Here is a 63,328-nt window from a genome sequence, read left to right on the forward strand (position 1 = left end):
AATATGCTGTAAGTGTTAGAATTGAAGGTGATAGAAAACAGAGAAGCTCATTTGGTTAGCAGGAGAAAGATGCCCATTCAGGAAGTGCTGGGGATGCACCTGCTACTGAAATCAAACTCATGTCTGCACCTCATCAAAAGGTTCACACTATGATATCTGCAGAAAAATAAAGATTCAGATTGAAGATTGTTATTAGTGTATGTATAAAATACATACACCTGACGTGATCTTCTCAAACAATAATCCATACTTTGCATTTCAGAGAGAAACAGATTTTTCATTGCACAGCATTCATCTTATATGAAGGTAATTGTGTACAAAACACCTTAAAATATGATAATTTAAAAAATTGTTATAGATTTAAAAGACTCCTGCAGGGTTTCTGTTTGAAGTTGAGAGTTCTTGTTAAAAAGTCAATAAAATCTGAAAAGATTACAAAGAGACACAAATGAAAAAAACAACTACTGATTGCTGAACAAATAAATAAAATGAAAATGTATTTTTTTTATTCAGGTGGAGGAGGTCTAGAGTAGGAAGATGGAGACATAAAATACACATATGTGAACACATATGTTCATTGTTCGACATTTTCTTTTTGCATTGACTGCAAAGGTCCAGCATCATCATGCTTAAAAAAACAATCAATCAACTTACCAAGAAAATATCAGCACAACAATATTAAAAATACTTTATTTATCCTACATAGGATATTCTTTTGTTCAGCAGTTGAAATACTACTACTACTACTACGACTGCTAAAAAAAATAAAAAGAAATAATAATAATAATAATAATAATAATAATAATAATAATAATAATAATAATAATAATAATGCTGATGATGATGATGTCAAGTACATTTTAAACATTAATTTAAATAATAATTAGTCGCAGCCTCGTATAAAATAGCTTTTAAACATAGCTGGCACACAATAAAATGCGGTAAAAACAAAACAAAACAAAACAAAACACTCACAGGATCTTGTTCTATGGTGAATACTGTTCAGAATTATACTTAAATACTTACTACATTTTAGGGACCTTTACGTGTTATAATCGTCGTAGTTTAGATGATATGTATTGATTTGCCATACACATCTGCACGTCTACTGCGTCTACAGTGCAGCACACGTGGAGCTGGCGGCGATACTGCTCCGATCCGCTGCGATTGCACTAGAGGAAATATTAAAATAAATAAATAAGCAGAAGAAGAAGAAGAAGAAGAAGAAGAAGAAGAAGACTCTAAGCCAATCAGAAAGCAATTTGCTGCTGCCTGGTGACCAGCTACCAATAGGAAGCGTGAATGTGAGCGCGGATAAACGGAATTGTTGTGTGTCGGCCTCGGTGATATTGTGTTTGGTGACAGTAATAAGAGTAATTGTTTCAGGGCCGTTAAATCCCCTCACAATGAGCCTGTCTCTGAGGTAAGCCGGTTTGTCGCAGTTATTCCAACATTCCTCAAACCAGCGCACAGAGCTATTCGCTAGCTCTTTCACATAAGAGGCGCTAGCATGTTAACTTTGCAACGCGTTTGCTGTGTTTGTTCGGGAGCGATAGTGCATAGGAATTAGCTGCAGCTACTAATCAGTGTAGAGTCGACGTTAGCTGCTTACTGTTTTTTTTGTTTTTCGTTTCTTTGAATGTGACTTGGACGACTACAATGTACTGTACTATAGACCACATTTAGTTGCAAAACTACTGTTCAGATGCCACCCCTGTACGACTGCATAGCCACAGCACAAAGTCATCAGTAACAGTACAAAGGAGCGTTTTTTCTCATTTATTTTTTAAACAAATCAGCATTCTTGACCAACATAGTTGCTGATTCCGTTTTATTCAGTGCACATACACTTTTGTGTACGTGTAGTGGAATTGTAAGGGGAAAATCCTATATTAAATATTATAAATGGATAATCTTGTGTTGAATTGGCACAGAAAGGGGAAAAAGGACCAAAAACAAAGAAAATCTAACCGAGGAAAGTAGCTGTATCAGCGGTCAGCCAAACACTTCCGTGTTATGTGTATCTGACAATTAATGTTATAATGATACTACAGTCAATTTGTTTTGTTATGTTATTTTGTTATGTTGTTGATATTTAGATAAACAGGTGTCAGAGTATTACTCTATCATGTTGTTAAGTTGCTGATAAATCAGATATTATTGAATAAGTATTTGGTCGTAGATACTTCGTTAGATTGCTAACGATATATGCACTGCACTCTGCTTGTGTTGCAAACACAGAGCGTAGATACCTGTAAACTTCAGTCTGTAAATAGTTACAGATTTTAAGTTTGTTTTCTCAGGCTGGGTAAAACTGATCACAAGGCTGTGTACGTTGTCTAAACACTGAGTGCACTGCCTGCATATTTGTCTATTGTGTGTTTTGTCAGCCCTTTGCTTTTTAGCTAACCTTCTTCTGTAAAGCTGTGGTGTTCTGCCATACGCTGTACAACATACTCTGTATTGAAGCTTTAATTTGGGGTAACAGCAGATAAGTGTGTCACTTAAGTTAAAGAAAAATGTTTGCAATATGATGTGATGTGCAATACATTTGTGTATCACATGCTGCATCTGTCTCTCTCCAGAACGGAGCTCATGGCAGACAAAACCAAGCGTAAGAAGAGGAGAGAGCTCACTGAGGATCAGAAACATGAAATCAAAGAAGCATTTGAGTTGTTTGACACAGACAAAGACAAAGAAATTGACTACCACGAGCTGAAGGTGAGCACTGGATGATGAGAAGAAAACAAGTTTGACAGCTAAGAACAGTCCGGTGACGCAGTATTTAATCTGCTGTGTTTAGTATGTTAAAATGTGCAATATGTCTGTCATAATGAACTCAAAAAACAGTTTTTCCTCACATGTTTACATCTGCTGTACTGCTGTTGGAATACAGAAACATCTCACTGTCACAAACTGTCAACAGGTGGCAATGCGTGCACTCGGCTTTGAAGTGAAGAAAGTGGATGTTCTCAAGATCCTTAAGGATTATGACAGAGAGGGAAATGGGAAAATAACATTCGAGGACTTCAGCGAAGTTGGTAAGTTTGCTTTCCCTGTATGTGCCCCTGTGCAGACAGGGGCCGAGGGGAAGAAAATCTCTGACATCTTTAACTGAAGTGTTTCAGTAACTCTGATGCATGTTATGTATGGTTCTGCAGTGACTGATCGCATCCTAGAGCGAGATCCGAAAGAGGAGATCATGAAAGCCTTTAAGCTGTTTGATGATGATGAATCAGGAAAGATCAGTTTGAGGAACCTGAGACGTGTGGCGCGGGAACTTGGGGAGAATATCAGCGATGAAGAGCTCCGCAGCATGATCGAGGAGTTTGATACTGACGGAGATGGTGAAAGTAAGTCAGCACTTGCTCTTTTCTTCGACATTGATAATTATTGCTATATATTTAATCCCTAGAAGGGAAATGCGTTCAGTTTGTTTAAGTGAACAGGAGTGGATGAGCGGGACTTTTGTTTGTTTTGGTGTACGTACAAAAGAGGCGTATGAACACCATTTATAAGGTGCTCGTATGGAGACATATTTATCGTCAAGTAGTTTGGGAAAAATACATATCTTAATAGTTTTTTATCTTTACCGTTTACGACTCTGGCTACTGGCGCTCCTCTGAAAAAGAAAGCCTCAAATCTCAAAAAATTGTTTGTGGTTCTGTTAAGCGCTATTGAGTCTCTAAACTTACTTAATAATGCCTTCATGAGATTTTAACCATTAGAGCAAAATTACTCATAACCATCTCACAGACGTACCATTATGTTCAGCTACTTTCAGGACCATTGATAATTACGTAGACTCTTTTTCTCCTATTAATCTTTGAGTTAAATGATGCAATTACTTCCTCCAAACTGTCAATGTATCCATTTTTTTCTACCCTGATTTTATGTTTTTTTTTCTGATTTTAAATATGAAATATACTCAAATTTTAGAGCCAGTTAGGGGTTACAGTGGGATTCAGCTGGTGGGGGGGAACCCTTAAATTGGTTGTAATGGCTTAATGTGGGGAAAAGACTCATAACTCACAATAATTTCTACTGAGACCTTCAGTAGATTTTCTTATTGTAAAGGCTGTGATCAGCTGATCAGATGTACACAACTGAATTCAACCAGATGTTAGCAGATGTTTTATGAGTTGTCCTAGCTGATTTCCATCTTCTATGCTGATAGTAAACTATTTAAGCTGTCTTTTTCCTATACGGTATGAAGGTAGAATTAAGTCAGTGGATTTCAGCATCATCAGTGAAAATTCATGTGAATTTCTGCTACACTGAATGTAACCTCACACTGACCATGGACCCACAGCCAGTGTGCGCTAGTCACACACTGTTCTTTACTTTAAATCCATCACAGTACAGCAAACTAACTTGTTTACCTGCACTAACCTGCAGAGGATTTTCATGCAGCTTTTAAATAACACAACAGTTAGTCTATCTCAGTTTGATTTGCAGCATGTTTCACAATATGAAAAAACATAATGTCACATGTACAGACCTGATATCTGATTTAAAAACATGAGGACTGACATGTAAGCTTTTAAATATGCATAATCTGCATTTAAATCAAATACCACTGAGCAGTCCTTACCTTTAAATCTAAGCTCTCTTCTTCCTCTCCTGTCCTGTCTTTCTTGGCTTTCTAAACTTTTCCATCTTTCAGTGAAGTTAGCGCTCTTTCTTTTCTCTTCCCTGTGAAACCCAGCAGCTGGACCTGTAGGTAGCAACACACTGTGAGACAAACTGTACACAGTTTGTGTGTTTGTTGACCTGATAGAAACCTTGCATTTGAAATTACCTGACACAAATAGCTTGACCCAAATACATTAAAGCAAAAGTAATGAACCTGTTTTGAGTAAAAGTAAAAAGAAGTTGGAAAGATAAATACTGAAGTAGAGTAAAGATACCTGAAAATTGTACTTAAGCACAGTAACAAAGTATTTTTTACTTTGTTACTACTTCCTACTTTTGGAAGCTAGGTTGCACAGAGAGATGGGGGTGCTGGATTTAAATGCCTGCGTGTCAGGAAAATGTGAAGAAACAAGCGAAAAAGTAAATTAAGCAGCATCTGGCTGCATTTCAGTGATTTTGTAGACTGCAAAGCTTAGTGCAGAATTGATTAAATGGCTGAAGTGATACCCTTTCCATTTTCATTGTAGGGGGACAGAAGGTTTCAAACTGAATGGCAGAGATCTAGAAATGTCTGCATGTACCACTTTTTTTTTTCTTTTTTTTTTTAAACCACTACAGTTTAAAACAAACCAACAAACAAAATACCCTTTGGGCAATTGGCTACCAGAACCTTTTCTGTAGTTTTATTCTTACAATTTAAGTCCAAAGAGTCCTGTTGACAGATTTCTTTCTTTGTCACGGCAGCTTTTTTTTTGTCATGTAAAAGAACAGTAAATTATGTAACATGTTTACACTGACAGAAAAAGGAGTTTCACAGCTCCAGCCCACTTAAGGTCAAAGTGGGCTGAACAGAGAAACTGTAGTCAAAATAAAAGAATTTAAATAAATGAGATAAAAAGATTACAAGAAATTCATATATACACATACATGCAAAAACGAAAGGTTTTTTTGTATTTTAGAGAACTGAAACTGACATTTTTAAAACTTTTTTTCTTTTGTGTTTGGTGCTCTCATTGACTGACTGGACTTGTTTACCCCCTTTCCAGTAAACCAGGAGGAGTTCCTTACAATTATGGGCGGGGAGTCCTGATGAGGGATTTCTCTGTTGCTGAGGACTTCTTGGTTGGATTGGTTGTCCAATTTGTGAGCAGTTAAGCGACTTGACTGTCAACAAGGACGCACAGCTTCCTCTGAAGCATCGCAGGTGGACAGAAGTTGTTTCATTGACCCTGAGGGTTGTACTTGAGTCATTCCATAAAAGCACTGAACTGTGTGACAGATTCAATGTCAGCCAAACTCATTTCTTATTGAAGGTGAAAGTTAAAGTATCAATATCATGCTAGTCTTTAAAATTAGCTAATTGTTGTTGAGTTTTTTTGTTGGGTTTTCCCCCCCATGTTTTAACATCTTTGTTAAATATTTACGGTAATGTGTTTTGCAACCATTTCACACCTTTCTGTAATTAGATCCTGTAAAAAGATCTTTTCACTCTTTTATAAACACATTAATTTACTGTTGGGGAAAATATAGACAAATAGCAGTAAAATGTTGTTGCTTTTATCAGAAGTGTCTGTATATTGTAAAGGACACCTATTTCATACATGGCTATTTTGAATGGTTGTATTCCATTTCCAGTTTACATGTGCATGTTCAAGTGTTCTATTTATTTTTGACACAATAAACTGGTTTCCCAGCAAGTCGCACCATTTTTACCCTTTTACTTTCTCTGAGTGCTGGTAAGTGTGTCTCTGTTGTGCGACCTAGTTTGTAGTGATGGCCAAATGAAGCCTTGTGAAGTATTGAAGCTTTTATTGAAAAATGGTTCATTACTCGAACCTTTTCAACACAGTCATCTTTAGTGACATCTGGTGGCCTAAAATATGATGAACACCTTAAATCTACAACTTACAATGAACTGTATGGGCAGAAATCTGTGCCATCAGAAACTGAATTTGAATAATTTGAATTTGAATTGCTCAGATTGAATCTGAATTGTAACTTGAATAAATGCTTTTGAAAACTGAATTTGAATTAGTCTAATTTGAAATTGAATTTATGGTTTGAAAATGATCATCACTAAATTGAAATTGCATTTTATATTTTGAAAATGAATTGATTTGCTTTGAAACTGCATTTTATCCTTTAAAAATTCAGCTCTCGAATAATTTCAGTTTCACTTCTCACCATTCAGTTTCAGTTCTACAATTCAATTTCAGTTCCAAAATTCAGTTTTTTGGAACTTACATCCGGTTCCGGTTCAAGCGCAGATTAATAGAACTACGTTTTACTAGCGGACCGAAAGTGTTACTGACAGGAATCTATAGCGTCTTGAGCTGAATTAAGACTTCAGAAGTCATTCGTCATGTCGAATGACCAGCGGATAAACTCTCAGGTTGGTAATAAATTAATTACATGTATAAGAACAAGCGTCATGTTAACAAATGATAGCCGTAAGGTAACTTTTATGCTTATTGTAGCTGTTAGCTAAAAACGCTAATTTAGCTTAGTTTGCCCTGAATTCAGCTTTGACAAACAAATATGATCGACTGTTTCTAGTAGAATTCCAGAGTTGTCATCTTGTACCCTCTCAGAGTACCCCCTCTGTATGCTTGCAGAGACCCCTACAGTAGGGAAACATGCAAAACAGTGCCCAAACCTTTGTGTTTTAGCTTTATTTATGTCTTACACAGCATCCCAACTCTTTAGCTAACTTAATAACTTTAGCTAAAGTGAATAGTTAGTCTAATTCATTAGTGCAGCATTACTGGATCATCTCTGTTTGAAGTGATATAATATGATATACAACTATCACTGTGTTTAACTACCATAATAATTCTTAGGGTACTGAGTGCATGCTTAATTAGATTTTTTTTTTTTTTTTTTAAAGCATACTGCTCCATTAATGTGTTTGACAGGCTGAAGTTGTCGGGTCACCTCCTAAATCGACCATCTTTTACAGCTGTTTTGTGCCAGAAATGGAGTGTCCACTGAAGACTGAAGATACTGAATCTCTACGCCTTGCCATTGATCCCTCTTGTGCCTTCATCTAGACAAGAGACATTAACTTAACCACTCTCATATGCTCTGTACCTACATCACCTTCCCTGACAGTTGTAGCTTGGCTCACCTGAGGGTGAAATTATAAGAATGTGTTATTTTGCAAAGTGCTCTCTAGGGTTCCTAAATAAAATATGGCATTGAGGTCATTTCTTTTGAATTAAGCCCTTCTTCTGAAATATAAGAACCTCTCCTGGTTTTAATGGCACTTTGGATTTCCTTACTTTCTGTTCCACTCCCAACCCCAAATAGATGCTGACAAGCTGCCACAGTAACATGGAAGAGGGAAAGAAGTTGGAAAGGACTACTACAAATAAACCTAATGCCTAACAATGTAAAATAATAATAATAATAAAGATAAGATGAAGTAACAAGTTTTTAGTATTTTGTTTATTCCAAATGATCATCCAGATGTCTGTGACATGTGATGACAAACACCATAATGGAAGGCCTTAGTCATCACATGCTTAAACTCATATATTTTTGCATATGCTGAACAGGCAGTCAGACATGCTGTAACTGTGGGGTAGAAAACAGCATGAACACCATACGGCAGGGGTCTCAAACTCCAGTCCTCGAGGGCATGGAAAAGTTGCATGACACTGGCCCTTGAGGACTGGAGTTTGAGACCCCTGCCGTATGGAATATGACAGGTGTGGTTGAACTGCATGAAGACTCTGAAGTTAATCTTCTCTTCTGGCAGGACAGGAATGTGGCCTTGTCCTGTGAGCCACTGTAAGGATGTACTTAGAGTAGAACTGGACTGTCACCGGCCTCAGGCTCTTCACCCTTTTCAAAGACAAAGCAGTCATTTAGATAAAATATTAGATATTGTTTACCTGTAAATGCACAAAGTAAATTTTGAAATGTAATTATTGTCAAGAGTGAACAAGCACTGATAGTGTAATCTACAGCTGTGGCCAAACGTTTAGAGAATGAGAAGTGTTGTTTATTTACAAAGTTTGCTGTTTCAGTGATAGTTGTATGTCACATTATATCACTTCAAACAGAGGTGATCCAGTAATGCTGCACTAATGAATTAGACTAACTATTCACTTTAGCTAAAGTTATTAAGTTAGCTAAAGAGTTGGGATGCTGTGTAAGACATAAATAAAGCTAAAATACAAAGGTTTGGGCCCCGTTTTGCATGTTTCCCTACTGTAGGGGTCTCTGCAAGCATACAGAGGGGGTACTCTGAGAGGGTACAAGATGACAACTCTGGAATTCTACTAGAAACAGTCGATCATATTTGTTTGTCAAAGCTGAATTCAGGGCAAACTACGCTAAATTAGCGTTTTTAGCTAACAGCTACAATAAGCATAAAAGTTACCTTACGGCTATCATTTGTTAACATGACGCTTGTTCTTATACATGTAATACATTTAATACCAACCTGAGAGTTTATCCGCTGGTCATTCGACATGACAAATGACTTCTGAAGTCTTAATTCAGCTCAACATGCTGTAGATTCCCGTCAGTAACACTTTCGGTCCGCTGGTAAAACGTAGTTCTATTAATCTGCGCTTGAACCGGAACCGGATGTAAGTTCCAAAAAACTGACTTTTGGAACTGAAATTGAATTGTAGAACTGAAACTGAATGGTGAGAAGTGAAACTGAAATTATTCGAGAGCTGAATTTTTAAAGGATAAAATGCAGTTTCAAAGCAAATCAATTCATTTTCAAAATATAAAATTCAATTTCAATTTAGTGATGATCATTTTCAAACCATAAATTCAATTTCAAATTAGACTAATTCAAATTCAGTTTTCAAAAGCATTTATTCAAGTTACAATTCAGATTCAATCTGAGCAATTCAAATTCAAATTGAACTTATTCAAATTCAGTTTCTGATGGCACAGGCTTATATTATAACTTATACTATAACTTCTATAATTATAGCTATAGTATGTGTACTTCTTATGTACATTTTAGACCTGGGAGCAGAACTGCTGATAAACTGTTTTTATTTAGGAATAGGCAGAGCGTCCACTCTTCCTGGCTTTATGTCTGTAATTATGTCACACACTGGTTTGCTGTCACACAAAATCACCACCAAAACAGCATAAATCCCACCAATGATTCAATTCCTTAAAAGCCACTAAATCAAGTACTGAAGCAGTCGCATGGCAATTGAAGCTTTGATCACGTCATTGATCATGTGACTCTTTCAGACAAACAAAGCCTCGACACAGTGTTTCTGAAGCAGTGTGTTGATTTATTTATTTTTGACACATGAGCTTCAGCTTCAAACGCGCCATCACTTCTAGTTTGCGTTCGTATTCTCTGCCATTTCCTCGTTATAAAAACCTTTTCTTCTGTTTTGTGGCCAGGCACAGGCATAGTACTTTTTCTTTGGTCTTAACCTAGAATTTAGTGTGTTCTTCTTTTTCCCGGAGGAGTGGGGTTTTTGTTTCTTGTTTTGGCCTTGGAGACCCTGAAAATTAATATGCTTCCTTTTCCCCTCCTAATTAAGTTAACAGTGTAAAGAATTTGTAAATTGTTTTTTTGGAAATTGTAAAATCTTTGACACTGTTTGTAGTCTGAGCTTATATAGCTCGTGCTGTTGCCCTTGTTGTGTTGCACCCCTCATGAACCCTAGACTTTGCTTCATAGTTGAGTGATGCCTTACTCAATAAGGGGGGACATAAGGGTATCGGCCCTCTGCCGGGGTCTCTCTAAACATGTTTTAGATTATCCTGTGGGCTCGGTTGTTCAGTTCAGGTCAAACGGTACAGAAAGTGGACTCCATTTTCTTAATTTTGGTTGTTTTGCAACTATTTTTGATCTTCTCACTGGGTACCAATTTATGGTTGACAAGCCATTAGCCAATGAGCATGCAGTTTCAGTCAGAGCTGACCCTGTTCATCGCATCTGGTTTCGAAACACCAAAATGATGTCCTGCCAGCTATATCCATACTATATACTGTAATGTGACTGTGATGAGCTTTGAACTCTTCTTCACTGATCCAACATGAATGACTGATATGAGGTGTGCATGACTGCACAACCAGTGAGACTGTGGGTCTTGATTAAAAGGAAGCAGTGGATATTTAACGTGTGTGAGCAGGGAGCAGGATGTTACATGCTTCAGCTGTGCCCTCCTCTGGAGGGTGGGTGTTGTTCAGCTGCTTAGGGCTGCCAGTAACAGTGAGGGGATTGGTTGTTCCTAAATTAAGAGTGGAGGCTTGTTGCATCACTCGACTTCCAACCAGGGCCACCTAACTTCATAGTTGAGTGATGCCTTACTCAATTATGTAGAGACTTGCTGTGGGATTTAGGAGGGATTTCACTGTGTTCAACTGAAAAAAAGCATTTTCCCTGCATTTTCTGTGGTTGTTTTAATCACCAGTTATTGCAATACTGTTATTGCTCACGAAAGATGACTAATAAAAACAAATTTCTATGTAGCAAAAATAAAGGGCATGTCTACTTATTTTTTATGTAGTTAAATATGGGCTAAAAAGGCGAGGCTTGTGGAGTGGGTACTGAAGACTGTTTCACTCTGGAAATTAAGCATGACATTTTGAGCATCGATTGTTAATCTCTTAACAGTTTATTTCTTTTTTAACCTCTCAGCCTTAAAATGCTCAGGGGGCAGGCGTGGACACCCAAATAAGTGGTTTTTAAAATTTAAGTTTTCTGACATTTAGTGGGAAGTCCTCCTTTATTAGCAGCATATGTGATAGCATGGGATATCAAATATCTCCTGTGTCTGTGCTCATGGGAGTGGAGCTGAAAAAGATGGCACAGTCCCTTGTGGAGCTCCTGTATGCACATCAGACATTTACTTGCATACTGTGCAGCTTATCTCTTTAGCAGCGGGATGGTGTGGGGTGTACTTAGGTTTTCACAGGACTCTGTAGTCCTGTGAAAACTTTCCAAATGGCTGCATAGTAATATTCAAGGTCATGTTAGTTACACTAAATTAGGGCACGCCTTTGCCTCGTGTACATTGCCTCGTAGTGGAAAAAAATGACATTCAAAATTAATGGTACACAATATAATTGATACACACTAGTATAGCAAAACCACAAATTACTACAAAAAACAGAGTATTTGATACCAGTTACTTAAAATAATATGTAAATCCAATCGGTCTCCTGGCTCGGCAGTTATGAATAAAGCAAACAAAGTGTTTGCTGTATGTTAATGTCTCCACCTGCGGACAGAATGCACACTTGCATGCAGTAGTTTTGAACCAAGCTTGTACAGCCTTCCTGCTTTACTTCGACTGCCCACAAGATGGAGTGATGTGTGACAGCACATTATGCACCTGATCACTGCATGCACTCTGTGTCCTTCAGGTCTTTGTGAGCACTACTTCTGGTAAAGTTTACATTTTAATTTTATTATTTTATGTTAAAATTGAAATAAAAAAAAGAGGACCGTGGATAAAAGTACAGTAAAATTTTAGTTGAGTGTGATTTACAAACTGCAAATGATGTCACAGCATAAAGCCACTAAGCTCATGTTTAAAACAATAAAGGACACCTTCCATACAGACTATAAAAAATAGATACTGCTAAGAAATCTCATCTCATAATGTGATGTATGTGATGAAATAATAACGCCAGTTAGTCAAGGCCTTTGTCACACACTGCACTTGTGATGCAGAATACTGCCCACAGAGCTTTTCGGCGAATCCTCATGAACTCCGTCACTTGACGCCCCACAGGCTTCTACATATTGGTTTGGATGAAGGCATCTGGATCGCATTGCTTTACACTTCATCTGTCCCAGCCCCCATCAAGTACTCAGATGTTTAAGATGATTGGGGTTGAATAACCCAGTTTGCTTTGGTACTACCCTGTGCCAATGAGTAAATGAGTCTGTGGTTTTTCTCTTGAGCAGTAGAGTTGAATTCTGTAAATGGGATAAATGTTAGTGATGCTGTAAAAGGCTGAGAAACAAAGTATTGTATGTATGTACATGACTAGGCTGAAAGTCATCACTAATGTTGATTATATGAACGTGCATGTGGTTATTACAGTGAGGCCCTGAGCTTAGCCTTCCTCTGGTACATGCTCAGCTGTCACGTCCCGGACTGGAGCAGCACATGCTCTAGAAATAACCCAACCCAGTTCCTTCCTAGTTACAACCTCAAAGTCGCCCCCTGTGGTTTCCACTACATGACTTTCCACACTCACTCTCTTGTATTACTAGTAGTAATCTGTGCTGATGAGAATTCTACAAATGCATCAGATGGCAGACCAAGATCTTATTGCTCTGTGATTGGGGGTAAAAACATAGGTTACCTGTGGTTCCACATGTAGATGGGCTAATTGGCTTGGTTAAAAGGCTTTCTGGTTTCTATGAACAGTCCTTTTGCAGTTGATGGTTTAATCATGTCTTCCTTGAATTCATCTAAATAATCTGTGAAGTGAGAAAACCATCTGCTAAAATGTAATCTTGAAATAATTTGATGGGATCAAATAATTTAGGTCTTTATTCAGGTATTAACTGCATTTGTACAAAGAAAAAAAAAGTCTTAGACAATAATGGTGGGCCATACAATATTATTACCAAGGAATAAACAAATGGGCCTCTTGCACAGAATTCTGTGGTTTTATCTTATCTACTTTGTCATAATGGTTAAAAACAGATGATTTGTATGGGACACATCAGTGAGACTAACATGCTAGGATTGTTTTGAGGACTCAAAAAAGGTCCTTCGCCAGATGCTCCTCCATTATTGTCTAGTATTTGGTTGTACGGAAATAAACTGTGTGGCTGTTCAGTTCAGTTGCTTCAGGTGCTCTGCTGGGCTCTTCTTCCCTTGGTTCCATCAAGATCGCCAGAGGTCTCTGTTATACAACAGCCACAGAAATCTGATGTTCATCTGGGTGTCATGAGATACCATCAAAAGAGTAAGCAACTGGACTGAAACACTGGAAAATCAGTGGCTTACTGCAAAAACATGAAACATGTCTGCAATGGATGATATTCTTCTGAGCTAATACTTTATGAATCTTTCTTGTTCCTGTGATGGATTTCAATGGTTGCACGAGTATAGTGTCATAAAATATAATGATAATCTAGTGTAAGTGTCTGCCATCCACAATGTCCTCACCTCTCAGCACAACGGGGTCTGCACATCTCTTCACTGTCGCCCCAATGCCATCTGGGGCACCCTTGCCATGGGATGTAGGGAATTCCATGTTGCATTCTTGAATCTCAGTTGGAGGAAGGACAGCAAAACTGTTTGCTTTGACCATTATATCTTTCAGGACATGATCCATGTCAGTCCATATGGCTGCTGTATCCTGGTGCTTGGACTGAAGTCGTGAAGAATCCTACCTTTTCATGTTTGGTGTAAAACATGCCCGTGTGAAGTGTTATCTGTAGGTTTTGTCCATAATGGCATAGTTGTATTTCTGAGCTGAATTTGCATTTCCAGGCCTCAGAAGTCAACATGCACAATAACTGTTGTTTCATTGCAACTTCTTATGTTTCTGTACTCCTCATGTTTGATTTTGAAGTAGGTGGACATGGGCGGTTGTTTCACTTCTTAATTTGTCTTGGTTGAGAACCATAAACTCTGACAGAGTACCACTATGTTTCTGAAGTTTGGTGTGAAAGTGAGCTCCATCTTCTATTTGCCTTTGAATGCTTTAATCTCTTTGTAATGCATTTTTTCAAGCTATGTATCTTAATGATTCACCAGCAAGTAGCTGCCTACTACTGCTCGGTTCCTCAAAACTGATGTTTAAAGGAGTCTGTGGGTTTATGTTTACATACTGCTGGACTTGTTGATTTTTTCCCTTCAGATCACCAATGTTCTTTAATTTTTCCTCTTAAATTCCATTTCTCCATCTTTCTCTTTCCTTTCTGAGCTTTGACTGGCTGTTAATTTTCTTTCTCATTTTTTGATACTCCCTGATCATACTTCCCTTCTTCTACTAAAAAGTTACGTTTTGCCATTCTAGCCTGAAATTGACCATTTTATACTTACTAGAAATTTTTCTGACACGTATTTATCCTTAAGTGTTATTTATATGCATATATACAGATTATGTATTAAGCAACAGATGCTATTACAATGAGACTGTAAAGCTAAATTATACTTTTGTTGTATAAACATTGCCTTGGTTTGCCTTTTAGTTAACTGGGTTAAGACTTTTATGCATGTTTTTAGCCCAATAATAAGGTTTTATCTGGGGGACATGTTTTGTCCATTATTTTGAGAATCGCTCAGCTACATTTGGTTTCAAAACACTTTAAAGACAATGGATTCAGTGAAAAGTCAGAAATTATTGACATTCAATCACTAAAACTAATTTTTCAAGAATGCAAGTAAGTATCTGTTTTCTGGCATCTTAATAAAATGTTTTTAAAAAGCCAAATATTTTTACTTTACTTTTTTCAACTTTTTTTTTAAAACAGCATGGATAACGACTATAATTATATTTTAATATTAAAAATATCCTTTTGATTAAACCAGTCAATTAACCATTACAGATAGATTTTTTTTTTAATTTTTTTTAAAAAGGAGTTTGGTAATTATCAATACTTTTAATTTAAGGCAGCTGTGGAATAAGCCTTACTTTCTGTATTTGCAGGAAAATACTGAAAATGTCAAATATTGTTAATTACACAGGTTGACCACCAGAGGGAACAACAAGATTTCTTGTTCTTAACCAAAAATGTCAGTGTTATTATGTATCTTAATTATAATTCACGTCTCACAAAAATGTATCTTTTTTTTTTTTAAAGAAGCTGGTTGAGTGACTATTTTCAGACAGTCCCTTAGTTGTATGACCTAGACATGCACCTCATGGGGGTTGACTTAAAATGCACTTCATGAAATGTAACAGGAATGCCTCCTTAACTGTGGTGTCTCTAGCTGTTTGTGTCCAAAACAGAGGGTAATCTTAAAGAGGTGCTTGTAATCAAGTCCCAGTCCAAAGATAACTACAGTTTTTCATCACTTCTTGTGAGCTATGTTTACTGTTCACTCAGATTTTGTTGTTATGCAAAGTACATAAAAATATCGTGGTAATTTTTAAAAACTTCAATATCCAAAGTTATTCCTATTCATGAGAAACCATCTAATAAATTCACAAAAATGTATCAGCAAGGATATCTCAACATTTTATATTTTTCAAACATTTTCAAAATAATGATTCTACAATACTTTAATTTTGGTGATAAATGGCAGACAAATATTAACAAATATTTTACTAAATAAAATATTTGTTAATATTTGTTTACTAAATAAAATATTTGTTTGGAATAATTCTTTGTTTAGTTGGGTTTGTGTATATCTGTTTGGACAAAACCAGACCAATATTTAAATTTGTATGTCAAATGCTTCAAAACTGCTTCAAAACTGATGGGAAACAGTGCCAGAGTTCAGATCTGGTGCCCACCTGTCAGTCATTAGGCGAGCTATCCCAAATATGTGACAACAGTTACCCTCTAACCCTGACAGGGGAACATGGGAGGAAAGACCACTGGACTGTTTACTGTTGTGCTTGGTTATATCTGTGTGATGGCTGCACTTACAGCCACACAGTGGTAATATCACCATGTTAGTGTAGAGGCTTATAAGTAACCTTGCATTCACATTTCTTTCTTTAAATATAGGAATTTATTTACAGAACAATAAATAACTGGTTTTGGTTTAGTTAATTCACATATCCACATAACACTGCATTCTAAAATAAGTGCGCACATTTTAGTTTACACTGTTATGTATGATTAATCTTTTGTTTTCTGAGTTACCTTAGTTGCAGCTGTTCCAGTCCCTTGATTAAGGAGCCAAGAGGTGGAAAAGGGGCGGAGCGAGCTTTGAAGGAAGACTACAAATTGGTTCATACCATAATTCAGGACCATGGGAGGGAATTGGAGTTGATTATGTTTGGTTTAGTTAGGTTTTGTGTGTTTTACCCCTTCTCCTGTTTTTGTGGGCTGATCAGCCACTATTTAAGTTTCCCCTTTGTCTCATTAAGTGAAGTCAGGTTGTTTGAGTTATCAGTTGTGTTGTCAACTTTGAGTAGAGTTTTGTTAGTTTGACTTCTTTTATGGGCCCAAGATTTTGATTCTTTTTGCATGAGTTAACCAATTATGTTTTTTGGGTTAAATAAAAAAAAAATTTTTTGGACTTTAACCTGTGCCTAAGTTTCCTTCACTGCTCGGTCCATCACAAGTGGTGTCAGGAGTGGGATCAGCAGTTGAAGGCACAGGATTTTTTTTCTCTTTTTTTCCCCTCTTCACTTATCAAGCCATGCACAGAATGGGAAGGAGTGGCAGAGGAGCAAAAGGAGATTGTCAAAACCAGCCAGTTGGAGTTGTAGAGCAAGTAGAAGGAGGAGAGGAAAATGGAGCCTCTGGAGGGGTGGATAGTACTGAGAGCCAAGGTAAGGAGCCGACAATGTCAGAACTGATTTCCATGCTTCGTTCTCATATGGTCAGCAGGAGGCCCAGGAAGCAAGAAGAAGGGAGGAGTTTACCTGCCAGGAACAGCGCTTTAGAGCACTGCAACATCAGTTTCAGCTGTTGCAGGTTGCAAGCTCGTACCTCCCCGGTCCCTGAGCCTCAAGTGGAGGAACCTGAACAACCAGAGGTAGAGTCCTTTGAAGAGGAGAATCCTCCCTGTGCTGGCTCCAGTAATGAGCAAATACATCCTCAGTCAGGTCAGTCTCGCTTTTATGAACCCAGGCTGGAAAAATTGACAGAGGAGGATGATATTGAACATTTTTTAACAACATTTGAACGCATGGCTGTAGTTTGCCGGTGGCAAAAAATGGACTGGGTTTTTCATCTGATTCCTTTACTCACTGGCAAAGCAAGAGGTGCGTATGTTCATATGGATATGGATGACTCTCTAGACTATGACAAAGTTAAAGCAGCTATCCTTCAAAAATATGACATTAATCCTGAGACACATAGACTGAGATTCCGTTCACTGGAGGTAAAACCTGATGAGAATCCAAAAGAACTATATGCAAGATTGAAAGAGTTATATGAGAAGTGGGTGAAGCCAAAGGGAAAAACGGTGCATGAGGTTAGTGAAATATTAATTTTAGAACAATACTTGAGAATGCTGTCTCAAGTATTGGGGGCGATCGTGGCTCAGGGGGTTGGGAATCGCATCTGTAACCGGAAGGTCGCCGGTTTGATTCCTGGGCTCTCTGTCCTGGTCGTTGTGTCCTTGGGCAAGACACTTTTTTTTTTTTTTTTTTTTTTTTTTTTTTTATTAATTCATTTTCAGGCACAACAAATACCTATATTGAACATAAAATACACAAAACAAAAAACAAAACTTGCCTGAAAAAGGAGTGGGACGAAGAAAACTTATTAAATCCCACCCCTATACTCACTCATCAACAAAAAAAAAACAATAAACTTCCCGCAGCTACGCCCATCATTGCATACAGACCCATCAACAGCCCCGGGCACATACAAGCATCTAAGCGGCAGCTCGCAACCAACAATTAGAGCCTTCATAACTGAATACAGAATATATAAATTATAAATTGCATTACCACAGGTAACAGGCAGTAATAACTACAAGTAACAGACACACATACATATACATACATATATATCTACACACACAAGTACATATATGTACATACATACGCACACTTTATTTTTTATTTTTTATTTTGGAATCCATACCAGCAATGGTAAGAGGACAGACATTACAGAGCACACTAAAACCCATCATTGAGTATACTGTGACCAGACCAACTGTTTGTAGAGAGATTTAAATCTATGAATATTTTTGCATTGTTTCAATTGTAAACTCAGACTGTTCCAGATTTTCACACCACATACAGACACACAAAAGCCTTTACGGGTTGTTCGAGTTCTGGGTAATTTGAATTCTCCAAAGCCTCTCACATTATAAACCTTTTCTCGAATTTCAAATCTAGTTTGTAAATTTGCCGGTAAAAGTTTAGTAAAAGCTTTATACAAAATTATGGATGTATTGTAATTAACCAGATCCTGGAATTTAAGTAACTTTGCCTGAAGAAAGAATTTGTGAGTATGATCTAGATAACCAGCCTTGTGAATAATACGCAGTGCTCGTTTCTGTACTGTGACTAATGGATTAGTTGTATTTTTATATGTATTTCCCCACACTTCCACACAATATGTAAGATATGGAAGAACCAGGGTACAGTACAGAGTATGAAGTGCATCTTTATCAAGGAATTGTTTCACTTTGTTCAAAACTGCGAGGCTTCTGGAAATTTTGGTTTTTATGTGTCTGACGTGGGGTTTCCATGAAATTTTGTTATCAATTATAACTCCCAAAAATTTGTTTTCACTCACATTATCAATTGGTACACCTTCAATGATAATTGGTAATTCTATATTATATTTTAAATTACCAAAAAACATTGCTTTAGTTTTATTTATATTTAATGATAATTTATTTATGTCCATCCATTTTTTAAATTAATTTTAGCTCCCTGTTTACAGTCATTACAAGATCAGTATAATCATCGCTACTGAAAAATATGTTGGTGTCACTTTACCCTACTTGCCTACTGGTGTTGGCCAGAGGGGCCGATGGCGCGATTATGGCAGCCTTGCTTCTGTCAGTCTGCCCCAGGGCAGCTGTGGCTACAACTGTAGCTTGCCTCCACCAGTGTATGAATGTGAGAGTGAATGAATAGTGGTATTGTAAAACGCTTTGGGTGCCTTGAAAAGCGCTATATAAATCCAATCCATTATTATTATTACTCTGCATGTAATCATTAGTTCTTATGAATCCTTGGGGCTTTTCCAAAGTGTGTCTTTGTGATTTGGCATTATATAAATAGAATTTGAACTGAAGGTAATTCAACAGAGGGATAAAGCATTTTAATTTCTTATTTCATAGCATAATCTCATCTAAATGTTTTTAAATAAATTGGCGGCACAGAACACCACTGTCCATCCTCGAAGCCAACAGACATGCTGGGTCTCCAACTCCAACACAGCACCCGAAGGACACAAAGGGAGGTACACAAATAAACACATAATTTTGCTGTGTGTTACACGCACAAAAGACCTAGGAGACAGCAGCCATTGGCAACAAGAGGGCTGAAGACCCAAGGCCACACATCTCGTTGACAACCATGCGCTCACCCCAGCAGAAGGAAGAGGGAGGCCATGTTCCTGCATTGTAACAGGAACATAAAGTGATAATATACCACTGAGAGAGCCAAAACCAAGTAATGGCCCCTGAGACAATATTTTTGTTATGTTTTCTGGACGTGTGAAGGCCATGAATTCACAAAATTGTTTGTTTAATGGTCTTAAATACCATATCTGTGTTTCATTTTGGGTGTGGTTTATGGCTCAGCTGGAGGATCAGGATCAGGGGACAGCGCCGAGGAAGGCTGGCTGGCACAGCTGATACCTGTCACGCTAACCACACCTTCCCCATTTCAGTACCTGCTGGGGCCTGGAGGTTCGAGCCCTGTGGTGTGAGCCGAGCTGGAGCAGAGGGCTGAAAAGCTGCACATACTGAGCTAAAAAATAAATACAAATCACTGCCATCCAAACTGCCGAGCACCAACTCCTCGTTTTTACACACACTTGCAAACAGCTTACTGAGAAACCAGAAACAGACTGTTCACCTTCAAATAAAAAGTTGGGCCTTTTCAGTTGCTTTTTATTTATTTGTTTTGTTTCTATGACTTTTCTACCTCAACTCACAAGTCGGGAAAACTCACAAATCTTTTTCATGAACAGTTGGTTGTTCTAGACTATTGGAATAAATGGCATTTATGATTCTCCTGCGATGCGATATAATGCTAATACGGTTCTAGTCCTGGCTGGGACATTTCTGCATGGAGTTTGTATTCTCTTTGTGTGAACTTCCTACAGGCAGCCAGGTTTCTTCCCAGAGATATGCATGCTAGGTAAATGGTACTAAAAAGGAGGACAATTTTGCAACTATTTAATTATATAATTGGCAATAGGCCAGTAGCATAATTGGGTATAAAAAGAGCATCTTGGAGTTTCAGAGAAGTAACGATGGGCAGAAGTTCACCAGCGTGGCTTTGTAGTAGAAGAGTCCGGGTGCTGAGCTAGGCTGCCTGCAGTCCAGACCTTTCATCAACTGACAACATTTGGAGCATCATGAAACCAAAAATGGGACAATGAGAAGCCAGAATTTGATTTTTTTTCTGTTATTTTGTGAATAAAAGATTGATTTATAAGATTCTAAAATCATTGCTACTCATCTCAACTCTTTTGGAACTGTGATGGAACTGTGGAGAGTTAGACAATATCTGTGCTGTGCATGCTTTATATATTCACCTCCACCACAACCACCTCTTATTTATAAATCAAGTACTGGATTTTAAAACAGTGAGTATGATTCTGAGACTAATGACTTTACATACAGTAGTGTCACAAGTATTATGTTGTTCAGCAATTCTTTGCAATAAAGTATTTCATAAATTGTATTGTATAAGATAAAAGAAATGCTTAATGCTGATGGAGGAGCTGGAGGAAAACACAGACATGAAGAGGGAATGTCTTGACACACGCAGTGGATTGTGGACTATGCTTGGCAGCTGGGTGAAGATGGATTCGTTTTCACACGCTCATGGATTTCACAGTAACTTCATCTCTCGACATCCCAGCTTCACCCAGCCACACTGCTGTGGACCCTCAATGGCACTGAAAGAAAAAAAAATTCCTCCTAACAACATTGTAGTTTCCATACATTTGATCATTTTATTGGAATTTGGCAAAGTGATGGAGTGACTTTTCTATTATAGTGGCACATACTTTGCAATAAAGCACACAGAAAAGTTGTAGTTGGACAAAAATAAAACTTGCCTCTAGTAATAACATTTTTAGGATTAGGGTGTGCCCCTGCTATGTGCCTATTGTGGGGAGGGAGCCTGTGACCACTAGGAGTATTAGGAGGTGGTCAGAGGAGGTCTTAGCAGAACAGCAGAGCTGTTTTGAGGTTGCAGACTGGGAGACACTCTGTGAACCTCACCTTAAGGACATTAATGGGCTTACTGAGTGTATCACTGAGTACATAACCTTCTACATCGACTTCATTTTCCTAGCTTGGACTGTCCATTGTTACCCAAATAACAAGCCGTGGGTGACAGAGGACATCAAATCACTCCTGAATGGCAGGAATGGGGCCTTCAGAGTGAGAAACAAAGAGGAGGTAGCCTTACCTGTAGTCAGCCTGCAATCCACAGCCACACCACTCTCTCTCCACATTGCACCATAGCCTCCTGTGAAAGTCCTGACACTCCTTCGCCACCTTTTACTTTCATTCATTAACAAGTTCAGAGACAAATGAGAAGATTCCACTCAGGCAAGTCTGCTGGAACAAAAGAGGTGAGTCCCCGTGTCCTTAAGGCCTTTGCCCCCAGCTTGTGGAGTCTTTCATAAACTGTTCATGATGAATCTGAGTCATTCCTGACACCACGTCCCAGTGGCCCCCAGGATTACAGACCTTTGGTACTGGATGTGGTTGTGGGTTGTGGTTAACTGCTTCATCAAGTGGTGTGAGCGGAATCATCTGCAGCTCGACATGACAAAGATCAAAGAATTGATTGTGGACCCCTTTTTCAATCCAAGAGGTTGATGTGGAGGACTATAAATAGCTTGAGTACACGCTGAGAATAAACTAGGCTACCTCTATTTTAGAATAGAATAGAATAGAATAGAATAGCCTTTAGTGTCACTGTACATGTACAACAAAATTGTGTTTTTTTTTTATTTTTTGCTTCTTCTTCTTTTTTTTAGAATAGAATAATTTTTTTGAGATGGTTGAGGTCTTTTAACATCTTTTGGACAATGGTCAGGATTTTCTCTGAGTCTCTTGTGGCCAGTTCCATTCTGTATGCCGCTGCATGCTTGGGCAGCAGGTCGAGGGTCGCAGATGCCAACAGACTCAATAAACTGATCCGCAGGGCCAGTAACGTTGTGGGGATAGAGTTGGACACCGTTAATATGGTCTCAGAGGGGGATGTTGTCCAAGATAAAGACAATGGTGGAGAATACCTCTCACCCACTCCATGACCTGCTGGCCAGTCACAGGAGCATGTTCAGTGACACACTGAGTGGCACCACTGAACGATCTCCACTAGTTTCCCTGTTCAACAGCTCTATCGTACAGTACACACTGCAATAGTTACACCCTTTTGCACGTCCTCTAAAGTGAAAATAACAAGTAGCAAAGTTGTACAGTTTGCAGTAAAATGTCAGTCATATATATTCTGTATTATTGTAATTGAGCTATTTGTATATATTAGAGCTATTTCTTATATTTTGTAACTTATATATGGAACTTATGCTCAATTCAGTTAAATTTTATACAGTGTCAACAACAACAGTCGCCTCAAGGCGCTTTATATTGTACCTTTTTCTACTTTTTTATATGTTGTACATATATTGGATATATATTCTATTATTTAATTTACTTCAGTCTGTTACCGTTCTTATTGTCTTAGAGGAACTGTAGTCACATAATTTCCTTAGAGATTAATAAAGTATTGATTCTCATTTAAAGCCGGTCGGAGCGGGCACGCTCCGTTTTGCATAACTATTTTTAAATCCCGGTAGCACTGCAACCACGTAAGCTAGCGCAATAAGTTTTTTTGCATATGAAACCGGAGGAGTTGTACTTACATCTTATGCCATCAGCTTGTCCTGGGTCAAAATTTGCATAAAAATTTGCCGATCCGATCAGCTGTTTGTAACACTTCCTACGTCCATCAGCGCGAACTATCGCATGTCCGCCAGGATCTGCCCGAATCCGGAAGTGACGTCATTTTGCGGAAATGTAGTTTTTTACCATCAGGCCTTATGAGCCTATACTTGTGTTTTTAAAAGTTATGTTTGACTATATGACTTTCTGTGTCATGTCTGGGATGCTGGAAATAGTTTATTTTGATGCATATGCTGTTTTTTTTGCAAATTTGCACTATAATATTTATTTTCGTTTTTCCTGCAGTACATAAAAATTGGTGTATTTCAAAAATAAAACTATTAAGACACTAAAAATAAATTTCCTGTGGTGGGAAACTATTTTATGCAACTTTGTATTTACAGTTTTGAGGGATAAGCCTCTTAAATTTCTCTAACTAGAAATATATGTTTAAAAAAACAAAAAAACAAACAAAAACCGATTTTCAATGTTTTTGTAGTTTATTGCACTTTTGTGCAATTTATGTAATTAATATGCACTTAATGCATACATATTATTAAAATATGGGCAATAATGGTTGTATTGATGTTTATCAACTTGAAAACTTCCCAAAAATGGCACTAGAGCATGTGAAAAATATAATATAAGCTCTGGTGGACTTGGATGAAATTTCCCCGTGTGGGACTAATAAAGGTATCTTATCTTATCTTATCTATGGTAGGTCTTAAAGGGTTAAGGATATCAGAGACAACATAAGCAGCCTGTTGAATTTTCAAGTATATAAGTTAAAACTTTATGCTCACACTCAACAAATGCAGCAAAGTTGACCGGACAGAACTCCAGGCTCATGAGAACATAAGAAAGAGAAACCGCATTGTTTGATGAAATTGCAGTCATTAACTCACTACAAAAGCAATCACAAAGTTATTAATGTTAATGGTAGTACCAAACAATATTATTTAGGCCAGTGTTGTATATGCTAATGTGTAGCTCAAACCCTGAGTTCCTGCCATGATGTTAGTCACCACTATTGTTATCATTCAGCCTGTTTAACATTGTGTGTGTGACATGCTGTTGAAAAATACAAGAGTACATATAATATTTTAATTGATTTTATAGTATTCAAATTCTTATCACCAGTGGTTGTTTTTAAATGTAATGGAACCAACTAGTAAATGTATGATTTTGTGATAGCTCTAATTTCCATCTAAAATTTCAGTTAATCTGCTTTGGAATAGTTGTCTCCAGTCTAGAAACAAGTAGGGCTGTTGTCTTTGGGGTTTTCAGACACTCAGCCTGCACCCTTGTCTGATGGTTTCATAGACTAAGAAATTCAACCGAACACACTTGTCCCCTTTCCTCCCTCTGCTCAGAAGTGACAGGAGTGGACAGCTGACCTAATCCTCTGCTGCAGATGCTTGGAGTGCTGATATCTACGACATGCTCACAGGTTTGATCACTCTCTCTATCTCTGTAATGTGTAGAGCCGATGGTCTATGGGAAGTAATCCAGGGTTCTTACACCACGGCCCATGTAGGCTTCTGAGTGTCAGCAACACATTTCTGTCTCTGTAGCACACACACACACACACACACACACACACACACACACACACACACACACACACACACACACACACACTGGTAGCATCTGTGGCAAATCTAAATATACCATGAGCGATAACAACAGGTGAGCCTGCTCCTTCAGATACATACACTCAGCTGGCTCAGACATAGGGGGTCACTGGGTGTGTGTGTGTGTGTGTGTACAACTGTGTGTGGTGGTGGAATGGAGTGGGCGGTGTTTGAGTGTGTGGGGTATCTGCTGCTCAGTGCAGAGAGAGAGCTCAGATCCAAACACTGCCCAGTTCTGGGTACCCCTTCTTCTAAGCCAGCTGGTCTGGCTTAAAATCTCTTCTCGTGTCTGAGTTCTGTTTTTTCTTTTATAAAAAGAATCCTTTCTTGTTTGATACAAGGGATTGACTGAGCAAACCCACAGCTGGAGCTGCTGGGGAACCTTCCAGGTGAAGACTGAACCAAAAGCACCGGTGAGTTGGCGAGAGAAATATGTCTGTTAGTAATGGACAAATGGAAGGACTGAATTAAACTAGAACACTCTTGTTTAGAAGGTGATAAAGCGTTGTTATTACACGGGAAACAAATATTAACTTTGAAGACAATAAGTAAAGTTGTGGTGGAACTGGTAGACTTTCGACCACTTGGTGGCAGCAGAAACAAGCTGTTAACGTGCTAAATACAAATATCCATGAGATATGAAGCAACACTGACACTAAATATAGATGAGCTCTATTAAACCAAACCAATGATCATTCGCATTGTGTTTGCCATTCAAGTGAGGCTCATTTGATTCAGTGTTAATACAAAAATATTGGTTAGTGCAGCTTTAAATATTGCTCTTTGTTCAGGATGTTTGATGGGCTGGGGTTCGATGCTGGTGTTTAGGGTTAGGAGTGAATTGCACAGTGTGTTTTTGAACTGTTTCTGCTTTTGTATGTGCTTGTTATATAGATCAGAAATGTGCAAACTGTATATATTGTTATTTGAATTAACGTGTACGACAAAAGATTCCAAATAAGTGAAAATTGCTGAAATTTAAGTACTGACATACATTTAAAAATTCACTTCATATAAATGAAGGCAAAATAAAGATACTTTAAAGCAAAGTTTTGCAGATAATACTGAACATAAAGGAATAATAGTATAAAAAGTGTAAAGGAGAACTTAAGGATGAGTAATATTATTTCTTTTATTTAATGTACTTATTTATTTATGTGTATAAATAACACCAAATCACAACAACACTCACCTCAAGGCACTTTATATCGCAAGGTAAAGACCCTACAATAATTTGAATCTAACACACGCACGCACACATGCACACACACACTACCAGTCAAAAGTTTTAGAACACCTAAAAACATGTTGCCTAATTGGGCAACATGTGATTTCTTCTTCTATAACGTCCTCCTCTCCCTTCAAATCTCAAATTTATTCACAGTATGAGCTGGCTACATTAATGCATACATGCATAATAAATCATCTGTCAATCAAACTTTATTCATATAGTGCCTTGCACACAAGTTTGAAGGCTCTACAGCTGACTGAAGAACTAATAATAAGAAAATGTAAACAGTATAAGAAATTGGGAGAAATGCACAAGAGAAATAAAGTTTTATAAATGAAAATTGTGGAATGATGTGCTGTGGTTAACAGCTAATATATAGACCAATGACAGGCAGATGAAAGTGTCACCGAAGCTGTTTATGCTGCCTGTCAGATAAAATAGGAAAGCTGATGACAATTAAAGCAGATAAAACCATCACTCTATTATGTATCTGTTTATGGTGAAATCCAACTAAACCAAGTAGAAGAAGCCATGTGTCTTTGGGTTCATTCAAAGAAGTCATGTAGTAGTGTTTGTGACCAGCTGTTTTCATAAAAAAATAAAATAAAATCTTATAATTATATGTGATATTGTACATGCTGCATTTATCCAAGACTTACAACATTTTTAACACTTTTGACTTTTTAAAATTTATACACTGCACAGCAACAGCTACCTAGTGATATGGTACAAAGCAAACATAACCAACATATGCCACATATGTCAGCATATGATGACATTAAATTGTTGCCATCAGGAATAAAGATCTAAAAATATAACAGATAAAATATTTAAAAATATAACGGACACTTCTTCTGTACTTTCATGGAAATAAAATAGACTTAATTTCTGAGAAGTCTTCCACTTACTTTCTCCATATGAAAAGGGGAATACACAAATTTCCACAAAGGGATTTCCCAGTAAAATGTTTTGACTTGTCATCCTGTCAGCATTTGTGAGGGGACCTATTAGATGCAAAGTTACTCCAGTAGTCTCTACTAGAGTAGCTTTGTATCATAGTTCAACAGAATCCTTATTAACCTAATACAGGGTGTTGGTGGAGCTTAGGTTCACGACTGAAGCCAACAGTTTTAGCTTGAGCTTCTGTTTTAAACAACTTTTTTCTGATTGGCTGCACCTCATGAACAAAAGACCTGAACAGCATGTGGACCAGGAGTCAGTGCTCTTGAGGAGACCATATTAGAGATCTACACTCTGCATGGCATCATATAGATCCAAGAGTAGAAAAAAATGTGTGTTTAATGCACCCTGAAGTGTTGGCTTTTTACTCAGTGATACTTGTACATACCTTGAGTTCAAGTGTTAAATATAAGCATTCACCAGTGAAACAGGACATAGATGACAGAAGATAAAGTCCCTTTGAAATAAAGACACTTAAATGTTAAGTTCACACTATGAGCAACAAAGGCTACATTCTTACCAACTTGCTGCAACGTCGTCTGTGGACTCGTGTGTTAGTGTGCCAACATGGCATGTTTCATCACAAGTGCAGCATTGAAAAATTATAGTCGAGGTCAGCTTTGTTGCTGTCAAACATTCATTTATAGCTTCCACTGAAAAGGAGTGTGAACACATAAAACACTCTTGAGAAATGAATAAATTATGACAGAAAGTGAAGAAAACAAAACAGGAATTATCACCAAAAAAATGAAGCCTAATCAACAGGTGTAAATTATATTATGTCTTTGACAGTTCAAATTCTTAACTTAGTTGTCTTGTTGCATGCTCAATCACCCAGGCAAGGAAACCCCCAAATGTTGATTCTGTTCATCTCGACGTAGCATTTTCAGTGGGAGAAATGCACTCACTGACTTCTTCATTCTCAAATGACTGCAGGTTTCCTCAACATTATAAACAGTCCATTTACATAATGACTGAAACTAGCACCACTGACGAACAATGGACTGTGAGGCCAATTTCCTGATCATTAATATGTAAATTGTCATGACCACTAATCAACAACCACTCATCATGAGTACCATTTGCAGAGAATTGGTGCACTTTTCAGTAGTTTCCACAGAGAGACAGTAGTGAGCCTGAACAAGAGTAAACAGTGTGTTCCCGTGTTTGTAGACCTGTTGAAAGTATGAATTCAAATGGAAATAATCAAGAAACAATCTAGACTATGTCTTTTCAGTCTAGATTGTGTAACTAGAATCTAGTTACACAATTATTTTTATTTAACCAATATATCTCGTTGTTTTCCCTCGCAAGTTTCGTTTATTTCATTTTTGTGTTTCTGCCTCTGTGTGTGTGTGTGTGTGTGTGTGTGTGTGTGTGTGTGTGTGTGTGTGTGTGTGTGTGTGTGTGTGTGTTTGTGTGTGCCCGCGTGACGATGCCGCCTCCTGACGTCCAGGTGCTCGTTGATAGTCAGAAGCGCGTGCTCTAGGAGGAGACTCACCGATGGAGTGATCCGCTGGACGGAGGGAAGTCACAAATAATTAGACATGCGGGAGTGAGCGTGGAGGTAAGCTGCTTCACCTCAATGCGCTTTGTGTGTGCGCGCGCGCGCGATGCTGGCTTGACACGGCATTTGACAAATAAACAAGAGGAAGCAAACAGCAGCGGGTTATCCTTCTCTGTCTGCACATCGGATTCAACAGTCAGAGGAGGCTCGCCGGTTTCGGGACAACTTGTATTCCGGGGTCGGCTCCCTGCTAACTTAATTTAATTGTCTTTATTTTTGTTCGGCTTGGTCGTACTATCGCGTAGTTTACATTTCGGATCGGTACTCGACTTGCCCTCCGGTTCAGACTGGTGGAGTCACTCGGGACCTTTCCTGTACCGTCGCCGCTCCGCCTCAGGAATGTTTCCGCTGTGCTGCAGCAGCGCAGGTAAGACAGCTGGAGTGAGTGCTTGGAGAAAGTTTGCAGCTGATGGAAACCACTGTACTTATTCATCCGCCTGTTTATCGAGGTGCTTATCTGGACGGGATGAATTCCTGATGAGGCAGGTTTGTTGTAAGTAACCACTATTAAAGGCTGAAGCTGTGTAACCCAGAAACTGACCAGCTGTAGCCAATATGACAAGAATCTTGATAAATAAATAATAGTTGAAGTTATATGTCTCCGGTACTGTATCTCCTCAGGTGATCTCGTTCACCAGTTCAGGATCTAAAGTTGTTGTGTAAAAAATGACTGTATAATTACTGAAAAAATAATAATAATAATAAATAATAATATTTAAATTTGGAAAGCAGGCAATATATATATATATATATATATATATATATATATATATATATTATTATTTTTTTTTTTTTTTTTTTTTTTTTTTTGCTCATAGCAACTTTTAGAATTACATTGGTGAGATTACAGGAGACGAAACTTAAGTTTACATACAGCATGCATCCAGGGGGCATGTACAGAGGTGGTCACAGGGTGTCCCACACCCCCTTGTTACTTAAATTCTACTAGAAACACTGTCAAGCCTAAATGAAGATGTGGTCCCAGCTAATAATATACATTTATAATAGGGCACGCATCCATACACAAGCCTGATGTGTTCCCCGTTATATCTATGTAGTATTCTGAGATTCAGAATCAGAACACCCCATTTTTTTCAGTTATATATTGCAGTTCAAGTCGTTCAAGTCCAATGAATAGCTTGAAATGGTACCGCCATTGGTCTACTGAAGACTGGAAGAAGGTATTATGGACTGATGAATCAAAATTTCAAATCTTTAGTTCATCACACAGCATCTTTGTATAATGTCCAGTAGGCATTGGTTCTACAGTGTGGCATCAACTGTCAAACATGGAGGAGTAATTGTGATGGTCTCGGGCCAGCAAAACCCCATCAAGCTGGTTTGGGATGAACTGGACATAAGAGTGAAAGCAAAGCAACCTACAAGTGCCACACATTTATGGGACCTTCTGCAACAGATATGGTCCCATAAATATTTGATTTAAGCCACGGGTGTATTCAGCTTTTATACCTGCCAAAATTTTTGTCTTCCAACAACCAAAAGAACTGGGGATCTTTTGCTTGTTAGGTGAATGTTTAAACCACTACACTATAGAGCCACTCAGTGGCCCAAAAGACTAAATAGTACTTTCTTAAATAAAATGTTAGATTTTTGTGTTGTGTGTTTCTGAAACAGACATTTACTTGCACTCCAGTTCATCATAGCTTTGCACAGATAAATGTAAAACCCTTTAAAGATGCTGCAAATGTCTGTATGATGTCATTCGCTTATGCTGAGCATGTGTTTTAGTGTCTGTGCCACACAGTGACTCATCTGCTGCTTATAGAGGGATGTCCCTAACCAAACCACATGTATTAGATCAGGTTACACATGTCTATATCTGAAGCCTTAAAAGGAACTTTAATCAGAAGTTTAGCCTTGCATACTTATTTGTTGGTAAAAGTTTATGAGAGACTTTGAACTTTGCTATCATATTGCTCTGCCTCGTATCAGGCACCCAAACATAACCAATATGCTTTTTGCACTTTTGAAGCATTGCACAGCTCTCCCACACCACACACCAGCTGTTAGCCTGCTGTGTGCAGTACTCATGAGGTTGCTTTCCTCCCAAAGTTTAAATTTGCCAATAGTAAAAGTCTTCCAACATTTTTTTGATGTCCACTTCCACAGTAGGTAGAAAATTGAACAAAGTTTTGTGCAGAGGTATCAAAATGCCCGAGGTCTGAAATGATTTCTTTATGCCACCGCTGGACAGAACAGCCTGGATGTTTAAGTGTACTATAGTAGTTCCCTTATCAGTGTTTCTGTGAGACAGAGCTGGGTGGAGCCAGCTGGTTTACGGAAAGTAGGCTTTCAAAATAAAATGCCCTGGACTTTTCTCAGTGAGTTCTGTTTATTAGCAGTAGGTCCTCTAAGAGTGATGAGACAGCCATTTCTTCTGTAGCTCCATGTGTTTTTGTCAAAGTGCAAACACAAAACAGCTAAACTTGATTGTAGGTTTTTTAAAGTGTGAGCTCAGAAATGCTGTAGAAAACACAAAGGTAACATTTTTATCTTTTGGGGGTTAAACATTCTCTCTGAATTTGCATTTATATCCTGGTTTTTCCAGGATAAATCCCCCAGAGAGGTCATCTCCAAAGAAGATCAGGTTACCAAACCTCAGTGTAAAAGTGCACCCTATAAAGAAAGCGCTGTCAAAGACAAAATGGGTGCTTTATAGAACAAAATACAAAAAAAAATCATCATAATAGTATCCAAGTTATCACGTTTTTATGGTCATTAAAATCCAGAACTTCAATTAAGATTAAAATCCAGCAGGGAGAAATCAAGTGAGAGTTCATTAAATGGGTTCTTTTGCTCCAAAAATGTCTTTTGAGTGCACACCATTAAAAAAAAAAACCTACTGTGTGCTGTGTGTTACTGAGATATTTAATGATTATCACATGGCTACACAACCATAAATACTTGTTGATCTTTGCACCACCATTACAATGTGTTATCACTGGGTCTGTCAACTTAGCAACAGTATATTTGTACTAAATCAGTTAAGTTGCCAGTGTTATCTTCTACAATAACTTTCAGATAATGTCACCTCATAATAAAAATCATAAAAGTTTCTTAACTAGCAGCGTCTCGATAAGCTGAGTAAACTGATGCTCTATTTGGAGTTGTGTTCACTGTCTTTTAGCTCTTTTTTTGGTCATCACCTTCACAGGTAATCAACCTGTTAGGAACAGTTTAGCAGAGGTCTAAACAATTGTTTCTCTCTACCTTGAGGAGTGTTGCTAGCAGGAGTGAGTCCACACATTCAGAACCAGTTCTGGAACTGGAACGCATCAGGTGTGACTTGCTCCTGTTCCTAATGTCTGGTGGTTCTTGTGAACTGGGATGCCTGGGATGGAGTCAGATTTCCGGCATGATTTACTGCTGTCCTATGCCTCACTGTGTCCACCAGCTAGTTGTTAACTCTGCCTGCTGTTTGTTGTGTCTGTGCTGTAGCTTAAATGGAGTTTGTTTGCTGCGAAAATGCTGAGAAAACTGTTTGCAGTCAAGAAATATCAGAGAATTCCCATCTGGACCTGAGATTAAATATTTTCTATGCTTACAGCTAATTTCAAGCTTTGTGGCTTGTAGCGGAAAATCACATTTTGTGACTTTTGTTGATACCCATTTAGTAAAACATGGACAAATCCAGAGAACTGCAGTACCTGTTACCAGTGTTGGGCAAGTTACTTTGAAAAAGTAGTAGTTACTAGTTACTTCTTCAAAAACGTAACTGAGTTAGTAACTGAGTTACAAGATTCTAAAAGTAATTAATTACTTGAAAAGTAACTATTGTGTTACTTTAAAAAAATGTTTAATAATGGGGTCCAGGGTATAATTGGCCATTTTTAACTACTTTTGATTTGACCTCTGCATTTCACCTTTAAAAACTATTTACTTTGCCTTGTTTGGTATCATTCTTTTCAGCACAACCTCACATGTCTGAATTTACAGTTGTGTTTTCATTTTGACATACTGTATTAACACAATTGATCTAAAATCAGACAAAAAACATAAAATCTGAGTAGAAAAAGTTATATTTTTTACTGTAACAACCACAAACATGTTTATTGAATCATATTTCATAACTTTCAATTCAAATATAAATATAAATTTTAAAATCATACGCGCAAGTTTTGCAAACAACAAAGTTATTTGCACCAATTTACCTTTTACCCTTTTTTTTAAAATAACCTTCAAACTATTTACATAACCATCAACTGTTCTGCAATCAATAAGATGTCACACAAATTTTTTGTGCCACTCCAAAAAAATAATTTCTGTCCACCATAAAGGAGAACATCACAGATACCTGCAGGTCTGACAGCAGCAGGTGTATCACTACTCCGTTTTTCATTCAGCAGTCGCCTCATTGTTCTGACACACAACACAAAACTATCCACAACACTACACACTAACTACACAAGACAACACATTAACTACACACTCCAAACATGCTAAACGTCACAAATCTCTCACATTTCAAAACTCGGTCTCTCTGTCTCTCGCCGTCACTCCTAAAACTTCCCCCTCTTCCTAAACAACCAAATGTCATTGGCTCAATTGGCTCTTTCAAAGGAAGAGTACCCAGCCACTGGTACAGATATTTAGACGACACCTGGGTCAAAATCAAGACACAAGAAGTGGAATCCTTCACTGCGCACATTAACGCTGTGAATAAAAACATCAAGTTCAGCAGGGAAGACACAAAGGATAACTGTTTGCCTTTCCTGGACTGCGCTGTGCACATTGAAGAGAATGGCAACCTCAGCATCGAAGTTTACCGGAAGCCCACACACACATGGACCAGTACTTCCTCTTTGACTCCCATCACCCTCTGGAACACAAACTTGGAGTAATCAGGACCCTACACCACCGGGCAGAACATGTTCCCTCTAAGCCTGAATGAAAAAAGAAGGAACACACACATGTAAAGGAAGCACTCAAAACGTGCGGCTATCCTAAATGGGCGTTCTTAAAGTCAGCAAAGAGGCACAGAAAAGAAGACCAGACACCAGCGAGGGAGGATAAGAAGGACAGACGCAACAACATTGTCATCCCCTATGTAGCCGGTGTATCAGAAAAACTCAGGAGAGTTTTCTCCAAGCATGACATTCCGGTGCATTTCAGACCCAGCAACACGCTCAGACAAAAACTGGTTCACCCGAAAGACAAAACTCCTAAACACAAACTTAACAATGTGGGGTATGCTGTACAGTGCAGCGAGGAATGCCCAGACCTCTACATTGGAGAGACCAAACAGCCACTTCACAAGCGCATGGCACAACACAGAAGAGCCACCTCTTCTTCACCACAGGACAAGACTCAGCAGTCCATCTGCATTTTAGGGATAAAGGACACTCTTTCGAGGATGCCAATGTTCACATTTTGGACAGAGAGGACAGATGGTTTGAAAGAGGAGTGAAAGAAGCCATCTATGTCCACTGTGAGCGACCATCTTTGAACAGAGGCGGGGGTTTACGACACCAACTCTCTGCCATCTATAATCCAGTTTTGAGTTCCCTCCCCAGATGCCTTAACGTCCACTCACATCCTGGGCCATCTGACCTCAGGAATTCGCATGATAAGGTGGGGCCAGGTTTCACAATGAGCTCACCCGAAACCCTGGCTGATTGGGACCCACACCCAGTTTCACACCTTGGCTCAGGCGATTAGAGGATCATCAGGGGGTCATTTTGTCACTCTGTGGGGGTTACTCCCACTAGGTTTAAATCTGGGACTCCCCACCATTTGACCTTAGAACTGAAGAAGCTTCTCGGATGAGAGGTGAAACGTCTTCAAGCAACTTAAAGAAGTCCAGACGCTTTTCTTTGCAAGCTCCTTTGACTACGATGACCTGGATGACTGAGAACCTTCACAGACAAATGTCATGGTGCGATATCATTTTTTGATTGGTCGACATGGTGCATTTTTCCACCAACATGAATGGACTGTTTTTTTGTTTTGTTTGGTTTCTTGTTTTTTGGTCATAAGCAGAGAGTGCTTGCTAGCGCTGTCCTTAGGCAGTAAATGTGACAAAACTATTGAGGAAAAAAACGCTGCGTATATATTGTTTATCATGACTCTGGTTTTACGTGGCCTATCAACACAATTTAAAAACTGGTATATGTCACCTTGTTGCTTTGTCATCTTGAAGTGGTCATGCGATTGGCTTACCATGATTACTTTATTCTTACTCAGTCAAACAGCAGCACTCGTGCAATGTTTTGCCCCTTTAGCTCCAGGTGTTGTGCCAAAAGTGACTGCCACCCGCGGGAGCGCACACAGCTGCTTAAAGCTGTAGCGCCCAGATTACTTACAGCTACTTCCGTGCAGCTGATATAAGATGTGATAAGCTGAACACAGCTTCAACCGTCTGTTGCAAAATAGTAACGCGACCGTACCGCATTTTCTTGTTAGTGACGGTAACAGCGTTGTAAAGATACAAATAGTAATTAGTTAGATTACTCGTTACTGAAAAAAGTAACGCTGTTAATAACGCCATTACTTGTAACGCCGCTATACCCATCACGGCCTGTTACTGAGAGAAGACTGATCACAGCAGGTGGTATTAGCAGAAATAACACTCATGCAGTCTTCTCACATGACACATTTGATTCATTGCATGTTGATTCCAGCACCCTTAGTTCTGCTCACTCTGTAGCTGCTGCTTTTCAAATGATTCACTTCCAGGTTGATCTAAAAACACTCAACATTAGACTCACTGAAGGCAGTGATCACATGGGACCATTCAGAATTCACCATCCACATCCTGTATCTGTCAGACCCCTCACACCCGCAGTCTCCACCCACCCCCACCCTCTCTGGCTCTATGTCTCTATATAGAGACATGCGGTGTCCTGCCAAGAAATACAAGGGCATTGCCGCATGTCAGCCATTAGCCGTTCCTATGTAACAAGACACACGCACACAGAAAAAATGTACAGCGCATAGGCAATCACATACACACAGCCACACTCTGTCTGTGAGGTTTGGTGTGTAGGAAAATAATTGCCGAGGGAGCAGCTGAGGGCTGCGTGAGACAGCTGATTTTCATCTTTTCCTTTGTTTAACAGTTGTTCCTCTGTCTGCAAACCAAAAACCAGCCGTATTGTTGTTCAGGGTAAAAAGTTCATTCTTGTATTTTTGGAATCCTGTTTTAAAACGAGTCTAAAAATACCTGGGAGGTTCGTGCATGTGGGCGTGTGGAGTGTGAGCTGGGTGTAGATTTGCCGTCATCCAAGAAAAGATCAAACTCTGCGTTAAATCACTGGCAGACAAGTGCCCACATACTGATTTTTATTGTTTTACGCAATCTTCCTTCACCAGCTTACATCTCCATTTGGCCTAAAATTCCCTACAATATGCTGACTGTGCTCGCCTGTGAGGCCCTAAATTTAAACCATGTTGTTCCTTGTAATGTCCTAAAATGAGGAAGGCTCACAGGCAGGATGACTCACACACGAGATATTCATGTAATGCTCTTTAGTCGGCATGCTGCTACTTGCTGCAGACGATTTTGATACTGTAAAATAACTGCTTAATTTTGGTCATTTGTTGTGGCAATACCAACAACAACTATGGGGCTTCATGTCATGAACAATCATTCTGTACAATACGATAATTATAATTCTACAACTGTTTACAACTGTTTATAACTTGCATATTTCTGTATAGTTTCATATTTATATCCTGTTTATAGCCTGTACATAGCTTGTATACCCACTACAGCCTGTACATACTTTTAGTTATAGCATATTCATAACATATCTTCTTACCTTGTACATTGTAACATACCCATAATAGACCCATTTCTGTAATATAGCTATATACCTATATTATTGCTAATATATATTTTGTAATATATCTATATCATGGCTAAAGCACTTCTGGATGGATGCAAACTGCATTTCGTTGCCTTCTACTTGTGACATGTGCAATGACAATAAAGTTGAATTCTATTCTATTATATTCTATGAGCTGTCTCTGTTTGTTTTTGACACAACAACAAAAAAGTAGACAGTAATGGGGACGAGGTAAAGAAAATTACACAGTGTAAGTTTTTTCTCCATTGTATAAGTGAGAACTGAGGCGGAGAAGTTTGTTTCTCTGTCTACAAAGGAAGAAGCCTTTTCTGTGTGGCTGTAGCTCATGAGGTAGAACTGGTCATCTACTAATTGGAAAATTGGTGGCTTGATCCCTGGCTGCTTCAGTCTGCATGCCAGACTTGGGCAAGATACTAACCCCAAGTTGCTCTTAGATGCATGCATTGGAGTGTGAATGTGTGTGAAAGTTAGATAGAAAAAAGTGCTTGTATGAGTGGGTGAATGAGGTATGCTTTGAGTGCTTCTTGAGAGCAGAAAATGTGTACAGTATATAAGAATCAGTCAATTCACCATGAAAAAAGTTACACTTTGGCATCTATTTAAGAGTGAACCCCATGAGATCAGGTGATACCTTATGATCAAACACTGGGTGAGGGCAAAGTCCCTTTTAACAGGAAGACCTCTGGCAGAGTATGGCTGAGGCAGTGGCGGCCATCTGCTGCAAACACAAAACATTGAAAAATGTCTTCTTACTCGTTGTTCTTGCTTTTATAACTCGGGCACACAGTATGAACCACTGAGGGGTTTTGAAGCACATGACGAGTGCAGAAGGGTCGTGATCAACATGAACAAACCACTAAAGCCAGCACTGCAGTTTCAGCTTTAATCATTTAAAGTGATGCTGCCTTTCTCTCCTGTTGCCAACAGCCTTATTTTATACAAAATCTTTTACTGAATTCTCAGTGGTCACATTGAGCGTTTGGTTGTTGTTTTATGGATTATTTATGTGTTATTTGTGACATGGCAGACTGATTCAGCTCACACATTTAGTGTGAACTAACACACTATACAAGAGTGTTTTGGTAGTAATTATTATTTGGATGGATCTTCTCAGAGTGCAGTCAATCTTTGTTCTTTAGATTGTGTAACATGAAAACAAGTAGAGATGTGAACACCAGGGCTGAAATGAGAAGTAGTTTTCATAGGTAATTAAGGTTCAGAACCTTCTGTTTTTATTTTTAGATTGGTTAAGCTGAAAAATAGTCACCAGTACAGTGTCCATTGACGTATACTCACCTCTTGCCCCTGCAGGCGGTCTATCTCTCAAGCTCAGATCCTCTACCAGATACATGGGAGGATCCTGCCCAGCATTTTAGCTGTTCCTAGGACTGTGCTCTTCTGGACAGAGCTCTTGGATGTTGTTCCTAGGATCTGCTGGAGCCACTCACCTAGCTTGGGAGTCACTGCACCTAGTGCTCCGATGACCACTGGGACCACTGTTACCTTCTCCCTCCACATCTTCTTGAGCTCTTCTCTGAGCCCTTGGTACTTCTTCAGCTTCAACTGTTCCTTGTTCAGAAGATGCCATCATTCGGTATCGCTACGTCTATCACTACGGCCATCTTCCTCTGCTTGTCTACCACTACTATATTCAGTTGGTTAGCCACCACCATTTTGTTGGTCTGTTTGTATCTGGAAGTCCCACAGTATCTTAGCTCAGTAATTTTCAACCACCCTAGGTGGGGTGTTCCATTTTGACCTTGTAACTTCCAGATGTTTTTGTATACAATGCTGACGACTTGGTTATGGCGTTTCATGTATGTCCTGCGTGCTAGCATCTTGCACCTTGCTGTTATGTGCTGGATTGTCTCCAGCCTGCACCTGGGGTCTTGCCTGGTGTGATAGACCCCAGCCTCTATGGATCTTGCACTCAGAGCTTGTTCCTGTGCTGCCATGATTTATGTCTGTGTGCTGTCTGTAGCCTTCATACCTTTTAAATAGTGATGATGATGGTTATAAAGAGATGAGGCAAAAAAAGAAGTACACTCTGCAGCAAAGTCATTCTAGCTTTTGTTCAGAGAGCACACACCTTCGTCATCGCTTACATCGGCATAAATCCTTATTTTATTGTTCGTTTCATCCTGTGTGCCCAAAGGCTGACACCACCTTAACAGTCACACCTCTTCTGTCCTTGCAGTGCGGCGATGATGATGACGGCAGAGAAGCTGCCAAGAAAACCTGCCATGTGTGTTTGTTTGTGGGTGTCTGTTCCTGCATGTGTGAACATCCAGTTAATTCAGCGTGCTCTTAAGCACCACTTCAGGAGTGTGACACAGGTCACATGGCATACGCAGTCTCTCTTACTCACACACGCACACACACACGCACACACACACACACACACACACACACACACACACACACACACACACACACACACACACACACACACACACACACACTGCATTAACTGGTACTCTTGCTTTTATATTAAGCATAAATTTTCTATGTCCCCTGTTTAGCTCACATCCTGCTTCATGCTCTGTGCAACACAAGTTATTAACAAACCCTTTGCTTAGATTCATGCTGCTACTAAGAATTGTCACATTCTGCACCAAGAGGACAGGAGTCTCTTTTCTCTTAAATGTGAGATTTAGTAACACAACGCCACATACTGCTCACTGTGATTCTTCTCACACACTCACTGCATAGTCAAAAGTATTGGATCCCTCTTTGAGTTCATGTGTTTTCAGTCGATTTGCGACAGGTGTCTAAAATCAAGCACCTATCCATGCAGCCTGTCTTTACACATAGTTGTGAAAGAACAGATCATTTTAAAGTCTGTGCCTTTTTCCAGAGAATTAAATCTTTGCATGGGTCATTTAAAACAAAAAATTAGCCCCCTTTCAGCTGCATTAGAGGCACTGGTATGTAACTTGCATTACATTTTGTGAAATTACAGAAATAATCACAAAAAGTCGGAAGATGCTTTTGGAAGAAATGGAAGAAATGACATATGATGATGTCCTGTACCTGATTTTTGTGTTAACTGTTAGTCACAAGATAAACCAGTAAAAATGCATGTGCAGGGAAATGAAAACTGCCTTAGATATTATACCGTTGAGCTTAGAATAAGCAGGAGAGTATGGTTTTGTGTGTGTAGAGTTTGCAATGTCCGCTGTGTGGGTTTTCTCTGATGTCCCACCACTGAAAACCTGCTACATTAATGTTTTATATATCGACGCTGCACACTCTTAACATCACTAGTTTCACTTCCTTATTTCCTTTGTTTTTTCTTACCGGAATAATGGCTAGATTTCTTCTTGCAACTAACTCCTTGTGGTAACAGTGGGTACCCTGAGAGGTTAGCTCCTCATGTTGCCAAAGCAAGTGAAATTCAGTTGTACTGAAATCACTTACCGGATCTGTGACCGCAGTCAGCCTTTGCCTGATCAGTTTATGGTCTTGTTGATAGTTTCAAGTCTTACCAAATACAACATGGTGTTGGTTTTATAAATCATGGTCCTACTTGAAGTTCTTTTTAACTAGTTGCTGCTATTTGAGTGTGGGTTGTTTGTCATTCAGTTCTGTCCTTTGCTCATCAAGATTTTGAAGGCTAGATTAAAGACGGTACAAAAAAACACAATTTACTGAATAACTGTTAGTTATGTAAGTTCTACTTGTGTTATCAAATTGTAATTTTCATCAGTGAATTGTCCTTTTTTAAGCTCTGCTTAGGACTGATTTTCAAAGACACCAGTTTGAGGGTAAAGACTGTAGTTGGAGTTGGGTCGTGGTGTTTCCCGCTCTCTTGTCCGATTCAGCTCCGCCCAAAGAGGAAGTTTTCTGGTGAGCGGTTGAGATGTACCTAATTCCAGTCTGCGACTTTGGTTTTTCAAACGTAGATGTTTTTTTATATACCGTATGACATTGCCAGACTCCTCCGTCTTTATCATTTGCATTTTGACATGCCCAGTTGTTTCACTTCCTCCTGAGTGTACAGTAAACCCCTTGAGGAAGCTGGGTTTATGGGTGTGTCTGGGGGGATACAACAGCGGTGACATGCAAACAGACAATGTGCTGCCTGACCACGCATGCATGTCAGTTAAACTGTGCATTGTAGCATGAGAAGATACCCACTCACAATTAATTTTTTGGTAATTATTTCAATTATGCATGTATGTGTTCATACATGTTGCTGTTGGAGTCTGTTTTGGTTAATTGGGAGTGGGTTGAAATGTAGAAAACCACACAGACACACACATTTCTTTGTGCGTGTGTGTGTGTGTGTGTGTGTGTGTGTGTGTGTGTGTGTGTGTGTGTGTGTGTGTAAAATCCCATTTGTAAAACAAAAAACGTTCTGAGTTTTGATCATCAACACGACTTACAGACAGTGAATTTTGTAGTATACATAAGTTTTGTTAATCTCGATTTGTTTATTGCTGTTTTTCTGCAGGAACCACACAACAGTTCGAAAGTGAGAAGTGAAAAAGCGTGAGGACTTGGAAGTAAATCGAAGGAACCTGAAAATACGACAGTTCTGAAAAAGAAAAACAGTCAACGATAAAAAGATGGGGCGAAAGAAGATCCAGATAGCACGGATTATGGATGAACGGAACAGACATGTAAGTGATGTAAGACTCTGACTAGCACTTATTTCACAGTGTGCTTCCAGTTTATTATTTTAATCACTGAGATATGAAAGAACAGAATCTTATGAGGTACACTTTCGCAAGTTTAAATTCAATTCAATTAACCACTCAGCCTCCATGCTGCCTTGTTGCAGGCAAAGGATAAAGTAAGGAGCTGCACTGGGCCAAGTATAAGCTGAAGAAGGATTATTTGAATTGAATTGAGCTGAAAATGAGTATAAAACATCTCCTTTAAAGTACTTAAAGAGTTTTTTTTATATTTACCAAACAGTTTTTCTGGCTCAGCCTCTGAACTTAGGACTCATCTTCTTCCTGTGGTTCCCCCTCAGTCTTTCCCCTGTTTATTCTCACCACAGTGTATTTATAGAACAAGTTCATTAAGGGTACATTTTTAGCTCCACTTGAAAACTTCACAACTCGAACTGAAGTGTTTTCATGTCAGTTTCCAAAGTGCGCATTGTTTAAAATAAAAAATAACCTTAATAATTCACGAAGGAAAAGCTGCTGCATTTAAGTAAAAATAAAAAATTAAAGGATAGGATCAAATCAAACAAAAAGATCATACAGCAGAAAGAGGAATTATACAAATTGATGAGCTCATTAAGAAAGGAGCTTCTGTGACATGCAATGAAACATTTATTCATGATTACTCTGAGCAAGAACCCTGTGCAGAGGGATGTCTGTGTTTAGGTGAACACATGAAACGCTGCTGTATATACATGTTCACGCTCTTTCTTTCGCTTGCTTTCACTCAAGTACAACACAAACCAAGAACACTTAAAACAGACAAGCTAGCAAAACCATGTCATGTGACGCCCACAAACACGACTGTGTGATTGTGTGTGAGAATCATTTCAAAATGTGCCAGCACCATCTAGCTCATGGCAAAATAACAACTGTGTTATAACTACTGATTGTAAATAGGTGCACTGACACACACGGGCGCAAACACACACACATATCTTTTCTGGGGGAGTGGTTCCTTTCTTCCTGTTATGACAGGAAATGCAGGCACATGTGCTTCCTGACCCCCCTGACAGGGCAGAACTGACCTCCCAGTCCTTCCCTGGTCTGTACCAAGGTATACCAGTGCCTCTTTGTGTGCAGGCTTGTGGTGTGAACACAGTAAAAGTATGTGTACTTGGTCATATTGATGACAATTATTCATACTGAAAAAAAATAACATTTCCTTTTTTATGTCAGTGGCTCAGTTTATGATGGCTAACATGTGTGGAAAATAGCAGCAAGCACCAGCGATTGCTGACCTGACACACTTGTACTCTTTGTAGTGCAAATGCAAGCTGATTTGCAACCCACCTCCACCCAAGCTACCAAGTTGTTGAGATAATCTTGTTATCCTGATATTTATTTATTTATTTTTTACTTTTCTATGCTTTATTCCTGTCTTCTCTGCCCCTCTCTGACTCTGATTTTAACCATATTTTCAGCATCAAATCATTGGAACATACATTTATCAGCACAGTGTGAAAGGCAATAATGTTACTTATTATAAACATTTGGCCTTCACTTGCCTATCCCGTTGACCGAGCAAGATTCTTGGTAGTTGTTATGTGTTTTTGAAGACAATATAAAATAATTTGTTGTAATACCTTTGACAGTAACCTAGCCACAGAAACCTGTAATTGTTTAAGCTGGACATTTTATCAGTTTCGTCTTTGACTGCTGACACCAATAGTTAGCATGGAGTTAGGAAGGATAAAAACATTATGCCTTTATCTTATATGCTTTTATTCTATAGCCTATGCTTTCATACTGAGATTCTTCTGGTGGCACACTGTACTTCAGATGTTCTGTTATTTTGTCAGGGCCACATGCAATATCTCAGCAGCAGTTTACACCTGTTCACAACCTTTATGGCTTTCCATAATTGATGAAGATGATTCTGTTGCATACCTAAATCCATATATATGACCATGTAAGTTATATATAATATGTCATAGGGTGACGATTTGCAAAATGGTAGATGGACTCATTAATAACTAGACATTTCACGGTTCTCCTTTTACCTTCCTTTCTTCCAGGTGACTTTCACTAAGCGTAAATTTGGCCTAATGAAGAAAGCTTATGAGCTCAGTGTGTTGTGCGACTGTGAGATTGCACTGATCATCTTCAACAGCACCAACAAGCTGTTTCAGTATGCCAGCACAGACATGGACAAAGTTCTGCTGAAATACACCGAATACAATGAACCACACGAGAGCAGGACCAACTCCGACATTGTGGATGTAAGTAAAACACACACACGTTCAACATGTATAAGCTGTTGACTTTGGTCTTTTCAGTTTCCTGATTGAGCAAAAAGAATTCTGAGAAACCATCCATTAATCTTTTTTATACTATTCTTACTTATTCTATTTGATGTGGACACCCTGTCACATCAAGACTACTTTCTCCCAACTAGCTGCCCCTCATATCAGAATTTCAGGAGCGGGACCACGCCTCCAAACATGCTCCCTCTGGCTCTCATCTATTTATGTTCCCCCAGTTCTACAAGCTGTTCATTCTCGTTTACGTCCCTCCCCTTTTCAGTTCTTTAACTTCTTTACTTTTATTTAGTACGTGGGGATCTTCCAGGCCCAGGAGCCACCGCCAGTCCCCTTCGAGGCCTTCCCCAAACCGCAGCTCAATTCATGTTTAAGCCATTCGCCTTTATCTACTAAAACACTGTCAAACCTAAAATGAGGACGTGGGCCCAGCAAGTTAAAGAGCAGTTTTGAACAACTGGTGGGTGGAGCTTATGTCCTCACAGTCAGTGTTGTGTAGCTAAAACTCTTTCTGTATAGTTTATTAATCGGAACTATGATGCTTTGAGGATCTGACCTCACTGTGCAAATGTGTGTGTGACCTACTGTATAACATTTCAGCAACACACAGTACTAAAGTTTGTGCTGGACTGAACCTTGTTCTGCCTAATCTTAATAGTCACAGTATTAGGAAAAGAGCACAATAGCAACTGCCTCTGCAGACACATGCAAACACACACTCTGTGGAAACACGCGCCCACGTTTTGGACACTTGCTAAGAACACCATGACACCAAGGTCAAATCTAAGCTGTAAGATGTCAGAATCCAGGCAGTTCTGAATGAAACATGTGACATATTGCTAAACAACAGATTATGATTAGGAAATGATGAGGAAGATGACTCAGACAATTAAATGTAAACAGCCAAGGTTTGTTCTCATAAGCAGGACTATCCTGTTGAGACGAGAAGGCAGAGGACTGTGTTGATGCCGTTCTCTGCTCTCTGCCTGCACGTGGACACACCGTATGCGTGCATCACCTGAGCTTTTCCCCCACATTGCCGACCACATGACCTTTCGGGCAACCCCATCAGAGCCAGCTTTACGCACTATGTAATCCTCTGTAATCTACTACAATCCTGTTTAGCTCATTACTATAATCTATACCTGCAGTCCCTTCATCTCTGTGCTGTAAAGACACAGTTTGAACAGCAGCGTTATTTACTGCTCACTGCTGTCACTGCCACTGTAACCTCTGTAAAACTTATCCTCCCTCGCTACTGTCCAGCTTTCTTTTCCTGTGTGTGTGCACACTTTTTCTTTTGCCTAGCCATGGCGTTTTTGTTAGTTTCCTAACCTTCGTAAAATTGTAGTGGAAAGGAGTGATGAATGAGTGGATCATTTTGATAAAGCCAGTGGAGTTTTTCTTCTCTGGACTCATTTTAATTCCAGCTCTGTATGTAAGGGTGCCATTGTTAATTTGTTTTGCCAAATGAAATGGACTGAGACTCTAACTTAGCACTCAAGCACTTTTTACTTGAAGCCTCGCCCAGTGACACAAGTGCTTTTCTCAATACCTAAGCATCTTATCTGCACACACACTTCGATGGATGCTGCAAATTCATTCTAGTCTTGAAAAAGCCCATGATGAGTGGATGGAAACCTTTGAGCACAACTGTAAATTTGTGCCCCATAATCTATGAAAGACGGACCTTTTTTTTTTTTTTTTTTTTTTTTTACTTTTTTAAATGTATTATGATACAGTGCTATAGTGAATTGCCATACACCCTGAGCTGTGGCTGCATGCTCAGGCATGCAGTCTGAGAAGAAAGCTCTCACTTTAGCTGTCATACAAATAGCCTCACATTTGATTATTTGGTTTATCGAAGAGTTCATGCTCCACTCACTGACTGCAAGCTTTCTCTGATCATTGTATTGTGTGAGCCTGGGGTGAATGTCCTTCACTTCTGTGAAGATCGTGATATTGTGTTAGCACACATCTGAATGCTTCAGTGCAGCAAACTGGCAAAAGTTCAGCTTTTCTGGAGGTGCACACATTCACTGATGATCAGTTAATCAAGTGAATTTGATTAGCAGCACCTGGCTGCTAGCTTCTCTCTTAATTCCTGTGGAAGCAGTAAGATTGAGTAAGGAAGCAGTTGAATGTCCTGTGGAGACTATTTTTCATGTAACTCCATGTCATGCTATAAATTATAGATATTAAAGACTAGACTTGACCACCATAACATCATCTATTGCATTTTTGACTGTTCAATATGAAGGCTTGGTATGTTTAGGTCTGTCTCAGGGTTGATTTTTATTATTTATTTACCTTTTTTAGCATAGGACTGATTATTTTTGCCAGGTTCATAAGCTAACATGCCAGGAAGTGTAGAAATGAACTTAACCCAGACTTCTTGGTCAGTCTATACCACACAGTAACCATATCTTTTGTGTCCTAATCCCTTTACAAATGCCCAAAAAGGGACCAACAGCACAAACAAAGGACTAGTATTCAAATGTGTCAGTTATGTAAAAAACATTCACCCACAGCTGTTATTAAGTGCAGAGTATCTTTAAAGACCAAGAGGATTTTTTTAGTTCAATTTTATTTATATAGCACCAAATGACAACAACAGTTACCTCAAGGCTCTTTATATTGTAAGGTCAAGACCCTACAACGATACGAAGAAAACAGAGAAAAACCCAACAATCACATCACTCCCTATGAGCGAAACGCTTATTTATGTACTGGAAAAACTGAGTTGGATGGGGAATGAAGTGTGAGTTCTAGATGATAGTATGTCCACAGAGATGTGAAAAGACTCCGCCAATGAAATATCTGGCAGGCAGGAATTTAGTAGAAGAGAGGCTCCTTTGTTTTGGTTATCTTTTTTTGTTCTCATGTGCTTGTTTGTGTGTGTACAGGCTACTGGCCAGATAACTATCAGCTTATTGTTTTGTGTTCATTTAGACTGGGAACATTGCTGCTATTTATAAGTCTGCATTCCTCACTTTTACTCTGTTAACCTTCTTTTGCTTTAGCCCGCTGTGTGTGTTTGTGCGTGCGTGTGTGTGTTAAACTGTGGATCCGTGCCGTGTTCTGATTAGAAACAGATGAAACCTACACTCACATATGCTTGCGGAGTGAGTCCAGTTCCTTTGTGTTGGCTGAGATCCCTCCCTGCTAAATGGCTGGAAACCGGTAGTGGTCTAAAAATAGCCCAGAACACAGCTAAGAATAGCCATGACGGGCAGTGAGTGTGTGATTGTGGTTTGCTGTGTGTGTGTGTGTGTGTGTGTGTGTGTGTGTGTGTGTGTGTGTGTGTGTGTGTGTGTGTGTGTGTGTGTGTGTGTGTGAACCACAGGAGGAAAATAAAGAATAGGAAAAGAAGCAACTTCAGACTGAGTAACCACATTGAAGTTCCCCACAACCTCCTTCTCTTCCCTCCTTCCTTTCCCCCTCTCTGTCCAGTCCAGCACATACCTAACGAGAGGAAGTCAAGGACTTCATGTAAAAGTGTGTCCGATATTTATATATACACAATGAGGTGTCCTTTTTTATTTCTCATTTAGCAGTGGAGGAAAAGATTAGATCCATAACTAAATATAACAGCAGCATTGCAGAAGCACTCTTGTGAGTTAAAACTAATACAGAAATACTGAAAATACCACATTAACAGTAGAGCGAAACTAATGTTACACTACTGTCTCACTTCTTTAGTGTTGTGGATGGAAATCTGTGTGCTGTTAATGTAGTTAAAAAATAATCACACATATAAACATTTAGATGTGTGATTATGGTTTCATGGACAGGTGTGGACTGTTTTTAGTTTTTCGTGGCAAATTAAGGGTCAGAAATTTTTTCCAGGTCCTTAGTTATGTTACATCCTTTAAAGGAAATGATCCCCTGGGCAGCATTGGGGTGTGGTCTGTAGCAAGATGGTTCTGGGTTCGAGTCCACCAGCTGGCTTGGGGCCTTTTTGTGTGGATTTCATGTTCTCCCTGTGCCTGCATGGGTTCTCTCCAGGTATTCTGGCTTCCTCCCCAGTAACGTGGTCAATTAACATGGTCAGTGAATGCTTATATGTCCCTCTTTGTTAAACAAAGTGGGTTGGAGACCTGTTAAGGGTGTTCTCTGCATAGGTGGCAGTAGGATGGACCTCTCAGTGTGTGGTCTAAAAAGGTATTGCTGCATGACTGAGCTGAAAAAAAAGCAGACCTATCAGACAGAGCAGAAACTTTGGAGGTGATGAAAGGGACATTCTTCAAAAGAAAGGTAGTCAGACATACCTTTCATGAGCAACATTACACAACATCTGATTCTACAATTAATATAGAAACCGTCATAAAGGGGACAAAACTGCTTAATGATATATGAACTTTTCCAGTACTACAGAATCATGTTGGAGTTTTTCCCATCCTCTACAAACTGTCATTCACCAACCTCAGTCAGAAGTAATAGGTTTACAGCTGATAGCTACATAGAAGCTATTTCTTAAGGAAATCATGAGGAAATTTTCAGAGAAATGCGTAGAAAGTTTGGGATCCATAACTTGAATGTTTACAGTTGTTTCTTGTGTCTTTGTAAATAATGTTGGTCTAATTTTGGACAAAACTGCAATCTGCTGCCTGCGATGGTGTAAATGTTGCATGTCATGTTCCTTGGCACATGCTCACTTTCAGAGCAACTGCGCACACACACTGACGCTCACATAGATTTAAAGTATCGTCTGATGTTAAAGAGAAGGAGACCGCTCACGAAAAGAGATGCCAATGGAGCAAGTGAAGCCAAAAAGAGAAAACAAAATGGATGGAAAAGCAATGAATGGTGGAGTTGGGTGGGAGACGGGCAGCTGATTTGATATTATGGGATCTCCCTTTCCCTCTTTCCTCGTCAGCTGTCTCCCCCTAAGTTGCAAATGCCAAAGCAGGAATCTGTTCCAGCCACCTGCCGTTACACATATTCAGCCCTGACAAACACACACTCCTCATCAGTGGTTGGAAATAACTAAGACCTCAGAACATGTACTTATGTATTTGCATTATTATGTGAAGACTGTGATATCGCTTACTGTCCAAATATCTGGTTACTTTGGAGCAGTCAGGGATCAAACCACCAACCTTCTGCTCTACCTCGTGAGCTACAGCCACCCCCAAATAATGCTTTTGAATTTCATTAAAACACAACAAGACTAAAGATGTAATTTAATGCTCTTTGTATTCAGACATATTTTGTACAAAGAACCTAAGAACCTTGCACCTGATTTAACAGCACTGTCTGACAACACCAGCTCACACCACTTAATGAATGTGCTGTGATCTTGGCTATATTTACAAATGATCACTGAGCGACAAAGTTAGACACAACAGAGTGACTCTCAAACAGGGCCTAGCTTTGGTGTGGGCACAGCTGCTGCCCAGAGAGAGAGCTGGAGGTCAATGAGGGCAAGAGTTCTGCTATAGAGCAGTACTCTCCATAGATATTTCACTAGGTGCCTTAAAAGAAAGGCACCTAATGCTGTATAAATGAAATAGAATTGAACTCTAATGAATGTTAGCTGAATATTTGCGTGCGATTCTATCAGTCTCACCACTGGCAGCTAAATTTCCCCACTACCTTTTACAAGTAATTGACTGATTGAAAACCACCAGTTAAGTTTCCTCCATTCAGTTTATACAGTAAGAAGCAATGATGTGTATTGCAGTACCTAGAAGTATATGAATCTATAACACATTAGCTTCGTCTCGGCAAACTACAACACTAGTCCCTTGGAAGAATTTAGTGTATACTGTGTACTTGTATGTTACAACTTGAATTGCTTTTTCTTAAGTATCTTATTAGATGGATGCAGTAGAGATGGACAGGATATATGGGAAACAAATAGGATTCAGTCAGATACGCTATGGAAAGATGAGTTGGATGGAATTTTGTAAGGTAGATCTTACAATAATACAACAGAGAAAACCCCAACAATCATAAGACCCCCTCTATGAGTTAGCGCGTTGGCAACAGCGGGAAGGAAAAACTCTCTTTTAACAGGAAGAAACCTCCAGCAGAACCAGGGTCAGGGAGTGGCGGCCATCTGCCGTGACAGGGGTGGGTGAGGGGAGGAAGACGGGACAAAAGACATGCTGTGGATTGGAGGTGGGTTTCAAAGCAGCTGTTATGTGCAGCAACTGTAGGCAAACCAAAGCAGCTTAAATGATGTGCATAGATTTGTCTGCCGGATGGGTGAAAGTGAGCGGGTGAAGTTGCCTGGCTGCAGTTAAAGCTTGACTGCATGGCTGCTGATGTAGCTGACAAACAGCTACAGATAGGTTTCTGTTAAAGAAAAGAAGCTGCAGACTGAACTACTTGTGAGGCTTGTTAGCAGATTTGGCTGCTTGGTTGTGGAACCTTTTAAAATCCTGGAAAAGTTTTTTGTTTTCTTGTCAGTGATTGTCTCTTAACAACAATCGCCTCATCTTGCACACTCTCCCCATGATCACTTATTCTAATTTTCCGAGAGAGAGAGAGAGAGAGAGAGAGAGAGAGCGAAAGAAACTGTGTGTGTTGTCTTTTTCTTGATCTTTGTGAACATTTTATCCACATAACCCTGATGCTGTAACCTCAGAGGCTAATTGTACAGATGATTGTGCAGACTGCCAATTACTCATCAGGTTATCGTCATTATTATAGAGGTAATTTTTCCTGTGATAATTACTGAGATTAATTTATCTCTCAGCCCTAATTACAATTTTGTTTTTCTTCTATCCTCTCAAATGAATCATTTCACAATCGCTTTGGAGTTGGGTCAAACCTAAATTTGAAACCAGCAGACTAAGACTAACTTTAATGCTTAAACACTGTTTACAGATGTAATACCAGTCATTAGGAGACCTCTACTTTACCTTAAATTCACATTTTATTGCATAAACACGTGAAGTATTTTTACAGTTTGCTCCTTTAATAAGTTAATAAGTAAAATGTTTCCACCTGACTTCCTTGCATTCAGTCTTTATTTCCACTAAAAAAGCAAAGTGATGCGTAATGTAGTAGCACTGTGTGCTCTGTGTGTATTTGATGAGGGAAAAGTAGGCTAGTGGAGTCAGTTTTATGTTTTAATAGAGCAGCCAGATTGACAAATTGCAAGGGAGTGACGAGGAACACTGCGGAGCACAGTGGCAAAAAATAACCTTCTACGGCCATCCTTCCAGTAGCCACACTGGTATTGGTGGAAGCTGCCTCACCCCTCCCCTCACTGCAGACCCTAACCCCCCCTCCCTTTTAAAGCACAACAGGTGTACATGACTGGGATGAGTGGGATAGCTGCTCCAACAGTCATATTTGTATGTCTGTGTTTGAAAGAGGCACTGCCATGCTCATACGGTGACAGACTGGACTAACGGGCTGTGAAGCGCTGAAGCAGGCCACCAAGACCCAAACCACACACATGTACAAACAGACGCACACACACTCACATCACCATCATCATTATCATCCAATATCTGTGTAAGAGAAGAGATTTCCCAATATTCACATGAAGCATCTGACCTTTGAGACACACACACACACACACAAATTAAATTCTGTTTATTCTTCACACATAACATGAGTATAAAAATTCAGAGACCTTTTTGTGAATGCTGTCACATGCTGGTGAAACGAGTATGTTGGGTTTGATTGTACCACTTGCATTTTACACTGCTGTCTGGCTTATAGAAGTCAGTTTGGAACCTCACTGGTGGGATAGCTGCTCATTTATCGCCCTCTTGTGGTTGGAAATGTTTGTTCTAAGTTCGACCTCTTCATTAGAAGAAGAGTCCTGGTGAAAGATCAAAACTTTCTCAGAGCAGACTAACTAACCACACAACCAGGGCCTTTAATTCATAAAAATCATATTTAGATTGCATGTTTTATAGTTTTATAGAGCTACTAATTGTAGTAGTCACAAGTAGCAGTGCAGTGCCAGTCCGATGCCTGTATAAACGGAGAGGCTACCATCAGGAATGGTAGTCATTGTTAGTTTGAATATGTGGGTCATCAAGAATGAGATTTCCATTCCAGATTCTTCTGGACCGGATAACAATTACTGCCTCTGATGCTGTTGGCCAACATGGTGCTGGTGGAAACTGTACTACTGCTGGCTGAATACATAGCAACAGAAATAGAGGGAGGTGTGTTAGGAGGCAGCGAGAGGGAAAGAAAGGCAGGGGTGTGGAGTTGAGAGTAGGGACTATGGCTGCTAAAGGGAAAGCTGATATGATGGAGAGAAGGATGGTCGATTTTGACTTTGGACATCAAGACGACTAAGGAAGTGAAGGCAGACGTAAGGATTTAAACGATTTAAGTCAAAAAAGGAAGAATTATGCACTTAGTTCAGGGAGGAATTGAGAAAGGCTCTGGGTGGTAGGGCAGACTTACCAAATGACTGGAAAAGTACAGTTGAGGGAAACTGCCAGAAGGTGTTTGGTGTATCAGGACAGAGCAAAGACAATGAGGAATGTTGTTGGAATGAGGAAGTTTTAGCAAAGGAAAAGTGCGATAGCCATAAAGAGAAATAAAGTAGACAGGAGTGCTGGGAGGCTAGATGTACAGCAGAGAGAAGGGAAGCAACAAAAAGGCTTATAGTGAGTATGGAGGAAAGTTAGCAAATGAAGAAGAGTTGGATGAAGATTTGGTCCAGGTGACATACCTGTGCAGTTATGCAGATGTGTGGGAGAGAGGGTAATGGACTTTTAGACCAGACTGTTTAACACAAGAGGGTGGACAAGCTTAGAAATGAGGACATCAGAGGGACAGCTCAGGTTGAGGGATGTGGAGACAAAGTTAGAGAGGTGAACCTGAGATGAGGTTTAGGCCATGTGCAGAGGAGAGATAGTGGACACACTTTACAAAAAATGTTGAAGATGGAGCTGCCGGGCAGGAGGAAAAGAGGAAGGTCTCAGAGAAGATCCGTGGATGTAGTACATACAGTAAAGTCACCCTGCTGTGTTTGACTCTTTTGTTTGTCTTCTTTTATCCAGACCCTGCGAAAGAAGGGTTTAAACGGCTGTGAAAGCCCTGACATCGAGGCTGATGACTCTGCTGGCCAGAGCCCAGAGTTGGACGATAAATACCGGAAAATCAATGAAGACATTGACCTGATGATCAACCGACAGAGAATCTGTGTATGTTCACACCTGCTCTTTTTGATGCATAGCGTTGTTTTAAGCAGCTTCGTGTTTCCTTACCAGTGACGACTGGCTTTGTTTGTTCTATGTGCAGGGTCTGCCCTCCAACTATGACATGGGTATATCCATCCCAGGCAGTAATCAGGGTGGGCTGCTCTACTCCCATCAGGGCATAGGGGGCAGTCTAGGTAACCATAGCCTGCTGCCCATCTCTCACTCATCTCTGCAAAGAAACAGCATGTCGCCTCAAAGTCCTTCCAGCACAGGAAATGCAGGTATGTTTGTGGTCAGTAGCTTTTTCTTCAGTCCTCATCAAAGACCTTATTAAATGTTCAGCTGTTTTGGACTGTAACACAGCTAGAGCTCAAAATGGGCCTTTGGGCAAATAAGCAGGCTGGTCCACACCTAGCAAATACTCGGTGTTAACCTACCTAGCACGTGTTTTCCTGTTTTTTGTCTTCTATTTAAAAATCTTTTCACAATCCTGCTGATTTTCCTTTCATAGACAGCCTGACGCGCTGCAGTGTTTCCAGATTTTCTATATGAGAAAAAAAAACAGTATTGGCCAACATTTGGTCCAGCAGTGACAAAAAGGTGTAGCAGTCAGGCATTAATGGCATTTTAGACTTAAGAATACAACTTAAAAAGTGACTCAGCCGTGAGTGTTTTCCTACTTTTTTCTATGATAATGACAATCAATAGATATGCTAAGGCCATAAGAGGATCATTTTCCCAGTAATCTTTCTATTGTGGGTTTGCGTTAACTTTGCATTTCCTAACACGGTTAGTAAAACTACAATTTTGCCAGCTGTGTTAGGTTCTCTTGAATCGTCTTTTTCTTTAGTAGTAATTTATTGGGAGCCCTATATAGTATGTTCATTTGAATAATTATTATTCTTAAGAATGAAGACAATCTCTGCATATCAGGTTTGGAATAACAGCTGAGCTCTACATGATAAATAGTTTGCAAAAGTTCCTGATCAAGAATCTAACACCCAAAGTATTATGGCGTTGTATAATAAAAATGAACAACAAAACCCAGATTGTATACTCATTTGATGTGTGTGTTTCTGTCTGTAGGACTGATGGGTTCAGAGCTGTCGAGCACTGTTTTGTCAAGTGTGGGTAAGAACGCAACTCTGTCTTATTTCTTTATATATATCTCTATCACTCTCTTTGTATAGATAGATCTTCGTCATAACAGAGTAAACTGAGTAAATCAGGGTGATGATAGGTAAATCCTGTGCTGTAAATCTCCTCTCTCTTAAAGGTCCAGCTGAAAACACACCATCCTCTTTCAGGCTCTTCTCACACACTAGGATCTTGACAAGATCAAAACTGGTAGCACGTGGTTGGGTGTGCAACTTTTTTTTTTAACCTGGAACCCTTTGGTTGCTAAGATATAGAACATCCATTGATGAAATATCTTGCAAGCACCTCAACAGCTTACTGCTGCTAGACCCACAATTAAAAAAGGTGCTTCTCAGAGTGTCATTTTTCATTTCATTTGGTAATTTGAGGACATGCATGAAGAAAACTGTAGCGATAATGTCTCTTCTTGCTATTTAGCACTCGTGTAAGTCTCCTCCCCTGTGACTGGACAGCTAGGTATCTCCCCTGTATCCAGTTCAGATGAGGAATAAAGCAGTACATTGGGAGTCTGTCATTGCTCATTGTTCAGCTGCTTAAACTCTAAAATATAAAATTCATTTCTGTGACAGACAATCTTCCCTCTCTGGTTATTGACTTCAGCTAGAGTTTGCAGTTATAAAACTTTGAGTGGATGAGCACGTTTTCAGACTTTTTCATTGGAGTGATGCACTTTGAACTTTCTCCCCAGATGTTCCGTTAAAGAGTGCTCCAGTAGCATTCAATCAACTATACATCTGCAGATACTGAAGTTAAAGACACTTTTACCAGCCTCACACTAGAAAAAGGGAAGATTCACCTATTTTATGTAAAAATGGTGTCGCACGAAATCTTAGAACATCCTGCTGAAGTGGTTGGTCAGAATCAGAAGTTTGAAAACAGCAATGATAAATATACTTCCATGAAATATAGGCACAAATAAAAATGGGTTTGGGGTACAGTAGTGATTTTGTAGTCATTTGTAATGAGAGATACCTTTTTAAAACTTTGCCCGACCAGGAAACGACAGCTACAGCAACCACTGCACCTCCCCTGGACTGCTGTCTCCAGGAGGCACCCCCAAGAACATGCAGGATAAAAGTCCTTCAATGAACATGAGCCGTAAACCTGACCTGCGAACACTGATGCCCCCTTCCAACAAGTGCAACAACATACCAGCTGTTGTAAGTGCTTCCTTCTGCTTAGTCTTTTGATTTGTTTGATTTCATAAGTTGATTTTTATGTGCGGACTCATTTGAGTTTGTGCTTTATTGCTGCCCTGCAGTGTGAGGACTTTGACCTGATGTTGGTAAGTAGCTCTGAAAAAAATCTGATCAGCAGAGAGAACCATACTTTTCATGTATGCCTCCTTCTGCTAGTTTATAGATGATATACAAGCTACAAATATGTGAAATTAGTGCCAATGTCATTTACATTATTACCTTAAGTAAGGGAACTATTTGTACTTTAGAGATATTTGAAAAATTCTGCCGCTGAAGTGATTTTAAGGAACCATGAAGAAAGGCTCCTGAAGATGAGCTTGAAAATTTAGGATCTCTAAAGGAGTTATTGGCATGACCAGGTCACCGTGAATACCAGCAAACGCTAGAAGTACCACTTGAGATTACTGATTTTCTAAAATGAGCAAATCATGATTACCAGGCATGGCAGATAACCATAAAATGCTGGCCCTGAATCAGCTGTCACTGTTTAGCTTGGTGACATCTTACCTTTTCTTTGCAGAACCAGAGAATAAATCACTCCCAGACAGCTCAGACCTTGTCAACCCCTGCTGTCACTCTCTCTGCCACCACTATCCCCAGTCAGGGGATGGGTGGGTACCAATCTACACTTTCCTCATCTTATGGCACAGGTGATTACAACAAAAGCACACTGCTGCTGGACTCCACAGGTTTCCTCGTCTTTGCTCAAGTTTCTCTTTTTGTCCATCTTCAGATTTCTCCCTCAGCAGTGACCTGCCATCGCTGTCCGGTTTTGGAGGTTCTGTTCTGGGATCAGTGAACTGGCAGCAACAGCAGATACAGAATCTACAACACTCAGCACTGGGACACATGGGGTAAGCAGCTGTGTATATTACCTTCAGGCCACAGGCCAAGCCTTAGAAAGAATTGTCCAGAATCAATGCAATAATTTCAGCTGTTAGTGTCCTGGTTTATCCAGCATACACTGGAAAAAATGAAAATTAAAAAAATAGTTTAATTAATAGTAATTGTTACTTAATTATTCAGAAATCCCCTTAAAAAACAGACATTTCCACGGAGCCCAAGTGCAACATGATCACATTTCTGTAAATCAATGTTTCCATCCACTTGTATGTTCAATTGGAAACAGCAGCCAAAAACAAGAATCTTCATATTCTCACCAAAGAATTAAAACAAGCGTTTAATCGACATTTCCTCTAAAGACGTTCTTAAAATTTGCTTTGCTCTGAGTTTAAGATGCTGTTTCTCTTGCTTTGATCTTACAGGAATTTGTGCCAGAACTCAAACCTAAACCTCTCCTCTGGCCATCAAAATGTCCACATCAAGTCTGAGCCAGCCTCCCCTCCCAGAGACCGGATGGTTGGAACAGGACTTGAAGGAGGCATGACCACAGTTGGATACTCCACCACAGGCCGGGGGTCCCATGAACAAGGGCGTTCCCCTGGTGACAGCGTGTCCAGCTGTGGGAGCTCATATGAAGGCAGCGATGAGCGAGAGGATCACCATGGGAACGACAGCTTCCTCCTCCACCCCCTGTCCAGTCATGAGGAGCACCACAACCCATCAGTTAAACGGATGAGGCTATCAGAAGGGTGGACGGCATGATCAGAGCCTCTCTACAGCCGGGGGAGGAGTATTAGTAAAGTTACCGCATAGTGTTATTATTATTATTATTATTATTAACATCATATTCTTCTTGTACTGAGTGGGTGTGCTATATGTGTAACATGTACATGGGGGTGGGGCTGCTATGTGTGGATACAGTGATTGCTCAGCTGTATTTCCAGCATATACTCTTGGTAGACTTCACACTAATGACTGCTTGAAGTTCAGAACCAGTTTTCAGACATCGAGAAAGAAAAGGAAGAAAACTGTTTGACTTAAATCCAACTTTTTACAGTTTTCAGAGCTTCATATTGTCCAAGGAAGTTTTTATTCATTTATTCATTTGATAGTAAAAGTGAACCAGGCCAATCCCAACCAGAGCCAGATTCTAAAACATCCAAAAGCTTTAAATGAAAGAGTTCAGTCAAATTAAAGAAGTGCTCAGTGAGTTAGATGAGACTTTTGTCTGGGCCTAAAAGTATTCATAATCACTTCTTCTTACTGTTCCAAAGGCAGGTGTTCATATCATTCATTTCCCAATGTTGAGGTCAGTGAATATATGAATAATCCCAAAGAGTCAAGAAAAATGGATGTATTAGAGGAATGTAGGAGTGTAAAAAGAACAATATAAAAATTCTCCTGAAAAGGAAATACTTCAGTAAATCACAAATATGTGAAAAAATTAAAAACAACTAGTTTAAACTTCAACTAGTACAAAGAAAAAAGTAAGAAGGAAATATCCAACTGTTTTCATTCAGAAGTAAAAGCTTGAAATTGTTAAGTTTCTCTTTTCCCCCCCACCTTTTCTACAAACACTGTTGGTCCATGATATCATTCAGGAGCCAAACATATTGAAGCTGTCAGAGGGGCTGTTGGTGTACATGTATTGCTTGTTTTATGTGTGTGTGTTCATGTGTGTGGGTATAAGCAAATAACATATGTACATATGTGCTACTTATGAGCATATGTATGCAAAGCAACAAAAAGATCAAGGTGAGAAAATCTGGTACTCTGAATAGTGACTCTAATGGTGAATTTAATGTCAGGTGGCTAAATGGAGCATCAGTTCACTGCTGCAGGTACAACATATTTATGCACATAATCAATCACTCATGTAACCAGAACATATGGAAAGTAAAGTGTGGCGAAGAAAATGGGTTGAAAAAATGGGAGTATGAGTAAGTGCAGGAAGAGAAAGTGATGTCAAATCGTGAGAGGTTTCATTGTGAGGGAGAAGAAAGTGATCTGGAACAAGTTGGATAGAAAACAAGTTTCATTTATTGTGAAGACAATTTCAGAGCAAAAGGGGGGACTACAGTTAATTCAGACATGATACCAAAAACATCAGAAAACACTGAAGCAAAAAAAGCTGTGATTGGAAGTAACTAAGTAAGTAATTCTGACAATGACCCACCTCAAAGTATTTTAGTTAAAATGTCAGTCACACAGGCTACATATACACAAAATGATGTATATTAGCAGAAGGAAGCTAAAAGCTGTAGGAATTTTATTATTAATTAGAATTGTATCATTAATTATTATTATATAAATAATAAAACCAAAAGAAATGAGGAAATTACACCCAAATTCTGGTTCTAAATGTAGTTTGTAAAATTAAACAATAGATTTACTTACTTTCTTTTTAAAATGTTCAAATGTAAGTAATCTGAAGTGAAGTATAGTTCACAATTTGGTATCCAGTTTATAAAAAGACAATCTAAAAGTTGTTATTCCTAGGAAAACAAACGAGGTCGTGTGTGGAACCAGACAGCAGAGGGCGCTCGCGTGAGGCGACTGCAGCAATGAAACTGTTATTCGTGTCTTTGTAATTGATGCATGAAAGTTAGCATGTGCTGATAGCTTTGCAGGATTTAGCAGTCAGGGTGAGGATCCTAAAAGCCATATTGACTGGGACAAGTGATGCTTTGCTGCACAGAGTTTGTAGTGTAGTGTTTTTCAAACTAAACTTTGCTTGTTAGATCAGATTGATATTTTTGGATGTCTGCAGTCCCGTGTAATAACAACGATATAAAAAGCAGCAGCAGAATGCACACATGCACACCGTTTCCCATCAGATGTTCAGGGAGACGTTTGCTCTAAGGTAGAAAAAAGTTTGTTTAGCTGGTGTCAGACCCAACGTGATCTCACAGCGACAATCCGTCAGAGCACAAAGGACAAAGCTCCTGTTTTCCACTTACCACTTTCATCATTTTTAAATACTAGCAGTGGTGGAAGAAGTCCTCAGGACGGTTAAGTTCAAGCGAAGTACCAGCCAAAAATGTTACCCGTTAGACTGTCCACCATGGTTTAGTCTAGTCAAGGGCGTAGATTTGGCATGGACTGATGGGACAGTAAAGAAAGACATTGAGTTGTTGTGTGGGACATCAGTAGTCCATGTCTGTTGCTGTAACAGTAGTTCATGTTTAGAATAAGAAATCCCAGCTCACTGATTTGATAGAGGCAATAGTGCCTAAAATGTTGCATAATTTTGGTGAGAGATCTTTTACTTAGAGTAGTTTTATGGACAAAAACCACCAGGTCATTCAGTGTTCCCGTAGTGCTAATGTATCAGAGATGTTGGTGTACTATAACTGAAGTAATGTTAAGTCTTTAAAGTCATATTCTTTTATTGTCATGACTGTATTTGAAGCTATTTTTATTTTTGTATGATACCTGATTTATATGGAATATGGCTGAAGTAAACTAAAGCCTAAAATACTTAGTCATTTGTTTAATAATAATTTAACATTATATAATTCACATATAAAACTATGAATTGTAATTTTAAACGGTTTAAAAGCATGTAGAATAGCATATGTAGGCAAGTATATTTCTCCTTTTTTTTTTTATCAAGAAGCAAAGACAAAAAGGAAAAAAATAAGAAACAGGGCAGCGTTCAGTGGTTGAATCATCCGTCCCCACCAATGCCAAAACCAAATCTACGCCCTTGAGTCTAGTGCTTCCCATGGTCATTTTACAAGATTGTTCATGATTTTACCTTTTTATGTAACAGCAATAATAGAAGCACATGTGAATACATTTTAGGATTTGCCACCATATTTAGTAAAAAATGTACTAAGAACAAGAATTTTGTCCACCATACACTAAGTTTATCTTTGGATATAAAATCTTGCAAAATAAAGAACAAAACATACAGTTATGAAAAGTTAAAGTACTTGGCTACTTTCCAGTACCGCGTGTTTGTGTTTGTGTAACTCTACAAGTGTACATAAGTGACTGAGTTGTGCCTTGCATGTCAGCTGGGTCTGACGCCAGCCACAGACAGGCTGAAGGACTGCAGAGTGAAATCCACTTATTTTTAGTTTTTAATACTGAAGAGATGCTGGTGGCTGAGGCTTGTTCACATTTGAATATTTTGGTTTTAAAACTGTATATTTGGAGCTCAAACCCTCAGCCATCATCTCTACTGTAAATCCAGCGAATAAATTCTCTCACTGAAAATCCCTGTAGCTGTGATGGGATGAAGTGATGTCTGTTAACCAGGGCAGAGCCCAGATGTGTTCACTTCTGCACCCTTTTCCTTTTCATCAAGCTGGTCTTACTGTACCACAATGAAGTGAGAGCCAGGAGCTCATCCTTGGGCTTCAAGTGGAGTGGCTTGTGTACGGGTGGAGGTGAAGCTCACAAAACAGGGAGATGCAGTGTTGACATTGTGAAAGCCCCTCTGTATCTGTTTTCAGTTTGATTACTGCCTGTACCTGAAGCGCCCCAATGAAATAGTTTCATTTCCTCTTTTTGGTGACATCAGTGAATGTCCTCTGTACACTGGGGGAAATGTACACTTTTGGCTCTGTTATGCCATTGTTTCATGCACTAATGTTTCTAATAACTATTAAGTTAGATATTCAAAGAGATTGTTAGCGGCATAAGCTGGCCTTTGTCGCCAATTTGGAGACAATGAAAAACAAATTAAACACACTGTTGTTGCAGATGTACAGCAATTCCCTCACTCAGAAATGTGGTAGTATTTGTATTTTGCAAAAAAAAAAAAAAAATATATATATATATATATATATATTAAAATATATTGGTCTCTGTCTGATTTGTTATCATTGCCTCGTTTTAACAGGATTGTGTGAAGACAGATATACTGCAGTTTCAGTCAAAATGATGAACCCTACTGAGTATGTACAGTGGGGCAAAAAAGTATTTAGTCAGCCACCGATTGTGCAAGTTCCCCCACTTAAAATGATGACAGAGGTCAGTAATTTGCACCAGAGGTACACTTCAACTGTGAGAGACAGAATGTGAAAAAAAAATCCATGAATTCACATGGTAGGATTTGTAAAGAATTTATTCGTAAATCAGGGTGGAAAATAAGTATTTGGTCACCTCAAACAAGGAAAATCTCTGGCTCTCACAGACCTGTAACGTCTTCTGTAAGACGCTTTTCTGTCCCCCACTCGTTACCTGTATGAATGGCACCTGTTTGAACTCATCATCTGTATAAAAGACACCTGTCCACAGCCTCAAACAGTCAGACTCCAAACTCCGCCATGGCCAAGACCAAAGAGCTTTCGAAGGACACCAGGAAAAGTATTGTAGACCTGCACCAGACTAGGAAGAGTGAATATACAATAGGCAAGCAGCTTGGTGTGAAAAAATCAACTGTGGGAGCAATCATCAGAAAATGGAAGACATACAAGACCACTGATAATCTCCCTCGATCTGGGGCTCCACGCAAGATCTCATCCCGTGGGGTCAAAATGATCATGAGAACGGTGAGCAAAGATCCCAGAACCACACGGGGGGACCTGGTGAATGACCTGCAGAGAGCTAGGACCAAAGTAACAAAGGTCACCATCAGTAACACACTACAACGGCAGGGAATCAAATCCCGCAGTGCCAGACGTGTTCCGCTGCTGAAGCCAGTGCATGTCCAGGCCCGTCTGAAGTTTGCCAGAGAGCACATGGATGATACAGCAGAGGATTGGGAGAATGTCATGTGGTCAGATGAAACCAAAGTAGAACTTTTTGGTATAAACTCAACTCGTCGTGTTTGGAAAGAAGAATACTGAGTTGCATCCCAAGAACACCATACCTACTGTGAAGCATGGGGGTGGAAACATCATGCTATGGGGCTGTTTTTCTGCCAAGGGGACAGGACGACTGATCCGTGTTAAGGACAGAATGAATGGGGCCATGTATCGTGAGATTTTGAGCCAAAACCTCCTTCCATCAGTGAGAACTTTGAAGATGAAACGAGGCTGGGTCTTCCAACATGACAATGATCCAAAACGCACCGCCCGGGCAACAAAGGAGTGGCTCCATAAGAAGCATTTGAAAGTCCTGGAGTGGCCTAGCCAGTCTCCAGACCTCAACCCCATAGAAAATCTGTGGTGGGAGTTGGAAGTCCGTGTTGCTCGGCGACAGCCCCAAAACATCACTGCTCTCGAGAAGATCTGCATGGAGGAATGGGCCAAAATACCAGCTACTGTGTGTGCAAACCTGGTAAAAACCTATAGTAAACGTTTGACCTCTGTTATTGCCAACAAAGGTTATGTTACAAAGTATTGAGTTGTATTTTTGTTATTGACCAAATACTTATTTTCCACCCTGATTTACGAATAAATTCTTTACAAATCCTACCATGTGGATTCATGGATTATTTTTTCACATTCTGTCTCTCACAGTTGAAGTGTACCTCTGGTGCAAATTACTGACCTCTGTCATCATTTTAGGTGGGGGAACTTGCACAATCGGTGGCTGACTAAATACTTTTTTGCCCCACTGTATAGGTGTACACATCAATAATTTTTAAACTTTCACATACGCTCACATATAATAATATCAAAATGCATTAAAATGGTTTAGTGATGGCATAGTCTGACATTATTTTATTTATTAAATTTCAGTTCAATTTTATTTATATAACACCAAATCACAAGAGCAGTCACCTCAAGATGCTTTATGAGTAAGCACTGGGCGACAGTGGGAAAGATGGCTCCCTTTTAACAGGGTAACTCCACCATTCCTCACTGTGTTACTGGAGGCCAAGCTAAGTACGCATCTGGTTATGAGATCCAGATCCCACAAACAACAGAAAATAAATTTTGATTTGAGCTCTCGATTTTTGCTGCATTGCCCAAAATAAGCAAGAAGACTTTAGCTGATAAATAAGTTTTAGGGGGGGTTTCAAGGATTCAGCGAACACCTCCAGACTTGGAGATAAAGACTCTTCTCTTGTGATTCTCAAAGACTGGATTGAACTCATTTTACACTAGAAGCACAATCTGTGCTGTAGCCTGCTCTGCTCCAGTATCTTAGGACATTACCACATGTCAGTCACCGTACAAAGTTGTTCTTACTGACCACCTTTATCCTACTGTAACAGATTCTTGTTCTAATGGCAGTAATCTTTTTCTGGATGATGATTCCCATGAACAAATCCATTCATGCTCATCAGATCACAGCAGAGTTTAACAGCTATTGGAGCAAGGTGTTAGACATCCTCTCACCAACAACTGGTTGCAGGTGATGGCTGGCCCTCCCTGAGCCTGGTCCTGCCAGAGGTTTCTTACTGCTATTCCTTCCTTTATTATTGCAGGCTCTTTACCTTACAGCATAAAGTGCTTTGAGGTGAGTGTTTTTATAATTTGGTGCTTTATAAATAAAATTTGAATTGAATTGACGGTGCTGAGAATGAAGAATGTTGTTCAACCCTCACGCAGAGAAATGGAGAATTGCTGTGTAGGAGCTGGTCTCACAGCTGTAGCTCAGGAGGTAAGCAGTAAATGT

At 39.3% G+C, this 63,328-nt stretch overlaps 2 protein-coding genes and 1 long non-coding RNA gene across 6 annotated transcripts; 2 read left to right on the plus strand and 1 right to left on the minus strand.

Moving 5' to 3' along the window:
- The first annotated feature begins 1,263 nt into the window (after window positions 1–1,263).
- Window positions 1,264–6,332, plus strand: cetn3 (centrin 3). Of its 2 annotated transcripts, XM_004572804.3 has the most exons (5): window positions 1,264–1,423; window positions 2,586–2,721; window positions 2,927–3,041; window positions 3,162–3,353; window positions 5,682–6,332. In XM_004572804.3, the coding sequence occupies exons 1-5, from the start codon at window positions 1,407–1,409 to the stop codon at window positions 5,723–5,725; spliced, it is 504 nt and encodes a 167-aa protein (XP_004572861.1). In that variant the 5' UTR covers window positions 1,264–1,406; the 3' UTR covers window positions 5,726–6,332. The 2 variants fall into 2 exon arrangements, with proteins under 2 accessions (XP_004572861.1, XP_004572860.1); XM_004572803.2 differs by lacking the exon at window positions 1,264–1,423 and having other exon boundaries at window positions 2,563–2,721.
- Window positions 6,333–13,141: 6,809 nt separating this feature from the next.
- Window positions 13,142–16,445, minus strand: LOC143419734 (uncharacterized). The gene is made up of 3 exons (XR_013099746.1): window positions 16,418–16,445; window positions 13,764–13,866; window positions 13,142–13,532 (listed from the first exon to the last, which is right to left on the minus strand). It is a non-coding gene; the product is annotated as an uncharacterized LOC143419734 (long non-coding RNA).
- An 8,703-nt stretch (window positions 16,446–25,148) lies between these two features.
- mef2ca (myocyte enhancer factor 2ca) lies at window positions 25,149–60,627 on the plus strand. Of its 3 annotated transcripts, XM_004572800.4 has the most exons (12): window positions 25,149–25,368; window positions 28,603–28,713; window positions 40,999–41,167; window positions 43,237–43,440; window positions 52,467–52,610; window positions 52,708–52,888; window positions 53,694–53,738; window positions 54,762–54,925; window positions 55,027–55,050; window positions 55,485–55,614; window positions 55,698–55,818; window positions 56,230–60,627. In XM_004572800.4, exons 3-12 carry the CDS (start codon window positions 41,114–41,116, stop codon window positions 56,567–56,569), a joined length of 1,407 nt encoding a protein of 468 aa, XP_004572857.2. In that variant the 5' UTR covers window positions 25,149–25,368; window positions 28,603–28,713; window positions 40,999–41,113; the 3' UTR covers window positions 56,570–60,627. The 3 variants fall into 3 exon arrangements, with proteins under 3 accessions (XP_004572857.2, XP_004572859.2, XP_012780636.2); XM_004572802.4 differs by lacking the exon at window positions 55,027–55,050; XM_012925182.5 differs by lacking the exons at window positions 25,149–25,368; window positions 28,603–28,713 and adding an exon at window positions 28,726–29,080.
- Window positions 60,628–63,328: the final 2,701 nt, after the last annotated feature.

This window comes from Maylandia zebra, linkage group LG7 (genome assembly GCF_041146795.1).
Source record: "Maylandia zebra isolate NMK-2024a linkage group LG7, Mzebra_GT3a, whole genome shotgun sequence".
Lineage (NCBI taxonomy): Eukaryota > Metazoa > Chordata > Actinopteri > Cichliformes > Cichlidae > Maylandia > Maylandia zebra.

Coding starts and splice junctions, on each gene's coding strand:
- cetn3 (XM_004572803.2), top strand. CDS start 2,563: ATGCTGCATCTGTCTCTCTCCAGAACGGAGCTCATGGCAGACAAAACC. Junction 2,722..2,926: donor TTGACTACCACGAGCTGAAG/GTGAGCACTGGA, acceptor AACTGTCAACAG/GTGGCAATGCGTGCACTCGG. Junction 3,042..3,161: donor CGAGGACTTCAGCGAAGTTG/GTAAGTTTGCTT, acceptor ATGGTTCTGCAG/TGACTGATCGCATCCTAGAG.
- mef2ca (XM_004572800.4), top strand. CDS start 41,114: ATGGGGCGAAAGAAGATCCAGATAGCACGGATTATGGATGAACGGAAC. Junction 52,889..53,693: donor TTCCAGCACAGGAAATGCAG/GTATGTTTGTGG, acceptor TTCTGTCTGTAG/GACTGATGGGTTCAGAGCTG. Junction 53,739..54,761: donor CACTGTTTTGTCAAGTGTGG/GTAAGAACGCAA, acceptor TTGCCCGACCAG/GAAACGACAGCTACAGCAAC.